The sequence below is a fragment of the Cornus florida genome, unplaced genomic scaffold, assembly GCF_030987335.1.
Source record: "Cornus florida cultivar Cherokee Brave unplaced genomic scaffold, ASM3098733v1 CherokeeBrave_3.0.0_Hap2_Chr05, whole genome shotgun sequence".
NCBI classification, from domain to species: Eukaryota; Viridiplantae; Streptophyta; class Magnoliopsida; order Cornales; family Cornaceae; genus Cornus; species Cornus florida.
The window spans coordinates 74659368-74731456 of NW_026775575.1; the positions used below are offsets into that span (position 1 = coordinate 74659368).

Consider the following 72089-nt stretch of genomic DNA (forward strand, 5'->3'; position numbering starts at 1 on the left):
TAAATAATCAAATCAATTAAATAAATAAACAATTAGCTAAGAAATCAAATAAACGATTAAAAATGCAATTAAAATAACTAAAAAAAATACCGAGACTGTCATTTTAAAATCAGGGGTATTACAGGTTTTGGCTTCACAGACTTTAAATTATCTAATATTATTGCTAACCTCAAGCACCTATGGAAATTATGCCTAAAGCCTTTGGGTTGCTTGGACGTCTTACACCTATCTAATAAGAGTCAAGAGTATATGGACTGTATGTTAAAGCTTCAGCTCTGGATTTTGGAGGAAGTTGCTTAGGTTGAGGGACATGGCTAGAGGTCTAATCAGGCATAAGATTGGTTTAGGCATTGACACCATGTTATGATTGGATTACTAGTTACCTAATGGTCTTCTTATGACACAGCTTGGGCTAAATGAGTTGGAAACTCTTCAACGGAACACCCATGTCAGAGTTGATAACCTAATTTTTAATGATCATCGGATGATTCCACCTACAATTCAATATCCATAGTTCTTTTAATCTTAGGATTTCATATCTCAACTACATAGTCTTTCTCTTCCTTCTTCCTCACAGGACTCCATTGAATGGCTGACATGGCCTTCAAAATCATTCTCAATTTCACGTACACACAATGAGATACTTTACTCTACCATCTCCCATTTTCCCATGGCATCATATTGTATGGTTCAAACATAGCATACCCAAACATAGTTTTATCACTTGGTTGGCCTTCAGATGTAGACTATACACACTGGATTCAAAACCAACGCATTCTGAGCATTATAATAATGCATGTTTTCTTTGCCTCTCTGAATTTGAGACGCCGGATCATCTATTTTTCAAGTGCGGATACTCAGCTCTTATTTAGAATTTAATTCAAGATTAAGGTGGCTGTTTTTTATGTTCATCCTAATTGTTGGCAAGATTTGATTATGTGGTGTGCTTCTCATTGGCGTTCTCCTAAGGGCGAATCCAGGAATTGCCCATGGGGTGGGCTAATTTTTTTTTGGGGTTGGGCTAAAATTAGGTATAGTTTTTTTTTTTGGGTGGGCTCAAGCCCACCCCTGGATCCGCCAATGCACAAACTACTATTGTCTGCTGCTATCTATTTCATTTGGTAAGAGATGAATTGTAAAGCTTTTAGAAACAAGTCTTCATCCTCCAATTCAATACTCTGCCAAATCAAATCATGCATCAAGGCAAGGTTTGCCTCTATCAAAATGAGAAGTAGTTCAGAGCTAGATTGATATCAAGTTTTGATGAGCTACAAAACCTCTTCTTATAAGGATGTTCCTCTATTTATGGTCATTTTGGCTCAATTCTTAATGCTTTCGCAGGTTGTGTTGTTGTCTAGAAGTGTTATTGTGCCACAGTCCTTGTTAATTTTTGTAATGTTGTTCATTTTGATGTATTATTGATTGTCTAGAGATTCTTTGGTGTCATTTGGCATGTTGCCATTGATGGTTGCCTTGTTACTTTTGGTGCCTCTTGGATTTTTGTTCTTTCTTTAAATTATTGTACATTTTTTCTCATTTATACAAGCTTATCCTTTAACTAAAAAAAAAAAAATTTATAACTTGTATATAACTCTACAAGGAATTGTCGAGCAATTTCATGTGAATTGAATGGCTCGTGTAGGAGGCATATATGGGATAAGTGCAGAAATTAAACACCCCTAAAGTATACCTTACGTATCACTTTTATCCTCCTATTTGAAAAAGTGTACAAAAAACATCCCTAATCTTTTCATATTATGCAAAAATACCTCCTCTAACATAAATTAATGTTGTAATACCCGTTTGATCCTTTTACTCTTCTTAAAATGCCCAAGGGGGTATATATGCTACTAATCACATAGTATAGGGGTGTTATGTGCATATTAACTTATATATATATATATATATATTTTTTTTTTTGAAACTTTTTTTTCTACATATATATCTCTAAACATTTTTTTTTTTTTTTTAAAAAAACTTTGAATATTTGAAGAATAAGGATTTGAATTTTTGATATTTGAGTTTACTCTTTTTTACTAATATTTTTTTTTTTCCGTAATAACACTGTTAAAAAAAAAAATTCAAAAAAAAAAAAATATATTCCCACTATCAGTGTATACTAATTTTCGGAGTTTAGAAAAAATTTGTTTTCTTTAGTTTGTACTTTATTTTTGTTTTTTATTTTCTATTTTATCTTTACTTTTCTTTTATACTTTTATACTTTTATTTTATATTTTTATCTTTACTTGTCCATTGTCGACATCCTTTATTGGTTCAGTAAGAGTAATTTAGTTAACTTAGGATTTAAATTTATCAAAGGGACCTATTTGCACCAGATTGAAACTTTAGGGGTGTTTTTTGCACGAAAGGGGCATCCTACAATAGTGCCATTTTCTGTCATTTTACAAAATTATTTATTTTTATATATTTTATAAAATAGTTGTAATTTAGTTAACTTAGAGTTTAAATTTGTCAGAGGGATCTATTTGTACCAAATTGAAACTTTAGGGGTATTTTCTATACGTGAGAGGTGTGATATGCACTGTAAACATATTTTAGAAGTATTTTCTACATTTGATTCTAAATTAATAATAGAGAAATGAAATATATATATTAGTCGCTATTAATAGGCCTTGTATGATAGTAATAAAACAGTACGGGAAACAAAATTTCCAGTGCTTTTTCTTTTCTTTTCTTTTTCTTTTTTACTTTTCCTTTTATTTAATTTAATTTATATATTTTCGTAATAGATGGCATGAGTTAATTCCCACTACACTACACATGACAAAAGAATAATAATTTTTTAGATACATGGACATATATATGATTCACAGTTAATAAGAAATTATGCCATTGACAATTGAAAAAACGGGATGATAAGAAGGGATCCCAAAAGCACCAAAACCAAGTTCAGACAAAAGAAATTCTGTCCTCAAGAGCTCTTAAAAAAAATTATCTGCATGCTGCTAAGATTCCCCAGCATAAATTGACACATATGGAAAGCAAATCAACAAATATATATATATATATATATATAAAATAAAAAGAGTAGTGTCATGCAAATCGAAAAGATTTAATCGTGAACCCACCAGTTCTTCTCAAATTCGGTTTCCGGATTTGGACCTTCAATCGCAAACCATATTTTGAGAAATCATTAGACAATTTAGAATCATCTTATCCTGGCCAATTAGAAGTTATCATGCCCAGAAAGACTAAATAAAACTAACACACTTAGTTATGGGACAACTAGTTTGTGATTCACCGAAACCACATGCTCCCAATTGCTCCCAATTCTTCTCCAACAAAATAGAGCTAAGGAATATTTAAAATAAAACAATAATTGTTTGTCAAAACATATTGTTTTTTTTTTGTTTGACATGACGGTGTTGGCCTCTTAGATTACCCTATAATTTACCATTGGCCACCCACACTCCACTATCCCTCTGTGAGCCGAGACTCTTGCTATTAAGCTATCTCCTTGGAATTCATGTCAACTTCTTGTCTGAAAATTAAGTTATACTATATATAATTCTTAGCAAAGTGTTTTTTTTTTTTTTTTTTGTTTTCACATTCTATGTGGTAAATGGTTATATATCGTTAAAATTTTATAATGTGAAAATATATAATGCTTGAAAAAATAAAAGATTTGAAAAAGAAAGAGTGTGCATGTATCCATTAATTAAAACACGTGTAGAAGCACAAAATTAAAAAAAAAAATTCCCCAACAATACGATCAGATGCAAGAATTAAAACTGATAGCCAGATCTCCACATGCTTTTCCTGCAATGCTAGGACAACTATAAGACTATATGTTCTAGGGTTTATCTCGAAAATTAACTATAATAAGATGAGAAAGGATGGTGAAAATGTAAAATAGGTGTTGATGAATTAGGGTTTTTCGTGATTCCATCAACAGTTGAAACTGTCATATGATCTGATCTTTCCTTTAAAGAAAAGGAAATTTAGATCATGCTGGCAGCTTCAACAGCTAGTGGTACACGGTAAGCCGGCCGGCAAACCTTGAGAAAGAGAGAGGGGGAGAGAGATTCATTTGCATATTAATCTTCTCTCTCTCTACACCTTGAAGGTTGTGGCATGATAGATAGGAGGAAAGGTAGGGATATATATATATATATATAGAGAGAGAGAGAGAGAGAGAGAGAGGGCCAAGAAGATTACATCTCTAATACGTATCAGTGATTTAGTTGTTATTAGCTAGTTAGCTAGGGGCAGGACTGAAAAGTTTATAAAACTATATATAATTTATGAGCAAAAACAAATTGCAGGGGTCCAAAGTGGGACAAGCTGAATATTGTCATTCCCACGCCACCACCATGCGACAACTTAGTGAGAATTTCCAAAAATTACATAGAGCCTAGCTTTATTAACTTTAGCTTGGGGACACCCTCACCCTTCATCTCTCTTCTCTCTCTCTCTATCTCTCTCTCTCTCTATATATATATACATTTATATCAAAACATAAACATCATCCTTGAACCAAAAAGGAGAGTAAAACACACAAGAGTTCATGGGGGACCATTTCCATGGCTTCTTAGATGTAGAAGAGAAAGGAAAAGCATCTTCACCTAGCAAGCTCATGTGACTCTCTCTCTCTCTCACACGCGCGCACACACATATTTACTTGAAGGGTCAAGTATCTTTCTTTTCTTCAATGAAGATAGCTTTATTTTTTCTCAAAAATTAATTAACAAGGAGGGCTATTTGTCGGGTGCAATATTTTAAGTGCGCATTAAAGATATTACACATTGGATTAAGAAAATGATATATTTTCTGATAAAAGTTATCATGATTTTGACATTCTATTGCTTTTAACTTGTTTTGATCCCTTTGGTAGGTTTTGGGCAGATGGAACCATTAGATGCATGCATGCAAAGTACTCATCCCCATATCAAAGTATCATAAAAGTAGTAAAAAAATGGTATTCTAAACAAATAAAGTTCCCAAACATATTGGCTCCAATAGGGCATGTACAAAATCATGATTAACTTCAACTTCTTGTCCTTTTTATATTAGTTTCTACTTAGTTGGTAACAACTTTGGAAAAGTACAAGTGTTGCATTGCTATTTGTTAGTAACTCTTTTTCTATTTGTATTCCTTTTTTCCCCTTTGTTTTTCCTTTTTCAATGTTCTCACCCTCGTCCTTTTTCTTAAATGAACCGAGCTAAGATTTAGTCTATTCTGGCTCAGCTTGACTTGTTCGTTAGTTCGGCAAATTGAGACTCAACTCGTTATTATTTTAAAAAGTTTGATTAATTCATCTTATTTAATAAAAAAAACTAAATCAATGTCATGTTTGTGTTCTACCTCGGTTCGAACTTGTATTCATAATTGATTTCACTCGCTCATAAATTTATAGCAGCCTTTATGAACCTATATAAGCCTATACAAGTTTATGTTTATGAAAATTTTCGTGAGGCTATGGTCATAAACAGGTACCAACCTACACAAGCATAGTGTTTAAGAGTATATACCTAGAAGCTAGACAAGCTTAACATTATGCTTGAGATTGGCTTGTTTACTAAATGAGCTCAAAAATCAAATTAGAATTCTACCTATTTAGGCCCTGTTTGGTAAGGCTGTGATTTTTATTTTTTGTTGTGCTGTCATTTCTGTGAAAACAAATTTAAAGTGTGCTAACATTTTTGTCAAAAGTAAAACACGTTTTAAATTTTTTAAAACAGAAAAGAGAAAATTTGTTTGGTAATTTTTTTATATAAAAAAGAAAAGAAAATTACTCTTTTAATGACATTTACTATAAGAATATCATTAAAAAATAATAAAATAGTAAAAATAACATTTCTATAATTCTCATGTCAATTGTAATTTCTATACTTACTTGTTAGTTGTTACACTAGCGCTTATGCAAATTGCTTAATCCTATTCGTCACTTGCAGGTATCTCCAAAGTTGAAACCTAGTATTTTTCATTCAGCACAATAATTTATTATATGACACTCTCTAAAGAAAATTAAAAAAAAAAAAAAAAAAAAGGAAAAACCAAATTACATGAACATGATCATATAAAATTACTCCTTATTTGGTAACACTTTGAGTTTTGGTTTTCTGTTGTGGTTTTCTCTACTTTTTTTTTTTTTTTTTAAAAAAAAAGGGCAACAAAATTCGTTTGGTAACTCCATTTTGACTTTTCACATTTTAAAACTATTAAAAATTAGTTGTCATTTCCTTCACAATTCCCACAACTTCAAAATGAAGCTTGGTTTTTTCTTTTAGTTTTCAAATACTGTTATTTATTTATTCTTTTTCAATATGAGAATTAGAGAAATGGGAATTATTTTATTATTTTTCGCAATTAGAGAAATGTTATTTTATTATTTTTCAATTATACTTGAATAGTAAATAAGTTTAAAATGTTATTTTATTATTTTTTAATTATACTCAAATAGTAAATAAAATATTTTTTTTTATTTTTCAATTATACTCAAATAGTAAATAATAGGGTTAATTTTTTTTACAAAAATTACCAAACGTATTTTCTGTTTTCTATTTTCTCTTTTCAAAACTTCAACAACAATGTACGTTACCAAGTATGGTTTGGTTTTTGACAAGAATGACAACACATCTTTTCAAAACTTGTCATTTTTATATAAATGAAAATAAAGTAAAAAATGAAAACCTACAGTTATACCAATCAGGCTTAAATGGAACTACTGTATACACATTATCATAAGTTATAAATTAAAGTCACAAACATTGATATAATGCATACCCAAAAAAAAAAAACAAAAACTTACCCTTGGGAACTACCATCTAGATTGAATGAACGAACCAAAAAAAACAAAAAAAAAAATTCAAAACTTCATTTTGGAGTTTTTGTTTTTTATAAGTTTCCAAAAGGCAAAACTAATGTTACCCAGTGAGTAACTTTTTATTTTCAAAGAATTGAATTTTGTCTTTCATAATACTTATAAAACTATTTTTAAAATTATAGGAGATAGTTGTAACAGGTCAGGTATTCTGCGATCATCTATATATACCATTGGTAAAATTTACCAAGTTTCGTAAATTTTGAAAATGACAACAGAAAACCAAAATTCAAAGTGTTAACCAATGCGTAACATTTTATTTTCAAAATGACAACTAATCTTTCTCCCGAACTCGCAACGCCCTCATTGGTTTTCTGTTGTGGTTTTCTCTACTTTTTTTTTTTCTACAAAAAAAGGGCAATAAAATTCGTTTGGTAACTCCATTTTGACTTTTCACATTTTAAAACTATTAAAAATTAGTTGTCATTTCCTTCACAATTCCCACAACTTCAAAATGAAGCTTGGTTTTTTCTTTTAGTTTTCAAATACTGTTATTTATTTATTCTTTTTCAATATGAGAATTAGAGAAATGGGAATTATTTTATTATTTTTCACAATTAGAGAAATGTTATTTTATTATTTTTCAATTATACTTGAATAGTAAATAAGTTTAAAATGTTATTTTATTATTTTTTAATTATACTCAAATAGTAAATAAAATATTTTTTTTTTTTTTCAATTATACTCAAATAGTAAATAATAGAGTTAATTTTTTTTACAAAAATTACCAAACGTATTTTCTGTTTTCTATTTTCTCTTTTCAAAACTTCAACAACAATGTACATTACCAAGTATGGTTTGGTTTTTGACAAAAATGACAACACATCTTTTCAAAACTTGTCATTTTTATATAAATGAAAATAAAGTAAAAAATGAAAACCTACAGTTATACCAATCAGGCTTAAATGGAACTACTGTATACACATTATCATAAGTTATAAATTAAAGTCACAAACATTGATATAATGCATACCCAAAAAAAAAAAAAAACAAAAACTTACCCTTGGGAACTACCATCTAGATTGAATGAACGAACCAAAAAAAACAAAAAAAAAAATTCAAAACTTCATTTTGGAGTTTTTGTTTTTTATAAGTTTCCAAAAGGCAAAACTAATATTACCCAGTGGGTAACTTTTTATTTTCAAAGAATTGAATTTTGTCTTTCATAATACTTATAAAACTATTTTTAAAATTATAGGAGATAGTTGTAACAGGTCAGGTATTCTGCGATCATCTATATATACCATTGGTAAAATTTACCAAGTTTCGTAAATTTTGAAAATGACAACAGAAAACCAAAATTCAAAGTGTTAACCAATGCGTAACTTTTTATTTTCAAAATGACAACTAATCTTTCTCCCGAACTCGCAAGGCCCTCATTGGTTTTCTGTTGTGGTTTTCTCTACTCTTTTTTTTTTTCTAAAAAAAAAGGGCAATAAAATTCGTTTGGTAACTCCATTTTGACTTTTCACATTTTAAAACTATTAAAAATTAGTTGTCATTTCCTTCACAATTCCCACAACTTCAAAATGAAGCTTGGTTTTTTCTTTTAGTTTTCAAATACTGTTATTTATTTATTCTTTTTCAATATGAGAATTAGAGAAATGGGAATTATTTTATTATTTTTTACAATTAGAGAAATGTTATTTTATTAATTTTCAATTATACTTGAATAGTAAATAAATTTAAAATGTTATTTTATTATTTTTTAATTATACTCAAATAGTAAATAAAATATATATATATTTTTTCAATTATACTCAAATAGTAAATAATAGAGTTAATTTTTTTTACAAAAATGACCAAACGTATAATCTGTTTTCTATTTTCCATTTTCAAAACTTCAACAACAATGTACGTTACCAAATATGGTTTGGTTTTTGACAAGGATGACAACACATCTTTTCAAAACTTGTCATTTTTATATAAATGAAAATAAAGTAAAAAATGAAAACCTACAGTTATACCAATCAGGCTTAAATGGAACTACTGTATACACATTATCATAAGTTATAAATTAAAGTCACAAACATTGATATAATGCATACCCAAAAAATTTCAAAACTTCATTTTGTAGTTTTTGTTTTTCATAAGTTTCCAAAAGGCAAAACTAATGTTACCAAGTTTCGCAAATTTTGAAAATGACAACAGAAAACCAAAATTTAAAGTGTTACCAAGTGCGTAACTTTTTATTTTCAAAGAATTGAATTTTGTCTTTCATAATACTTATAAAACTATTTTTTAAATTATAAGAGATAGTTGTAACGGGTCAGGTATTTTACGATTCGATCCAAAAACTTAAATTGTTATGTGAAACTAACACCCAATCTATATATACCATTCACTTTTTTATCCGAATCTAATGAGTGAAAAAAGTTCCTCTTGTAACATTCTCTTTCTCCCGAACTCACAACGCCCTCATTGCGTTCAGACCACACTGTTTACCCGAAAAAGCTCACCCGAATCCCTCCGAGCCAGGCTTTGAGCAGGACACCGAATTAAGAAATTAATCTGACCCTCTAATACCAATTATAAAAATCGGATGTTTCAAGATTGGACCTATTTATATTCATTTATTTTTTTCATTTGAATATTAACATTAGCCCTCTAAAAAGAGTTATTTTTTAATTAAATTTTCATAAACTGCAGAGAAATAAAAAAAACACTGACTTTTCAAACTGAAACAGGACATTACATGACACAAGTCTAATATAAAGTTGAATGTTTTATTCAATGATGCATTATTAGTGGTTGATTGTACTAAATGACACTGAACTAGGTCTACTGTGACATTACAGAGCACATTTAACTTTTAGACGGATTTTGGACTTTGTACAGACCCAGCCTTCGAGACCCCCCTTGCATTCTGTCCTAAAAAGATAATAAATCCTCCATGACATGCGTGAGGACTACTGTTGCCCGTCAAAAGTAACCAACTTCCACCACCAGTAATATTAATTTTCCAAGAATTAATTAAACACCACTAAATTTAAAACATGAGACACTCATTCAAGTTTGAAAACAAACAGCTCATATCCCATAATAGTTTGGCGCTTTGGGACGAAAGGAGTATTTCTTGCAATTGAGGTGAAATTCACCAAAGTTTCGCGAGAAATCGTCACCGGAGAAGATTTTGATTTTATAAGTTTATATGGATTGAGAATTTAAAACCAGTACCTTTCTCATACGAACATGAAATCCATACATGGAGGAGTAACAATTCTAACATTAATCATATCCACTATATTTAATTTTTGCCAAAGAAAATTTAAGAAAACACTCCATGTATTACCATGTTTATGATATCAAATCCCAAAGTTGTTCCTAGTTTTTTATTTTTTTCAATATATACAATGGTTTTTTTTTCCTCAATAAATACAATGTTTAGACAGTACTTGACTTTGGTACTTTTCTGGTCATGAGAGACTTTGATTTCATTACAAGGGTGTTTCCATCAAAATAAAAGAATATTCCTGACGAGAACACTAAAAATGACAAGAAACCCATGCTTGGAATCTGAAGATGCCAATGAACTCCATGTATTAATCCATAAAAGGCTTGTTCAGATCTCTCTACTTGCCAGCTGCTTCAATGTATACAGAGATAGATATATAGTACAATAAACACAATTATATTAGCTCAAGAAATTATTGTCTCCTGTTTACAACACCTTTCACAGAGAGTCAAAGCAAGCATGAGTGAGTAGTGTTGAATGATAAAAATAAAGAGACGAAAACATAAAACAAAAGTAAAAAAATAAAGAAGATAAAGTTTCAGAAAGCAAGCCAGGCATTACATATCATAGGGTAAGGAATATACTCACAGTGATTTCTCTGTATCTTTTTACTTTCCTCTTCTTTTCAGATCTATAGAAGCATGTTTGGAATCTGTTGGGTCCCCAAAGAGGAATGAGTGAGGCTGTCACAGCATGACCTAGCTAGGGTTAGCAGTTAGCACCCCTCTCTCTCTCTCTCTCTCTAACCAAGGCTAGATCATGCTGGCAGCTTCACTTATTCCCTTGTGGACTTGGATTCAATTCAAGATCATAGACTAGGTCAACTTCCTCCATACATAATCAAAATGGGAAAAATAACCCTGCAATGATATATATAGATAGATCTAGAAGCAGGAATAATAGTGCTTTCTCATGGAAAGAGAGAGAGAAAAAGAAAGACAAAACCTAAGTTCAACCTTCCAGAAGACTCAACAGATTAAGAAGAAATTACCATGGAAAAATGTCCACACAAGATAGGGTTCTTAGAAAAAGCTTTTCCAACAATATCAAAACAAGAATAAAGCTTTTGAGATATATCTATATATATATACTCATATAATTTTACAACAAATTAAACAAAACATAGGTTAGAAAAGAAGGTTTACTACCTAGTAAATGAAATCCAAAAGCTGGTAAGGGAAGAAAAGGAGAGCGAGAAAACTATGTAAAGCTTTTCCAACAATCTCAAAAGAAGCTAAAGGATTTGAGGTAAAATATTTTCACAAGAAAACAAACCATATAAATAGAGGTTATAAAAGAAAAGAAAAGAAGGTTTACTAGGTAAGTAGCTAGTTGATGAAATCCAAGGTGGTATAAAAGAGAAGCAAAGAAAAGTGAGAAAACTAAGTAGAAATTAAGAAGAAGCCCTAAAATTTGAGTTGAGGATGGATCACAAAAACGGGTTGAGATTGTGTTATTTATAGCAGGAGATTTGAGGGAGATGGTGCTAAAGAGATGCCAAAAGACAACAACAACCCACAATGCCAAACAGTGAAATAAAGAAGCATCATGTGAACAGCTGAGAGAGAACAGCTAAGAAGCTAGTCATATATAGGCCGGGCTATAGCTGTAGGTTAGAGAAGATTAGGGTCACAGGTGGTAGAAGTACAGGCAGCATGGCAAGCTGGTGGGGGACTCCAAATTATCATGAATTATTATTATTATTTTTTATTTTTTTATTATTTTATTTTAATATTTTAAACAATAAATTAGGCAAAAAAAAAAAAAACACAAATCAAAAGTTTATCTATCTGTATATGTTTCAAGTAAGATTCATTTTTATCACTTAAAATATATTTAAGGAAACATCGCCTGGACTAGTGTTGTAAATTTGAATTATTTGCTAGAGTAGCATTATTTTAAATTTTAATATAATATTATTAAAAAAAAAATTATCAATATGAGTTCTGATTGAATTAGCATATCAAATATATAATTCATAATCATCTAATAATTTCTCACTAAACTAAGGTGTGCCATTTAAGAATCATACTAATTAAAACTAAAAAAAAGAGGAATTAATGATATTTTTTTAATGAGCTCATCAGTCTTAACTTGGACATAAATGGAACTTTTAAATTAAGTGACAGTAATTTTTAGATCCACTTGAGTTATTAATTTGAATTTTTTAAATAATTTTGCTGTTAAAGTTGAAGTTCTTTAATAAAATACCTCACTTTACTTTAAAGACAAGAATATTTAAATTACTGGTCCTCCTTTGTGTTGACATTAGATGTGGATTAGACAATGTTTGTTTCTTTGTTTTTGGTAAGTTAAGTAAGTTGTATTAAGATAAAAGCATGTCCAAACAAGCTCTATTAGAGAAGGGAGGTACGAAGACTGTTGTAGTCAAGCAATAACACATGGCAACAAGTAGAATAATACAAACACTGGCAACTAGAGACAAATGAACATTAAAAAAAAAAAAAAAACAACTAACTAGAGACAAATGGACTTGCAATAAACATATGATACATTTTTGTGACATGTATCAATAAAAAGTTGTGTGAAATTTTTTATATTGTATTTTACCTATATAATCATATCCGAATTAATGTGAAAAAAAAAAAAAAAAAAAAAAACATATATAAAGAATTAGCTTAAGTGGTATCTTCTCCTCCTTTTAAATACTATACAAAAGTTGAGGATTCGAGTCCCTAACAAAATGAATAGGAATGTATAATTTACCTATCGAAAAAAATATATTTATATTATGAAAAAACGCAAAGAAAACTAAGATATTCCTTGATTCATATGATAGAAAGAAAAAAGAAAAAAAAATCCCTACATAATCACTAAATGTGATACATAAATTCAAACAAATTGAATCTTATTATTATTTTTTTAGCACATTTAACAAATCATTCCCTAAATTCTACAAGGATGGGAGGAATGTTAGGGGTACTTGGGGGAGCTTCTTCCTGCATCTTAAGCTTTATCAAGACAAAGGACAATTTCTGTGGAGAGCTATTTTATAAGTTCAGACATTTTAGCAACATAGCTAAGAGGAATGTTGTGTCCCATTTTGATCAAGTTGCATTGAGATTGGTTTTGTATTGAGCTTAAAAAATGTGTAATAATATTTTTTTTTTTCCGAAGAGAGTGTACGATTTTTCTTTGGATGAACTCAGGTGGAGCCAAATTGAAGAGAGTAACATTTTATTGAAAATAATAAAAAATTAATACATTGCTAGCCCAAAAAAAAAAAAAAAATTGAATAAAGTTATACATTTATTTATTTGTCAATTTAATATTATACAAATAGGGGGGTGTTAGTGCCAGCTCACTACTGCTGTTGTGAGATTGCAATCGGTCGGCTCAATAAGCCGAAATGTGCAAAAGTGGGACTTTTGTTCTAATGTTGTACACAGAGCAGGCAATATAAGTATTTACTTGAAGTAGATATCTAGTCTTAAAAGAGTCCTGAATGATGGCAATACTTTTCTTTGCATCTCTGATACCATCAAACAAACAAAATACTTATTTTGAAAGCAAAACAGTTTCCCAAGAACCCTACCAGGCCCAATGCAGATATATAGAGGTAGTTGACACCTGTATATCATCAAAACCTTCTTTTTGAACTTTGGTTTTTGATCTCTTTTTCTTGTTTGTTGTGGTAGACTTAAATGCCATGTACAAAACATGAATGATGTAGGAGTACTAGACTCTAGTGCCTAGTGTGGTCCTGTTGCTGTGCCAGCCTTCTGTTGTACTACATACTGTGCATGAATTAAGAAGATAAGTGTTTTTTTTTTACCTTTTTTTATTGTTTTTAATTTTTTTCTCTGCTTCTCTTGGTATATATGCTAACAGTATATTTACTGTGCTGCACACAGCTAACTATGCTTCAGCCACCAGCAGTAATAGCCTAATGGAAATAGAGCAACTCAACTATACCCAACAGTTATTGTCATACTATATCTTGGCTTCACATGTCAAGATCCTCTACCATACACTATGGGTGTATTGTACTGTATCGGACGACTTTATTTATATGTGTAATTAAATGTATATATAAAAATCTTTCAATGCATTGCATCACCCGCGGTATAGTGCAAGAGTAACTAAGCTACACCCAACATTTATCGTCATATGGCTTCACATGAATCTGATTTGCCGATTTAGACTAATGAGCCCGGATCTTTTGCCATGGTACTGTACTGCATCGCAATACACACGTGTAATTATACAAACGTATGGAAACCGTCCAATGTAGTACGGCACTCGTAATATGCTACACCAGATTCCAACACAGAAGCCAGTACCTAATAAATAAAATTATAAGAAAAAGAACCAAAACTACCTACCCTCTAGCCACATTACAATAGTAAAAAATAGAAAGGTATACATATTTTTGTCTTATTACTATATGTGCTTATTTTCTCTTCGTTTTTGCATTACCAAAAAAATAGAAAGATACACACAATTTTGTCTTATCGCTCAAGTATCTACTTTGTACTTATTTCCTATTCTTTTTCTTAAGGCACTAGTGTTTGAGATAAGGAATGTCAATTTGTCCCACCTCATTGGAGTCCCGTCCCGTCTCCCGTCCCTAATGGCACAGGTATGACAAGCGTATAAATTTATTCATAATTAAAAGAGGCAAGTACGAATTTAAGTAAACCTGCTCCATGAACGGTAGGCCGTTGCCATCCCTATTTGAGATCAAGGAGTTATTCCCAATATCATGCCTTACACATGTAGTCATTAACAATAATTCAAATTAAAATCACAAATAATGCATTTCTTAAAAACTTTTAGCAGACAAGATCCAAGCCTATAAGTACTTACCCTAATTTCAACCCATCCTCTTTAAGTAAGACAAAGTAATGGGCTATTATTTTCTAAAGACACTTACCCACACCCACACCAAAAGGAAGTGCAAGTCACCTCACTGGAAAGATTATGTTGCTAGAATAGTGAAAAAAAGTGTGCAAGCGACATTATTATTGCAAGTTTTTGTCGATTTTAGATGGCCAATAACACTACAAATTTGCTTTCTGAATCAACATTTTCTGAAGTATATATGCTTTTCAAATAATAGATTGTGACATAAAGAAACTAAATCAAATATTGGGAATGCTAAGGAGGTTCATTTCTGATTCCAATTCCACAAAACCTATAGCCTACAGTTTCCTGGAAAAACAATAGCAGCAACTGGGATAAAAAATAAAAACACCAGAAGTCTCAATTTAAGCTCCTCCATAAGCTACTTTGATTATAATAACACGAGTAGTGATACAATTGCTGAAGCAACTAATTGAATCACTCGATTCCCACTTCAATGCATTATAGGGCTTCGAGTCATTTGCCCCGAGATTTAATTAGTTGATTCAGCAACAAAATCATTTTCCTAGTAACTGGAATCCCAATAACCGCTTTGGAAATGGAGTGGCTCACTGTAGAAGAAACTTGCACTGAGCATTGAAGCTGAGGAGTTAGGCTCAATTTTGCACTGTTAATTATGAAGGGGGACAATCTCAAGTGAAGCTAGTAAAGGAAAATTGAGGTGTCTAGAATTTGATAAAAAAAAAAATTTACTCTGTGATTACATTAAAATTTCAAGATTTGTGACTTCTAGAAGATGCTAGTATGTGAAGCTTTTAAAGTTCTGGTCTAACGATGATTTCTGTACTCTTGACCAATTTTGCATATGTTGGATTAACCTTTCATGATCTCATCAATTTTGTGTCATGTTCTATTCCTGATTACCAAACACAATGGTTGTTGATGATACATTTACAATGGTCTTGGCAGGAACTACTACTGTTTCATCGATACAGGTTGGTGAACTCGTAGTACCATAAGAATTGACTCCAACTATAACCCTCTCAAAATTTAACAAAGACAAAGTCAGCAAAATACGGTGTGCAATGAACATATTATCTACCTACTTTTAAAATCGTATGTCAAGTCAGCATATTTTAGTAAAGTAGATAGATAATATGCATTTTAGATTATGTTATACAGTGTGGAACTTATTTTTTCATTGTTTACTTAATTATTATATAATTACTTTAGAAGTGATGTCAGAGAAAAAGACAAAAACAAGGACAATTCATAATTAAATAATTGTGTCAAAGCGGATGGATATACTCTATAACATTCTCCAAATGTAGAGAATGCAATAGAGAACTGCTCCACTTTTCACCCACACCGACTCTCCTTCTCTCTACATTATACAAATATTCTTTACTTTTGACTGCACCCAGATGCTAAAGGGGCTAGGCATGGATTCTCTGAACCATGACGATTTATAGAACTTAGGTCTGATATTTTCTAATGGTATTGATTGAATTCAAATATGTCATCTGTATGCTTTGATGCAAAATATATGTATGTGTGTGTGTGTGTATATATATATATCAAAGATCATAAATGAAGACATAAGGAAGAGTGATGAAAAAAATTGAACCAACCAGAAAACATTCAACAAATTGATGGAAGACTATAAAAAGAAGTGACAGCAGCATGTTTTGTTGATTGTTCTACTAAATATAACACTAGACTCTGTTTCAGACCTTAAAAGAAGAAAAAGATCCATGTATTATGTAGCTTAGAAAATAAAACACCACTACTCAATGTTCCTACCGACTCCGGCAAGGGGAAAAGAAAAAACAGACCATACCTTACGACATTATTTTACATAAAATGATTGCTCTCGTGCTTGAACCCGCATCTCATGCTTGTCAACCAGAACTTTCACCATTGCACCAAACAACGATTCCCTGAAGTCCAATATAAATCAGAAAGTTAATATTGAAGATAAAAGTGTTGAAATGCACATATCAACATTTAGGTGTTATTTAGGTGTTCTGTCGAGTCTCGTGTTCACCATATTTCTTATAAGAAAAAGATGGTCGGTCCAAAACAAATTTTCAACTTAAAAAATTCAGATGAAGCTCTTCCAAACTTAGCTTATTGAAAATGATCTTGCTAGCAACCAACTTTAAGAAATTGACCTTTCGACTCGTACGATATGAAAGCAGATAAAATCATGAACTCAATTCTTAAGTTGAATTTCATCAGATGCATATCTTTAACGCACTCATGGTGAAAAGTGTGCGTTAACAATATGTGGGGCATATTCTGCCATGGACTCGTGGCATTCCATGTGAAAATAGTTTTTTCACACATTCTGTCGAACAACTAATCAGCTTTCAATAAAGAGAAAAATACCATACAAAAAGCACAAACTTAGTGCTCATAAACACTTAAATCATGTGAAAATAATCTTTATGTTATGGGCTGAATAGCACAAAACTCAGGAAATCTAACCAAAACTGAGGATTACTAAGGGTGCAAGAAGTACTATAAGAACACGCGCGCGCGCGCGCACATTGAATTGTCATATTATGGGCAAATTCATAAATAATCAAGAGAGTTATTAGTTTGCTCCCTCTCATTCTTTTATTTTATTTTATTTCCTTTGCAACAAACGCAAAACTCACACTTATTTGTATTGCAATAAACTTACTTTCAAAATACAATACCCTTACATTAGTATTGTTATGATGTGTTTATCCTCGATGTAAATTCACAGGTATAAAATTTGTATTGCAATAAACTTACTTTCAAAATACAATACCCTTACATTAGTATTGTTATGATGTGTTTATCCTCGATGTAAATTCACAGGTATAAAATTTGTATTGCAATAAACTTACTTTCAAAATACAATACCCTTACATTAGTATTGTTATGATGTGTTTATCCCCGATGTAAATTCACAGGTACAAAATTTCATACACGAGAGGATCCGAGTTCAATTAAAATAACCAAGACTTTTAACTTTAAATTATAATATCCGTATTCAATTATGAAATTTTAACAGAGGACATGGAATGAATGTACTGTGAACAAGCTAGAGTTGAGGACATGAGTTGAAGCAAAAATCATACATATAAAGGAAAAGAATCGTAACATCAAGGAGCTACAACATTCAAGAACCATGAAATATTGGAATCCATTATATTGAAAATTGGGAAGGTAAAAAGCATTTCAGTAACACTACATATAACTGCGGAACCTGCTTAAATAGCATCCACAGTAACTATTGAACAATATATATATATATATATATATATATATAGTGTTTCATGATCTTTAAATGCCTCAATCTAAACAGAAAACTACACTTTCCCAAGGGTTGCTCACGTAAACAAACCGTCATCATCATAGACGAACACCAATTGCATTTTCCATGGAGTAAATTTATATATATATATATATAGAGAGAGAGAGAGAGAGAGAGAGAGAGAGAGAGAGAGGAGGTAATAATGTACATTCTACAACAAAAATGAGTAGAAGCCCAATTGCCTTCATGCAAAAAGAATTTTTAAGCTGAAAGGGAACACACTCTACCACCTGCTCCTCTTACAAACTCGCCGGATCAATTTCCCCCAACGTTTTACTACTGGTAAACACTTTCTTCTACACAGCTACATAACACACAGTCATTTACCCTTCTATATACAACAAAATCCAGTAACCTTTCAGTGCAAAAACAAATTCCCTCTCCGCCAGCCAACCCAAATCCAACCACCATAACATATTGCCTGTATCATAATCCTGACAAGAGGGCCGACCCTTATATCTGGGGATACATCATGCCCCGTAGGTTTTTGACATGTATCAGATGCTTACAAGAGGTTTCTTCTTCTCATGCTTTCTATTTCCTGTCCCATAACCAGGCCAGCCCCGTTGTCTTACTTTTCCCGCCACATGTATAATGAAACACAATCATTCTGTCCCTGAAGATGCTGTGGACACCGAAACCTGTACAAGGTTTCAATAAAGAATCAATAGCTGGCCCAGCTAGACAAAGAACGTATCAAACACCCGCTGTTAATTTTACACTATCACCCCCGATTAAATGAAGCTCTTATGTTCTCATCTGGAAGCGTCCATGAAAGCAAATGCCCAGCAGAGTCTCCACTCAACAACTGCTTCAGGTCATTTGTAATGTGAAGGGCAGTAACCGGATGCTTATGAAACTTCAGCGCCTTGTGAAGAACCAATCTATATTCAGGTACCTTACCACCCAGCCCCAACCCTCCTGTCAAATTGCTACTCGGCTTGGTTTGAGCACTCCCCTCATCAGAGCAGTGAACCATTTCCCATACCTTAACAGCTCCACTCTGGTGACCCGTTACATACCAGTTTGTGTCCAGCCAATCAGAAAAGGTACAACTTGTCACTGAGAGAATGAAATCAGATGGAAGTTGGGATGTGTTGACCACTGAAAGGCAATCCCCATTGATACTCCAAACAGCAAACATAACTCCAGCAGCAGTTAAAATTTCACCAGTCAAATCATTCACGTATATTGCTGATATTGGAGATGGGAACTCAGGAAGGTGCCTAACAAAAACCAAAGAGCTGAGATCCCATATAATTACAGTGCAGTCATCTGATCCACTAACAATCATCATGTAAGGCTGACTGACATGAAGACATGTGATTTTGCCCGTGTGGGCACAAAGCCCTTTTTCCAACTGCAGGCGCCGTACAGAACGGGGTCCATCCTTGCTTATCCTCCAAACAGATACCAACCCATCATCAGCCCCAGTAACTATCACATGACCATCATGGCTAACACTGGCACACTGAATCTGGTTGCCTCCATGAAGATTCTCGTGAGTAGAGAGGAGTCTGTCTTGATCATAGCTCATAAATCTCAAGCTACGATCTGGGAAGCCCCATGCTACATATTTGGTATATGTTCTGGGTTTAAGCAAGTTACTTGTTCCCGCCAAAAGAATCTTCTCATTGGAAGTAACGATTTGAGTGATGGAAGATGAGCTTTTACGAATCTCATGCGGAACAAGATGGGTAGAGTGCTTGAGCGGATGAGGAAAAATCTTTCTATCAGGCCGCCTTTTCACATGGGATTTGAGGAATAGTTGCTTTGGTGTTTGCCCAAAGTGATTAATTTGTGCTAGTATGGAGGCCTTCATTGCAGGATCTGTAACGGAGTCAATGTCAACACTTCCCTCATATGTATAATGATAGAAAACATTCACGGCTTCCTCAGCTGCCTGTAAATAACAAAAGAATGGGTAAGAAACAAGAAAAAACCATAAAGGGAGTAAAAATGAAGATAATGGCAAGGGACCCCAACCCAGGAGGGGTTGCAAATGGGCTGGCCAGAGCATTCAGTTTATCCAACCATCAAACAAGAAACATTCTTGTGAAGGATGAGATATTATAAATAGTACAAAGAACATTGAGAGGGAGAGAGTTTAAAGAAGGAGAATCCTATCTTTTGGTTGGTGCTAGAAAGCACAAATGTTTTCAACTATTTCAGGTGGCACATCAAGCCTCAGGATTTAAATAGGTAACTAGTTGGCAGCCTAAGTGAGAATCATATGTAGCTTCATTTGCCAATCTCCTACAACTGTTTTGAACATCAATGCTCTGTTGCCTACAAGACAGGAAAAGAGACAAAAACTTGGCTGAAAAACAGGTTCAGATTGGAACACAGCTGTTTGACTTCCAAGTTTTGATCTCCTTTCCCTAATCCATGGTAATCCAGTGAGCAAAGAAAAACATCATCAAGAATGATTCTTAAATTTAGGCAGACAATCATCAGAACCAAAAAAATTTATCAAAATGGATAAGATTTGATGAATGAATGAGTTGCAGAACCAACATTCAGAATGCACATTAGCCGTACCAAGCTAACTTGGTCTGCTACATCATTCTGTAAAGAATGTCAAAACACCCACCTTCCCTCTCTGTTTATATCCAAAAATGAGGTCTATCCAATGATGCAGATTTTCTGACACATAGTCGGATTCCAGTGCTTCCCTATGCTTCCTGATGAACTCTCGAGCACTGCCCTTGGCCCATGGAGGCAACACAACATCGCCTACCTGGAAAAACACCACATGCTATTGAGATTCTAGAGAGTATATATATGTGTGTGTGTGTGTACAGCTGGTGAAAATAAATTATTATTATTAATTTGGTAGAGAACAATTATTTCAAACACCACATCATCAAATAATTAGAGTAATTAGAAAGGAAAGTGAAAAGGAAAAATAAAATTTGAGCTTAAACAAACCTTCTCTCCAGATTGTTTTTCTCCCAAGTCTAGGTTGAATCGGTTTTCCAGGAACTCTGGCATATAGAAAAATTCTGGAATTAGTTCCTTTACATCTGATGTGTTGCCCTTCCCAGCAGCGCTTGACCATGTATATCGTACACTATTGAAAAGTCGATCAGCATGGTCAAACTGACCACCTTGCAGCTTCTGATTCTCAGTACTAAATGGTGGCAGACGTAGAAGATAAAAGAGGACAATTCCAGCACTAGAATAATGAGAACCATAATGAAATTTAGGGATCTCTGGATCATCCCAGCTCTCATATCTGAAATAAAAGAAGGATCATAAAATCCCATAAATTTAAGTGAAACAAAAATATTTTTCATTGACTTTCTGAAAAATACACACACACACACATATATTCACGAAGGAGCAGGTTAAAGAACTCTAAAAGAGAATCAAACTCCATCAAAAGAAGTCATGAGGTTATGGAAAATGAGGGCCAACCTTTTCTTGAATTCCTCTTCCCCCTCTGGTGTTTGACAACCCATTGGCTTGTCAAGCCTACGGAACGTTTTGGGATCTGAAAAATCAAGATATTCACTCTCATAATCTGCAAGAACCCATGGAAACACTGGATACTGGGTGAGATCACTGTATCCTCGTCCTGCGAGGGTATTGAGGTGCATGAGGTACTGGAAATTGCTAATTTCTCCGTTTTGCCACCTCTTGGAGAAAGATTTAGCCATACTCTTAAAAAGACGACCGCTTTCGTTGCTCTCTTGTTTTGTTGATCCTGAAATAGTTGTGTCCAACCTGTTGAATGGACGATTGTTATTTAGCTGACAATATTTTTCTCAAATCTAAAAGGCGTGGAAGAAGCAGTTCAACTAGATAAACACCAAAGCTGAATGGACTAGCCACTTGTAAAGGAATCACCAAGTACAATGTAGTGATGGAGTGAGTCCAGTAAGTAAAAAATCCACAATCAGTTACTGCTCAGCAATAACCAATTAAACAGATTCTCTTCTAGAATAGTAAACTGAAACTGAAAGACATATCTAAAATGGTATATTTAAGATCAATATATCTCATTCAACCATGTGTTATTTCAGTCATACCAAATTTGTTTGGAAGCATACAGCAATAGAAAGAGGAAGAGTGCATCAGGATGAAGCATAATACCATGCCATTTTCAATTACTGACATCAAGTTCCAATTGACGATAAGATTGTCCAACATAAAAAGTGATATCATGGATGGAGATGCATAAAGCGCAAGATAACAAGTTTCTACATACTACGAATTTCAGTATACTCAAAAGCATGATAAAATACACCCCCCCCCCCAAAAAAAAAAATTGAGCATCTCAAATCTTTGCAATATGGACATGGATACTTGACATTGACACCAAAAAAAATGACAATCTCAAATCTTTGCAATATGAACATGGATACAACAACAGCAACACTAAATATCCCAAATAAATAAAATGAAGACAACAAGGGTACCATAACACAAATACACTATCAGTCTATCACTTCTACATCCTAAAATTATCTCACTATTTTTTACTGTAATAATTTTGAAGGAAAAAGTGTGCAGCAACTACCAAGTATAGAAATGTCCACTAAGGTAGAGCCATGTCAACCATGAGTCAGATACAAGAGTGAAATTTCATTTCAACATAGCAACCACATCAGGAGTATCTATGGCACATCTCTAATCTTCTGAAATCCATGTTTTTAGTGTTACAAGGACAAACTCCTCTCAGTGTCCATGCCACTGATGTTCAATTAGAAGATTTGCAATCACAAGGTAATAACTTTCATCCAGTTTATACTACCATTGCAAGCTAAATATGAAAGTCAAACATGTGTAGGATAAGATCCAAAAGGAACCACACCACTATTGTTTAGAATCGTATTGGCACCTTTCAGTCTTAAGTTGCATTACAACTTGCTTAACAGAAGCTTGTTTCATGTTCAGGGACTGAGATTACTTCCGTATGTATAAAAGCTTGATACAGCACAAATCTATACAAATCGATACCATAGGGCACTGCAAGTCTGCCGTCATACAGACGATACAGTCAAGGCAAGTGAACACAAAGATATACAGCTCTGAGCTCTCTCTTGCTTCACAAGGGTTAGAAAATCTGTTATTCACTTGGACCAAAAAATAAAGAGATTGAAAGATATATTTGAACAAAAAATCATGTATTGGAGAGGTCCTATTTTTGTTCAAGGTAATAAACACTTTTCATAAAGGGGTTTTCTATTATGAAGTTGAAAGAAGGTTAGAGTATAAATTCATAGCTGCATCACCCAAATCAAACATTGCATAGAAGATACACGTCATAATTATCAAAGGACTATGATACATGGGCCAGTTCCATAATATGTTACCATAATGCATGGGACTACATGTCTTTAAGTATGCTATATTGAACAAATAACTGTCACAAATAAACTATCCTATCAATACCTCAAGGATCCTATGTTTCAGCATTACACAATTGTATCAGATTTGAAATGGCACAGCCATTTATATTTTGTCAATCATACACGTGAACCAAACAATCTCTAAAATATGATTAGTATCACTATATTGTACAAAGGGACCAAATTCCAAAAAAAATCGGCAGAAATTTTATCAGTGAATATGCAAAAAGGACTACTGTGAAAGTAAAGCCAAAATGGAAAAGGCAAATATAAGAGCTCACAGGAAGTATATAACATACATGCTATTTCTTGGAAGATTCATGGCTACCAGATTTTTGAAAACTTCTTCTCTCTCTTTTTTGTGGAAAACCAGGAGGTCATTGCATCCATCCATGCTGAATATCTCAATAGCAACAGGACGCAGCTGGTAATCACGCTTCAGAAGCTCATGAACACTGTTAAGCTTCCACATATTCCAAGGATGAGGTAGATTACCACTAGAACCAACATTTTCCTTTCCCCAAGCACCACCATTATAAGCCCACGCCCTTCCCCCCACTCCTGCCTTAACCGTCACACCCAATGATGAAGTTGACTTCGAATTAAAGTCCATACTGCAAGAAAAATCTTTCTTTACACCTAAAGCTTGATCAATAACAGAGAGTTCATCTTCGCATTCCTTCTCATATATGCACCCAGAATTGTCAACGTAAAAATTCTCAATAACATACAAAGAAAATTCCCCGATGAGAAATATACCATCATGTTTGTCAAGGCCCATAACTCTTTCACAGTTGTATCTGAATTTAATCTTTTCAAGAGGCTCCAGATAAGGTCTAATTAGGTATTCACCATTATCATTCAGTTCCTTCTCTAATTTGTCTTCCGCCACTTTCATCTCATCAATTTTCACAGAAGAAGACTGCCTTGGAGATCCCAGATCAGACATTCCTTGTATGCTCTCTGTTTTGGGGTCAGATACTGCACTGGACTTGGCACCAAATTCAGGAGCAGAGTGAAGACTTGCTTCATTTATACTGCTAGCCCGGTCATCATTCCACCCAGCCTTACTAGATGCTACATCTCTGACATCATCTGATTCTTTGAAAATTGATTCATCATAAAGCTCACCATCAGAAGAAGTTAGCTTTGCATTATCAGTTAAAACATGGAAAAATGGATCAGAATCAACATCAGAAGCATTATGATCATTCTCATTTTTTTCTTTGGAGAGCTCTACTTCCCCTAATTCAAATTGTCCATTTAGAACATTTTGGATAGTGTCAATCTTTAGTTTGCATCGCTCGAGCTTCTTGCGCATTCTATATGGACCTTCAATAGGGCAAAGCTGCCATTCAGGATCTTCACTTATGGAAGACTTACACATTGGGAATATTCCGCGCTCATGTACAAGTTGCTGGAGCTGTGTTTGCCACTCACTTTCAGCATGGAGTACCCATCCATATTTATCTTGACGAACAACTCGCAATTCAGTAGACATTGCATCACGAACCACTTCAAGTGCATATCTCCGTTCATTTAACTGCTCCCAGTGCTTTATGTCTAATTTTGTGGTTTCCTTTGATCTTCTCCCCATTTCTCTCTTGCGACGACTATCCATGCCTTTTATTCTCACTCCGGGAAACTTTGCTGATCCAGCAATATACTGCACCCACATAATTGCAGCACACTGCTCCAATACCTTATTGACAACATGTTCTGAACTCTGAAGCCACTCAAAGAAAGCAGATAAACTTTCAGTTAACAGCTTATCAAAACCACCATGCAAAACATCCAAATGCAGTCCTTGGTTTGGTTTGGAGACAAGCAAGTCTTCTAGCGCAGCCCTGCGATGCACCAAAAGATACTTGAGGACGTCAACTGCCATGTTCTGTGCATTTTGTCTTTGGTCACGGAGAATAGAGATCAAATTTATACAAAGACAGCAAGTCAGATCGGTATCAGTATTGCTGGGACAAAATATTATTCGCCTGTGAGCAACTAATAACTGTAAAACCGTGCATATATCAACCGCTGTATTTTCTTGTAAGGAGTTCAGCAACGATCTCCTCTTCGTTTCAACTTGGAGACCTAAGCATGAAAGAAGATCTTCTTCTCCTATGGTGATCAAGAATGATGGAAGGAAACAATACAATATCATTCGATTCATATTTTTTAGAAGTGCATGTATATAAGCATCAAGTTGCCTGCTTCCTCTTGTGATATAGAGAAGTCCTTTTCCAATGGGAGCTGCTTCTTCAATCCGACCACCTTTATTTGCCAATTGTAACATAGACAACAAGAATTCCAGAGTTTTCAGGACACAAGCTGGCTGAGGAAAAGCACCCATGTACATACGATCCACTATCATCCAGCATAATGCATCTAAGTTTGAAGACCAGCGGCTCTTATCTAGCTTTTTATCATTTTCCTCATCATCACGCAAGAGACGCCTTTCAAGGAAGTTCATCAGTCTACTAAGGCACAGACCCTGAAAAACTAACACAGATTCAGCATCAATGTATAAAGGAACACTTTCCAAAATACTCTCTATAACCTGTGCTGCTTTCATCTGCTCAGTCACAAAATCAGAAAGAACCTCTGCCATAAAATCTAAAACAGCAGTAGCTCCTGCAGAACAAGGACCACCACCATAGCCATAATCATCCATTTCAAGCAAAAGCTTTGGGTTAACCAAAACAAATGTGTTTGCAGCATATGATCCTTGAGAACTGGACTTCAAGTCTGAAGAGGGATCAGATTCACTCATAGACACGGAAGATTCCATGGAAGGAGTGGCTAATTGAGCTTTTGATTCGTGTTGACTGGCACTGCCCAACCAAGACGTCAATGCAATAACTGGGGATGAAGTGGGTGTTAGTTGGGTCTTAGATATAGATTTCTCTGATAAAATGGGAGAATCAATCATAGTTAAAGATGTAGCACTTTGTGAATCTGCCTGGTGAACTTTTTTTTGATCAAACTCTGCCTGCTCAACTGGATCTGGTGTGACTTTGATATCACGGAAACTGAAGTCGTTAGCACTAGAAGTAGCAGTGGACACCTGGTCAACAGTATCACCATCTAAGCTTAGAGTAGCCTGTACATCTTGCAGTGGTTCATTCAGTTCCTGCTGGGACAAAGTAACAGTCATTTCTACTTTATCACCAACCATATTAGTCTGGGGCATAGGCATATCTTCAGAACTTGTACTAACGGGATCTTGACCGAAGCTTCCAACACTGATGGAGGTTTTGACAGACTGTTCCTGTTCATGAGGCATGCTAGAGAATGTATTCTGGGAGCTATTGGTATCATCACACTCATTTAAGTTCTTGTCTTCTGTCTTCACAGAAAGTTCTTTAGCCATCTTCACCGCATGAGCAGCCCTGAATGACATAAAGCAACAGAGTCCAGTAAAGTTTGAGGAGTAATATGGAAATTTGTAAAGTACTATTTAGAACCCAGGTAAAATTACCCAAACCCATTCATAGTTCAGAAAACAAAACGAGAGAAATTCAATAGGCAAACAAACCAGAAGGCTTTTTAAAACAAACCTAACACATGAAAAATAAAGGTCGATACAGCTTTCAAGGAATTCTGCTCGTCTGCAAACAGCAGAGAAAGGGGGACACATTTTTGCAAGATCAACCATGAATCTCATGACTGAAGTTGCAGCAGCGGGAGCTGACGCCTCTCCACCCATTAGGCGTGCTGCATAGGTTTTGTGCATCAAAGCTTCACCCTGAAGATCTCCAGCCATGTCTGTATTTCCATCCACAAGCTCTGCCACAAGACCAGCACTAACCTGTGAAAGATTTCCGGTTTGGTGGGCAAGCATTGACTGCATGCACAACCTATCAAACGTAGATTTCGCCATAGCAATCACAGATTCCAACAGTTCTACAAATTTCAACTCTCCATAATTTCCATCGTTCGGCATAAGGGCATGAAAGTCTAGCATTCGAACTTCTGGTAATCTTGGATACACAGGCTTTCCAAATATCAGACAGAAAAGAATATAATATATATCAGGGGAATCATAGAAACTTGGAAGCACCCGTGCCAAACCTTGATAACCGCCACCGGTGCGAAATCTAAGCGCAAATGTAGGAGAAGACGCAAGACACACACCAAGAAGAGTCATGACCCATCTCATACTTGTAGGATGAACAGCTTCATCGAGAAAATAAGTTATCAATTTGGATGAGACAATCTTATGCCACTGCTCAAGCAACTCTTCTGATTTTATGGTCACTTGTAAATCAATTAGCATCTCAAGCAACATATTTCTTACAATTACATGCTTCCCCATCGATTCTCGCATAATTTGATGACGTGATGTCAGTTGAGGCGGGTCAAATGTCATAATCACAAACCTGACCACATGTTCCAGTTCAGAAGACAGAAAGCCATCTTCTAAAATGACTCCTAGCAGTACAACCAATTTATCCAAGACGGGAACTTCAACATCACCCCTCTGCAGAGTCACTAGTAAATGCTGAACAAGGTTAATTCTGCGAAGAATTGTAAGGTTATGATTCCTGTACCAGTGAATAGAGACTAGATGCTCAAGAAACCCCAGTAATGCAATTTGAATTGAAACAGGGGCCTTTACCCATAAGGTCCAGTCCAACAAAACATGCTCAACCATATCAGCATTTGACAGGACAATGCAATTTGATGTTTCAGCCGGTATGTCAGAATTTTCAAGCTCTGAAATATGACTAAATGAATCTTTTAATGCAGAAAAATCATCCATATCTCCATGAGATCCAACTGAAGAAAGTTCATCGCGAAACTTTGACAAACTAAGATCCTCAAAGCTGGCTTCATGAATAGTAGCAGCAGCTGACAGAATACTCGGAGTTTTTCCCAACTTCTTTGGTTCAGCAAAAGAAGCCTCACAAGCAGCAATCTGGAAAAAGATTTCAAGAGACTGCATGTCAAACAATGACATTCTCCGATGCAAAAAGAGAGACAGCAAATGGTATCCTCTGAATGCTTGCATATCTCGCACATTCTGTGGATTCTGATGAAGTGCACATGCAAGTAATGTTAGGGCCATGTAAAGCATATCCCTGGTTTCAGCAGCCTCAACAAGAGCCAGGACAACAGCCATCCCACCAACTGGGCGGATGCTATCGCCAATCACACAATGACTACAAATATAGATATCCCCTTGAAGCCGTCCAAAGCGTGGTATACCTGTGGAACCCAAAAAATAAATAAATAAATAAATCTAATAAAAACCCGATTCCATTGTTGTGTACACAAATTTTAGGAATGAAATTTAGAAGGGGGGAGAAAAAAAAAAAAAAAAAGTCCTACAAAAATCTGACTCGTCAGATTCATACTTAAAGTCAAAAGCTCACTAGTCAGACAAAAAATTGACAGATTTACTACACACCCCCAATAGGAGAAGCAGCAGCTGACATTGGATCAACTAGGTTGAGCATAGTTGAAGTTCCAGATGCTCGAAAAGCTTCTGTACATGTCCCATCAAATGCAAATATGAGCTTCCTTCCCGAGAGCTGTAGCGAGAGGTTCCCTAGTCTTTCCAAATCCCAAACAATTCCACTGCCATCTGCCTTGGAGCTCCCTAGCTTGCCAGCACTCTCAGGCCTTTGCGTATTAGAAGAAGGCAAGTCGGTGTCTAATGAATCTAAGATTGCCATAGTACCTCCTCCACAAGCCTGGTTAGGAACAAATCGCAAAAGATCTGTATCTTGGAAGAGCCCCCTATATCCTCTACCAAGAATGTACATGAAACAAATAGAACCTGATGTGAGCACCTCTTCAAATAGATAGCAAGATCGAAGTTTCCACGACAAATTACTAACTCTTGCACAAGTAACCGGCGTCCCGATGGTTACCTGCAGAGACTTCCCAGCTGGAGAGGGAGAATATCCTAGTTTCCCTGTGTGTTTAAGCTTTCCATTAAGATACACATACGCAACACTAGCTTGAAATAGTCCAGCCAAAGCATTTGGCTTGCTATGAACAACAGCAAGGTGATGCCACCTGCCTTCCTCCAATTCTAACCCCGAGAATGACAAGGAGCAAGAATTGCTAGTGGCAAGGGTTAGAACACCATCCTCGTGAACATAAAGTTCTGCATAAAAGGCATTCCCATTGTCTGTCGCACCAACAGAAAATATACGGAGAACATGTGCCCCATGTAACTGCCCACTATTACTGCTCCTCTTTCTAGAACTTGAATCCTTGGATGCTTCCGTTTCCTTAGCTTGTGATTTCAAGAAATTCTGGTACTGAAACCAACAAACGAAGGAATAGCCAGCAGCAGGAGGCCATGATCTTTCTCCCAATGACACTTGAATGGAAGCATGCCCAGTCTTGCGCATGTCCATCTCTACATATGGTGCTAGAGAAACATTTTCTGAAGCCATATCTTCCATAAATATTAACCTCTCCATCATATGAACAATAATATGACCAGAATTCATCAGTCTCATTTGCAAAATATATCTGATAAGAAGTCGAAGTTCTGATGCTGACAACCTGTCACCAATAGTGTTAACTTCATTCCCAAACTTAACTAGAGGAAATATTGAGAGTAGTTTGAATAGATGAAGTAATTTCAAGACTGGGATATGGTCCCTACCTATATGCGCCCAGGACTTCCACAATCTTCAAAGCATGGGAAAGTAATGGTGATGAACCCGAAAGGAAGGGGTATATTGTCTCCAGCAGAAGCTCCACGCAACCTATCCACATCCAAGTGCAAAAAAATGAGAAAACTTATCTCTATTAAATAACTAAAAAGAAACTAAAGCAAAAATTAGCAACAATGATATATTTCGCACCAACAGAAGTGAGGTTTTCCTGATTGAAGGAGCAAGCACGTGCAAGCTTTTCGATAAAATTCAGCACTTCTAACTGCACCTTTGGAGTAAAGAGCAACAATGAGCGTATGAGCACTCTAACCGCACCAGCATTATACACCCGTTCCTTATATGGAATCGCAGAACCTGGAGGCATAATTGGAAGAAAACTATCTGATCCAGTTTCGATAATATCAGATAATTCAGCAGTTTCTGATGCCAAGAACGGTGGAAGCACTAATTCAAGAGCAAGTTCCAATAGCAACTGTATGACTTGCCTTTCACACTCGACACAAATCAAGCCAGAATCCGAAAGAAGATCATAAAAACTTTGGGACAATAAAATTGCATGCAACTTTGTCCTATTAAGAGCATTATCACACACTCCAGCTGTCACTACACGCAACAGATACGTAAAAACCTTAATGTAAACAATTGAAGAAGATGGATCTGTCGGCCCTTCCTCACTCTGAAAACTATGGAGTATGGTTAGAAGAAGAGAGAACCCAGTGGCCTCACCAAAAACCTTTTGAGCTGAAGTATTAACTCCCAAAATGCGCCACAAGGCTACAAAAGTGTCACATTTTGCATCATTTTGGAGTCTGTATTGAGATCCCAAAACACTTGTAACCATCCCACTCTTTAGAATTTCAACAAGTGAACCCAATTCTTCTGAATGAGCCTGGAAAAAATAAAAATAATTAACCTTTTTCACACTTAAAACCTCATATAATTAACAAAAGTACAAGTATGTGAATACTTTGCCTGAGTTGAGGGAAATAACTGCAATACGTTAATGATAAAGTATATTTAAGCAATCAAAGATGGTTCCACTTGTTCGAGAAACAAAAATATGCCGTTACTTGGAACTTTACAGTAACAGAAGGAAAACTCTAGAATGGAAAGTTTTGTCAAATTAAATCCCACTAAACCGCATAAAAAGGAAAGAAGAAAGTTAAAAACCTGTACAACATCTTCAATAATCAAGCATGAGAGCACCCGAAGGACCCCTGGACGATGAATATCAGATACCAAAAAGGGGAGAGTAATGGTCACACCATTAGCTGAACGGAATGACGCTTGATTACCTTCTGCTTTCTTTAGTAAGGAAACCATACAATCCCATGCAACTGCAATTGTGCTCTCAACTTCAAAAAGAGGAAACTTCCCAGAACCAGATTCCATTAGCTTTGGCGAAGAAAGAATTGCGTCCTTACTGTCCAAATGTTTCTTGAAGCTGCTTGGACTGGATTTTCTTTCCAACTGATTAGAGTCACCACTAGGTTGATCTGAGCCCGATAGAAACTTGTGCTGCTTCAGATCATCTAACAGAACCTCCAGCACACCAACTTCTCTCAGGACCTTCTTAAATTGTTGATCAAAAGACAAGAGTTTTACAAAGAAAGAAAGAATTGTGTGTTTTAATTCAGATGTTATTGGTTGCTGCAATAAGCAGCAAAGTGAAAGCAATTCTTGGTCAGGTATGCAATTCACAACAGTCACTGCATATTCAAGAATTTTCAAGATTATCTCTTGCAATGATGGAGGGAAGCCAGCCATATTTAGGATTAAGAGTGGCACTGTTCGCAACTGCTGACACAGCTGGTAGTTTTCAAGATGACTTGAAAATATCTTAAACATTCTATTTAGAACTTCTGCCTGCAGTTCACTGCTGTCTGCTTTCAGAAAAATATCCTGCAACATCTGGACAGCTTCAAGATCTTTAACCTTGGTGTCACCTTTCTCCCAAATTTCTTCAGCAAGCCGGTCAGAAGATGATGTTCTACTTCTTCCATGGCCAGTAGGCTTGTTGTGAGAATTCTTGGAACCTCTGATTCCAGCTGATACCGTAGTATCTACTGGACCAGTTTGAGATAGGTTAACAAGAACATCAAGCAATCTAGAGAGTGCCGGCGAGAAATCTTGTGGCGAGGGGTCCCCTCCTTTTCCTCTAAAATCCTGTTTTTCCACATCATTAAATGTATGTGAACCATCCACAGCAGAATGTTCATCAGAATAGGACTTGGAATCGATAACTTGAACACCTTGATTTTTGGATAGAACTAATGCAAACTGAACAAGAAATTGATAACCATGTGCATTATGGATATCCTCCCTAAGCCTGATACCACCAGCCTCTACAAATCAAAATTGTCTCAAAATCACCATTGATTGTAAAAGAAAACAGTTTAATAATCTAAGCTGAAAAACATGAAATGCCAGAATTAAAGCATGAAATCAAAACACAATTTTTCATTATCCAAAACCATGAAAAATATGGTTATTCGGTAAGTAAATGAGAATCAGAAAATTTTATAAAACTCAATCAGGGAGATAGAAAGCCATTTACCAGGTCTGTATGACATTTCTACACATTCAAGTAACAAGTCCACTATGCCCATAGTATAGGCAGCATCACCATAATCAGGATTGAAATCCCTTACAGCCATTAGAAGTACTTTTATCTGCATACAGAAATTATATAATATTAATACGACAATTTATATTAAAACAATATAGAATGTTATTGGCCAAGTCAAAAGATAAGAAAGATCCAGAAGAAGAAAATAATGGGAAGAAGAATGATCTATACATCCGTGTTTTTGAACAACCTAGGAAGCAAGTCAAGGTATCTATGTCGGACACGGACAAGCGTCGAAACGGCCTGACACGTCAGACACGCCAAAAAAGCATGTCTGATTAAAAGGGATTTTTAAAAATGTACTAAGCGTGTACAATTCTTTTAAAACATTCAATAAGAATCTAAGATGGAAGGTCAAAACATAAAAAAATAATAATAAGAAGAAGTTCCTTATTTGAATTTATCAAGCAATTTTATTTACCTGAATTTTTATTACTTGTTTAAAATTGTAAAGGATCAAAAATAGAAGAGACTCGCTCTCTTTTGCAGCCAAGCAACGTACTTATTACAACCGATCTTTGAAGCTTGACTGCTGGCGGATCTTCTTCTTCAACAAATCCTCTTCTCTATCTTTTTCTCTTTTATTTTTGTCTTCTTCTTCCCATCACAAACCCCTTTCTTCCTCTACAGATTCTCTCTTTTATTACCAACAAAATCCCTCTTTCATTTATAGGCTTGAAAGAAAATGAAAAAGTGAGTAAATGATACGGTAAGACCACCAGTATCACCATAGGATCAAAAGGAGAAAACCATGATTTCAAGCCCTACAAGCAATCTCCAATTCAGTTCCATCAGAAATATTTCTAGTTAGCAAGACAGACTATATCACGCATGATGCAACTTCATGTTCTCCATTGAGGATGTCAACCCCTTGAGATGCAACTCTGGCTAACCCTATTAGAACCTGGAAGAGAAACCTCCTTAAAGTTTTCAGAAGTCTTCTCAAATTCAAATGAGTACTTTTAGTTCCACAAGCCAAAAAATTGTGGTGATCAACCTTTGTACCTCAACCACTCAAACTAGATTACAGCAGACCTCAAGTATCTAACATTTACAGCCGCTTCAATTTATTTAAAAAAAAATTACTCCCTCCGTCCCAAAAAAATGTACCTTTTTGGGAATCTAACTTTTTAAGAGGATGACTTTTAGTATTTTTCTATTGTATTGGTAGTGTATGAATTATCAAATCTATCCATAGTGGGTCCACAGGGACGTGATGGTTTACTTTTTATAAGTTCAATACAAGAAGGTTAAATAGGTAATGTTACAAAAAATAGTACTTTGACTTTTCAATCGGGACATTTATTTTGGGAAGGCCAAAAGTCGAAAGGTGGACCTTTTTTTTGGGACGGAGGGAGTACAAAATCGTAATGCCTTGTAAATGCGACTAACAGAAATGGTGAATGTGTATTTCAACAAATCACCACTTCTTCCAAGAATTTAAAAAGAAATTATTCAAGCACTTCCAAATTCCCTCATACCTTAAGGAGTTGCCACCTTTGTATACTACCACTTAATCAAACAACATGTCATGAGATTAAGTCCAAAGCCAAATAGTCCAGCAATACAATAAAGACTGGAATTTCTAGGAATGTGATTATTAGCTAAATTCATAAGTTTTAAAACATAAACTCTATATAACGTGCTACATTATATCTAATCGCCACTTTCGCAGCCCCAGGGGCGATTAAAGTAGAATGATGAAATTCTGACCTTTAGAACTGAAACAAATCGGGTTATTACCCAGTGTCCAATTGAAAAGGTATACCACCGGTACCACAGCATTGCCAACTTAAAAAATGCCACCAAGACTACCACCACCAGGTTGGATGAGACTGGCCGCTATCTAATTTATGTGTTTGCACTCATCTCCACAAGGTTTGACTATCTATAAATTTCTTTTAACAAGAGAGAAGAAACAAGTAAAATTCTTCACCCGTCACCTAATCAGAGAAAATGTTCTTGTAGTAATTAAAAGCACAAGGTATTTAACACATCAAAGTCTTCTATCTAAGTAAAACATACGTGTAACATATTTTACACTTGAAAAATTCAAGCTATAAAACACAGCAATAAGCCATTAGTTCCAAATATCAAATACAAGGCATGATTTAACAATATGATATAAGTGGTTATTGCTTTGATCAATGGTAAAAAGCATGTTCGAACAGCGTGAGAACAAGAGTCAAATGGAATTACAGCCACTTTACACAAAATCATGTCAAAGATTAGGTCTTCCTTTAGTCTTCTCCTCCCAACACTCTACATAGGTGGGACTGACCAACATCGGGTAACGACCTTTTACCAAGCAATATGATATATCTTGAAGAACCATGATAGGATATTAAACACTAGATAAATCATAAATGTCATTCAAACTCAAGCACAAGACAAATGATTTTCAAATAGCCGTAAGACCATGAACTCCAAATACCAAATACAAGATATAATTAAACAATATAATAAATTACACAAGACCATAATAGGATATTGAACAAGCCAACTGATGGGCATCTAAAAGGTATACAAATGATTCAATAATTAAAAATGATGCAGAGCAAGTGGAAGAGGACTTTTTCAAACAGTTGAACATCCTAAGAAGACTAGACTGGGTTTGCATTAATAGGGGCAGCTGATGATTTGATCAGATTGTGTGATTGTTTAAGGGTTATAAGTCATTTATTTAAATTGTAAATCTGTCTGTATTTCTTGTTAAATGCTCGCATTAAGCTCTAGTTAGGATATTTTAGTCATTTTTGTTTCTATTTTACAGGTCATGAGACTTTCAAGAGTCATGTGACCATTTCAGGGTTGTTTTGTCATTTTTAGCGTCTTTTATTCTTCTGGACAGAATAGTAACTCTTAGATTATATTTATATGAAGGGTTAGGATTTTATCTTTTTTAGGGCAAACACCAAATGGTTGGCCTAGTTGGAAAAGACTTGGGCCCTGGTGTCTCAAGAAGCATCAGGTCTCAGGATCAATTCCTGCTAGGTGCAAATAATTCCTTGGAGGGGGGTGTGAGTGTACCAACAAGGAAAAAAAAACTTTATTAGGACTACGCTTGTGCCTTATAAAAGGGTTATTCCAAGTTGTATACAGCAGTTTTTTTATATTATCAATATATTCAACCTGCTACAGCAACTTTCTACATCTCCCTTTCTTTTGAGATTGAGTTGTGGGAGTTTAAGCAATTCTCTAGCTTGATCTAGCTCTCTATTTGCCCTTCCTATAGATTTTATTCTCTCTTTCATAGCTGATTGCATTAGAAAAAGAAGCCACGCTTCTTTGGAGCCTGAAGCCTATCAAAAAACCGTAATAGATCCCGAAGTGATATGACGATGCCTTTTGAAAAGATAACAAGTTAAGCACAACTCAACTTCCACAACATCAGATATTACTGCAACATGCCTAGCTCTTCCATGAGAATCCACCACCAGAAAGCACTCGTTGACACAACTAAAACATTCTCATAAGAAGGTTCAACTTTTTTTATTTCACTTATTTACAGGGACACAATATTTCACCACTAGACCTACGCTCCCTTCATACAGCTAAGGTCCTTGTGATAACTCAATAAGATGTAAAATGATCTCTGAAGCAAAGAGCATAATAATATAAAAAAGAAGTAATATGCGCGTGTTAGTGGATATAGTTATGATTACATGTTCACCAGGAAATGCGGGAAAAGCTATAAGAATACCATAATTTATTCATGCTTACACCTTCATGTTGATGGCTACATTGCAAGAAAACAGGGAAGAATTGAAAAGGTACAGTTCAAGAAACCAGTAACATAGAGTACCCTATTTATTTCAAGCATAATAAATGAGTTGAAATACAAATATAAGAGCATACCAGATGATGTTTTCGTATATACTTGGTTGTGCTTCCGTTGTCATTAACCAAAAGAAGACCAAGTATCTGGAACAAGAGCAAATAAAACAAGAATAAATTTTAATAAAGCTGATATGTAATTTACTATGTGGATTTGACTGATTTTCTATTTTTTTTTCCCTTTTTTTCTTTTTTGCAGCTCCCTTACTAGACATATAGCTGAAAACATACGAGTGTATGATTACCTGCATTGCATGTCTGTGAAGCTGAATGGTGTGCAAGGGAACAAGACCTTCCTTATATTGAGAAAAAACAGTCGAAGACCCGTTGGCAACCATCTGAAACAGTAGCTGAAGTGAATTATCCTCTATCAAACTCTGTGCAGCTGAAGGATGGCTTGCCAACGCTTTCATAATATGCACAATACTTCCCTCTACCTGCACAAATAAAAATTTCTGTAAGCAAATTCTCAATCAATGTCCTCCTTGATTTTTATATTAACTGCTTAATCAATCAACCATACTAAGGCGCTGTGTTGGCAACTGCTTTTGCTTCGTGTTTTTGTTTTGGCCCGAAACAGAAGCAACGTTTCTGTTTTGGAGTGTTTTCAATAGTAAGGGCCCGTTGCGTTGTGTTTTGTAGTGTTTTGTTTTAGTCTATAATAGAATAAGTGTTTTGTAATGTGGTGTTCTGAAATGAGAACAAAACATGTTTGGCAACTTTCATTTGCGGTGAGAATTTTGGAACAAAAACATGGTAGAAAATGTTTGGTAGCATTTTTTACCTTTTGAAAATATCCCTAATTTTAAAGATATGGGTTTTTATTTTTTGAACAATCTGAAATGATATGCCCATATGGGTTTTGATATATAAGCTGAAATAAATGGGTTCTGAACTTTTGATTCTGGTAGATTTTGTAGTTTCCAGTTGCAGAGAGAGAGAGAGGAAAAATACGATTTAGTTTGCAAAACAAGAATTACAGAGCTTGATTAGTTGATTTAGAAAAAAAATTAAAACAAAACCCATACACACAAGTTAGCAGTTGCACAGAGAGGGGGGCAAGCTTGAGAGTTGAGAGACAGCGGCTGAAGCTTGCAAACGGCGAACCAGAACTGGAACAGCGGGCGATGGAAACTGAAAGATATGGGTTTTGATATTTTGAACAATCTGAAATGATATGCCGATATGGGTTTTCAACTTCACAGATCTGAAATATATGGGTTTTGAACTACTGATTCTTGTAGATCTTGTAGTTTGCAGTTGCAGAGAGAGAGAGGGGGCAACTTCAGAATTGAGAACAAGAATAGAGATTGGGGCTAATATTTTGAACTTCTGATTCTTGTAGATTTTGTAGTTTGCAGTTGCAGAGAGAGAGAGAGAGAGGGCAAGTTCAGAGTTGAGAACGAGAATAGAGATGGAGGCGGGTTTTGAACTTCTGATTCTTGTCGATTTTGTAGTTTGCAGTTGCAGAGAGAGAGAGAGAGAGAGAGAGAGAGAGAGAGGGAGGGCCAGTTCAGAGTTGTTTATTCTTGTCGATTTTGTAGTTTGCAGTTACAGAGAGAGAGAGGGAGGGAAAGTTTCAGAAATTAGGGCAAGTTCATAGTTGAGAACGAGAATAGAGAAGGAGGCGATTGGGAGGCTGAAATGATTTGCCCTAAAAAAAAATTGTCCCCCTACAGTGTAAAATATGTTGCCCCTACTACAGTGCAAATTGGGCCGGTCAAGTTGTGGAACAAGCCAGAACACCTTTTTTTTGTTCCAACTTTTGGCCCATATTTTGAAAGTGTTCTGGTACTGTTGAAAACAAAACAAGGCGGCCCAAACATGTTTTGTTCTCAAAATAGGCTACTGTAGCGGCCTGGAACATTACAAAACAAAACAGAACATTTCCCAAAAAGGCCCTAATCGGAAGCATGTTTGGTGATGTTATATTTGTTGCAAGATTTTTGTAAGCAAAAACATGAAAACATGTTTGGTAAGAAAGTGTTGGAAGTTTGAAAAATAAAATGGCTAGTTAAATAGGACATTCAAGATTGTTTTTATATATATATATACTGTTCACAGCAACAGCGCGGAAGCAACCAGAAACACCAATTGGTGCTTCCAATTTTGGCCTCTTTTTCAGAACGTTTCGGTACTATTCAAATCGCAACAAACGTTACCAAACATGTTTCCGTGTTTTGCTTTGCTACAGAACACTATCTGAAGCAACCAAAAAAAAAAAAAAAACGGGGCCTAATCAATTAGCTTCCAAAATCCTTTCCAGCCAAAAGCATGCTTGATTATGATATCTAAGGTAGTGGACATTTGTCCAATTAATATACGTTTCAGAGCATTCATTGCTAGAAGACCAAACCTAACAAGGACAGTCATGAAAAACTAACATAAAAGTACGTTAGAACATTAAGTCATGCGTTGACAAAACTAGAGTTGAATAAAATGGTTTGAGTTTATGTGTCAACAATCAGAGAAGATGAAGAAAAGCGACGAACACACCAACAATCTCTCAAGCTAAATCACGTGCCTAAATAAGAGGCCTCAGTGGACATAGGAATCTAGGTTGGAATGACTTGTCAGTTAGTTAGACTACCTATGACCTTGCTTTAATCCTTTAAAAGGCTCAAAATAGTGTGGTTACATATGTTTTTCAAAGTTATAGCTCTTCAAATAATCAAGAAATTGGTGGATCGATCAAAATTTTGAACACCAAAATAAGTCAGAAAATAGCGAGCTCCCATTGAAGCTTTGATTGACCGAAACCACAATAGTCAGCTTCAACCAGTACGTCGATCAATTGAACCTTCTGGGCAAATTGCTCGAAGGCCATTGGAACAAGTTCACTCAATCGAAATTGGATTCACATGATTGATTAGGGCAGAATTTGTTTGGAAACTCGCTAAAAAATTAAGCAAACCATGCAAGTTTAGCAAGAAAATTCAGCCGACTTTCCAAGCTACTCCAGATATGCATGTCAATCAAGAACTTCTGGGGGGTTAAGGATGGGTCGTACAGATTACAGCCACCACTTGTTTGGGCAGATCCAAGCTTGCCAGGTTGTTAAGAGAAAATAGTATTGAATTAAAAAAAGGTGGTCACAGAGTATGTCAAAGAATGTGGTTCCAGAAATAATGTTCATTTTTCTCATTTGTATTGGGTGAAGAGGAAATCAATGTGTTCAAATGCACGTAAATTACATGTCAGATGCCTACTGTTCATTGGAGGCCAAACTCTCGATATGTTTCTTTCTTGCAGGAGACAAAGCAATGTGCTATGAGAAAGATAACTCGAGAACTTCAGCTTACACTTTCAAAATTTGATGGATGTCACACACATACACAATTCTTTAACTAAAAGTTGCTAACATTCCCTAGATTTTTTTTCCCTTAATGTGTTATTTTATTCTTACAAACATTCCCTAGTTTAGGTTTACAACCGCCTTCAATGCTTAACAAATTACATTATAAATCAATTGTAAGAACCACTGATTTTTTTCATAAGCATAAGAAAACCTTTAATCAAAAGTCAGAATCAAACCTCCAATCTCACTCCTCTTTGATGTTATATCAACACTTAACCACTATGCTACAATGACTTTATTCTTTCACAAAAAAACGCTTGAGCCAGCTAAACCAAGTCAAACGCGAAACAGATATTATGATGAACTGAACCTAAGCTACAGTGGAATTCAATCCTTCAATTTCTATTAGAAGCAAAAGAAAGGTAACGTGTAAAAGATGAGCATTTCTTCCAAAGCAGATAATAATGGACCCTAACCCAAACAAACAAGAAACGGAACTGAAACAACACAATGAAGAAAAAGAAAGCAAATGAACAAAATCTTGTTGCTCCATGCTTTAGCCCAAAACTCAGCCCAAAGTAGGCTAAACATTACATTCATATATATCAGGCACCTTGATTAGAAAATGAGAAGACTCTTCCTGTGGACCCCAACGTAAAGCTGAACTTTGCATCCGTGTATATCTGACCCGTGATTAAGAAGATTGGAAGGTGATTTCCATCAACTAGGGCCGAAGTTTCAACTTCTAGAAGGCCCAAAATCTAGCAAAGAACTAATCATGGACACTCCCTATCTTTAAATCTCTCAACTCCCGCTACAATGCAATAGTTCAAGCCATGAACAAAGGACTAAACACACTGCATTGCAATGAAAGGCATAGGCCCCGTTTGGGAAGCATCCTAAGACCTCAAAAAGTCCTTCAAAGCTTCAAAAGTCCTTTACAAAATTGTGACATTTGGTACAGATATGTGAAGACCTTTTCAAGAAGCCGATGGTCAAGAAGTCCGTTTCAAAGACGTAAAAAATATGTTGCTTTTAAAACCTCCTTTAGGAAGCCATATTTTCTTTTTAAGTAAGTTTGTTGTTTTACTATTGTCTCCATGTACTATTCCTAGATTGACAAGATTGTCCTATATTCCCTCTTGATCCTTTGTTCCTCCCCCACCACACTCTCTATTGGAGGTTTGCAATAGTTGTCAAGAATAAGGGATAACATTCTCAAGAAAAAATATTTTAAAAGTTAAGAGTGCATCTAAGAAATGCACTAGCCAAACATCTTTTTTCTCCTGAATTCCTTTTGCCATATCAATAAAGGAATTTTAGGAAGCTCTCCCAAACGGGGCCTTAAAAAGAAACAGGCTACGTAGATGCTATGAACCTTTAAAATACTAATAATATCACCCCCCCAGGTGACGGTACACCAATTAAAGTCAAATTTTAACACTCCCATCAAAGTATGCATTTATCTGGAGGAGTCACCAGCCTTCTAATTCCAATTTAATGAAACAAGAACGCCAAACCTTGGTAATGAAGGCCAAAAAGATAAATTTTACTATCATCCATTTGTAAATAGTACTAGGGTCCAGCCATCCGCACTTTGAAATCAACAATACATCACTACAATTATTAACCCCTCCATATCAACCTACACAATTCACCTCCGAAGACAAGTAAAGGTCATTACTATTGTTGGCCCACCTATATGGGCACCAAGATGAATGACTGCCCAAACCTAACTTCTGGCTTACTTTGCACAAAGTAGATTTTTTAAAATGAAAGAGAAGTCCATCAAGTCTTGTAAAATGAAAGAGAAGCAATTAGTCACTCCAAATAACACCACCCACATAAAAGAGTTGCCACCAAAAAAATGGAGACACCACAATCAGGATTTATTTCCCTTCGCAAGGAGGATTGAAATGATAGACAAATTGAGTGTCCTTCCTATAAAGTGAACATATTTCTAATAGGAAGCTTTGCGAGGCTCCTTGTTTGAGGCAGGTCAAAGACGTTCACCTTTCCCTGATCCACTGTCCAAAGACTAGAAAACAAGATTTTTAATCTTTAAATCCAAATTAATCAGAAAGGGGTCACTAAAAAGGTGGATTCTTTAATCAAAACTTGCAAACCTAGGCTCCTTCAACCCCAATTTCCTTCACAGATCTATTTCTTTACCAAGTAGTGGGGAAAACACTTCAATTCTCCAAAAATAGTTCTCTACATATAAATAAATGTTACATAGCAAATCTTTGTGCCATGCAATCCTATCATCACAAGTCAATGTCAAAGTCAGAACGGCCCAGCTCCCAAGATAAGGTTTCTAATGAATTCCCATAAAAAGCTTGATCAGAGTACAGACAGAAAATAAAGCAATTAAATCCCATGTAGGCACCTCATATCTAGCCAAATACCAAAACCAGTATCAGCATCCTTGAAAAATCATCATCATACTTGCCTTAATCCCATATGAATGGGGTCGAACACATAATTTCTCTCTCTCCAATCTTTTCTATTACATGCCATTTCCCGTACCATGTTTAACTTTCTAAAGTCATTTTTAATAACCTCGTCCCATGTTATTTTTTATTGCCCTCTCTCTCTGACCTTCTATAACATGACTTATTTATACGGAGAGGGCAGCTCAGGCATCATTCTTCATGAAAACATAGAAAGTCAAACTTGCAAACTTAATGCAACTTAGATTGAGAAAAGCACGATCTCTCCATGTTATATAACACAAGGCAAGACACCTGCAAGGAAAAATAATGTTTGCACAAAAAGAAAAGGAAAAAAAAAAAAAAGAAGAAGAAAAATAGGTGGTTAAATATGACATCAGCCTAAAAAAATGCCATAAAACATTATCCACATCTAGCAACAAAATAGCAATAAAAAGAACACTTTGTGGTCTGAAAAATACTGGATTATGCTCAAAGTCTAAAAAGAATGTAAAATCTCGTAAGTAGATGACAGTAATTAGAAGGGAAAGCAACCATAGAAAGAGAGCTACCTCAAGCCGGCGAACTTGCCCTACACTATCATCACTCTTTTGCTCAGCCAAAAATGGTTCTACACAAGTAGCAACCTTTTGCTTCTGATTCCCCTCACCAGAACCCAGAAGAGCATTGAGAATATGAATGAGACAGCATAAAATCCCAGAATCAAGGAGAGATTGTTTATCAATAGGCTGCAAAAGAAATCATTTATAGGTAAGGAAAAACAAGAGACAGTAATGTCTGGACAAGTAAATGTCTATGCACAACTCACAGAATAACACCACTAACTCACCTCACATGCTGAATGCCCAAATTTATATTTAAACAAAGTGCAATAGGTACCTTTGTCTTTCACAAGCATATATAAGCAAATTATTTTTAGCAACTTAAATGCATATAATGCCAACTAGATTTGGGAAAAGGAAAAAAAAAAAAAAAAAAGATAAGATAAAACAACTAAGATTGTTTCAGATTAAGACGTGATGATCCAGAACACAAACATAATATACAAGTACATTCAAACTAAAGAAGCTTACGACTATACCCCTGATACAAGGACTTCCACTGCATTTAACAAATTTGAACCAGGGCTGATGCCATCCTGCAGAGAAACACACATGTATAATAATACTCTATAATAAACATAATCAAGAACTTGCGTGACACTTTTAAAAAAAATAACTAATAAAATAATCACAGAGAAAAAATAATATTCAGATGAAAGCATATAGAATACAAACCTTTGTGACCTCTGAAAAAAAGCTTAACACTCTAACAACATCCAAAGATCTCGTTTTGCTGCTAATTTTCAACTTCTCAATATCTGTTACAAATGCCCTTCCCACAACAAAAGAGAATATATGTGTTTCAACTAACCTGTAAATTGAAAACAGTTCAATAGTTGGTCAACATATCTCACCATAAAACCAATACAAATAATTTTAGTAAGGAATATGTCAAATTCCTAAGTTAATAACCACAGCATACTACAAATACCATTCCCAATTTAGTTTGCACCGTCCAAGGCGAGGCTATAGTCCATAAAGAAAATACATTACAGAAGTCTCATTCGAATGACAAACATGTAGATCGCAGCAATTTACATTTAATTAATAAACAAAATTCCTATATAGAACCAAAGATAGAAGGTAACATTTTGTGATTGGATCCTTCACAAGATTTTTAATACAAGACATCTATAACTCTAGAATGCAGTCTGAGTAGCCGGAAGGAAAAAGAAAATCTATTGAAGAAGAAGAGGCTGCAAGAGAAAATTCAGTAAGCCAAGTGACAATGTCAACCAGAGCAAGTACCTGCAGAGATTTTACAGATTTTCAAGTAGAGAAATACTTTAAATAAAAAAATAATTTCAGAGCTAAACCCAGACACCTCCCCTTCCCAACCAGTCACGGGGAAAAAAAGTAGAGAAAGTAAGAAAAAAAGAATCCTAAATTTTGTGAGTAACCAACCAATTCCTTTTAGGAATTATGACTGAGAGTTGTCTTTGGAACAGTCACTGAAACAAATTGAATGAAATAATCACAAGTCAAATTTTCTCCCTTGCAGCTTTTTCAACCCATAAATTGGAAAATTTGTCACATTTAAATTTGAAAACACCAGCTTACTTTCCACAAATGGATGACCTAGTATCATCAGAATTCAGATACTTCATTTAGAATATTCTAAATTTGTATTCAATACAGGAGAAAGTACCATATATTTCTTCTGTAAATGATTTTAGTGATATTATACATTCCAAAGACTTCAAGTTCAAAACTAATTGTGAAGACATCAGGCTGAAAAGTGGGAGAATCTTAATAGTGACATAAACATATGGACGTCTTCAGGAGTGTTCACAACCTAAGAGAAAGAGATACACAAGTATCTTACTCCATATGACATGAAGCAGTGAGGAGTGGCAAAATTAAGGCATCTCCAAAGATTTGAAGAATACTGATGCATTTGAGAGAAGTGAAGAATGTAGAATACAAGCATGCCATGTGCTAATAAAGCAGTCTCTCGTGCATTGCTGTTGAATGAACAAGCTATAGGCCTAATTCCTCCACAGATAAGACAAATAATTCTTCACCAACGAAACCTAAGGAGCATTTTCATGCTTGAAGTAGGCATAACACGTTCCTTGTGAAAAGGGTCATAAAAATATTCTCGAGAAAATGGATAGAATTTCTTCTATCTTAGAGTGAGGAGCTTTATATTTGTAAAAAGTAATCATAGTAAAAGCCAAACTAGAGTTGATATCAATTAAAATTAATAGAGGGTTAGAGTTGATTATCATTATCACATTACTTTAAGTTAATAAAATCCATGATTATCTAATATTAGAGGGTCATTGTAGATGGATTAGCAGAAAGTTGTTGTCTTTTCTATTTCCAGCTTCATCAATTCAAATTTATAGGTGCATGATGGAATGCAAAAGTTTAACAGCGTTACTCGCACCAAGTGATTATGAAATAAAGAAAAAAAGAGATATCCACCACTTCATTCAAATTAACACTGCAAATATTCTTTTTGATAAGAGAACTGTAAATATAACATATCCTCACAATTAAGTAAATGCATAAAAATTCAAAATCAAGGCAACAGACTAGACAAAAGAAATTTTCTTCATACATGGTAATTAACTGAGCTACATTAGCATGCTGCTTCACTAATCTACAGAAAACATCTACAGTCATATTCAAGGCCGTTTCTTTCTCCTGCATGGACAAAAAGAAACCATCAGCCTCATTTTTTTCTTCGAATAAAGGAAAGAAAAAGATAAAATAGTTACGTTATAAATGATAGAACAGTGCAGCGAAGAGAAGAAAGGAGGGAAAAATAAAGAAAGAGAAACAAAAGAATTAAGCAATGACACTTATATTACAAGCTGTAACCTTTTCAGAACTTGAAGAACGAAATTCTTCCCAATATCTCTTGAAGTCCAATTCAAGTTCATGTTTGTCTCTGCTTTCAAAAAAAAAAAAAAAGAAAAACCATTTGAGTAAATCATGGCCATCTGAACAGAAGAATCAACGTTTTCAAGTATATGGTTAAAATAATCATGGCACGTCTAAACAAAAGAATCAACTTTTTCAAGTATATGGTTAAATTTTAGTGATCAAAATGATATTTTGCAAAGCCAAGATTCCACAAGAGACCATCACATGGCATCATTACCCCAAGCCATCGAAGCATTGCCTAAACTAATTGAAGCTATCCTTACTGGTATTGCATCATATGTGCTACAAAATCACCTCTAAGAAATGGTTTGACATTGTGATGAGAAAAAATGGTTCTCTCCCTGTAACACCTAATGATATCCAATGGAATAGGTAATGGATTCTATATTTTTGTATAAAAGAAAGCAAGTCATCCACCATCTCATATCCACCTAAATGACTTGACTCAGAATTATGATTACCGTAGGCATCCTTAAAAATAAAATTAGTTCTCACTATTGACCAATGACATAACTGCCACAGAAAAAGATGATCTTTTAACCGACAATCAAAGACAAATATGTTTTTGCCCCTTCATGGTGCCCCAAAAAAGCAAAAGCTTGGACATGCACTATTGTTATTGCAACAAAATTTAAGTGAACTACTACCAAAGCAATGACATGAAAACATCATTACAACTGGCCGTAAAACAGCACATGCAAGCAAAATGAGTCTCTCATAGTGAAAAGTAAACTATGTCAAGTCAAATAATCTAAATGACTGATTTCTCCTATTTTTATTAAATAAATATATCCATGAGGATTTATATATATGAACCGTGATAAGAATTGAATAATAAAAAGTTGTTCTAGATTGAGTTCTATTATCAATGTAACAATGGAGAGGTATTTTAGCAATTCCACTACAAAAAAAAATCTATTGGTGAAAATTGTTAATTAATAACCAAAGTATTCATATATATATATATATATATATATATATTGAAAGAATCAAATGCTTTTGATCAACTAATTGCTACAGAAAGAATACTTACGGCATCCATAAACTAGATATAAACTCAACATGCCTTTCATATTCAAACTACTTGAGCAGGGCCAAATGAATCCATTTCCACCGTTCAACTCCACTTAATGGCATGTCTTTTGATAAATTGCATGTCCCCTCATAAATTTTTTATTTACTATGTAGCAAACCCACCTTAAACTACACACCACTACTCAAAGAAGCAATCCTTGATCTTCCCTGAACATTAAAAATATCTTCATCCCCTCTTCAAATCTTGCCTACAACTGGTAGCATCTCTAGCGTTGACAATCAGCCCCTTTAGGTGTATGGAAAATGAGAAGAAAGGCGCACATATCTGTGGCCTCATTGGCGGATCCCACCGCAGGTGTCACATAATTGAGGACTATTTTTTGGACAGTTTTTTGTTAAATCCATGTGATTTTAACCCCTTTTTAAGTGGAAAATTATATTTTAGTAATTTTGTAATTTTACAGACACAGTGTGTTTTGGCAACTATATTATATTTTTTGGTTTCTTGGTTAATAAGGCGCTTGATTATGTTTTCTGTCAAGTTTTTATAGTTTAGAATTATTTGAGTCTCTATTAGTTTAAGAATATTTACTTACTATGGTTTCTAATTTTTAAAATGTTCTACATCCTTCAACATGCTTGCATGAAGCAAGTCCTACTTTTGCTAGTTTTGTATACAACCAAGTGTTGTAAAAATAATTCAACAAGATTGATTAATAAAAAACTTTCTGCAAAATTTTTTGTACATTTTGATGGCAAGACTCCACTTTTCTGAGAAAAAATAAATTTGTCTTCTCTTTCTTTCTTATTTATTATTTGTTTTTCAATTCTGAAACTGCCATGCACAAATAGCACACACAACCAACCTCCAATAAAACTATCTTCATTCTCAAAATGCCAGACCTTCACTTTAATCAAAAACCCTAGCTTTAGTTTACGTGCACAAGGCCAAAAATTCTGACAAGCTTTATTTTCTAAATCCCAACAAAAATAGCCTTAAAACTTAACAAATCTACCCTTTATTTATCTCCAAACCTCAATCATATTTCCACGATCATATACCCTAGAAACTATCACCTTCAACTACCATTATTTGATGGTGGGCACACATGATTCCCTCACTAAAGGTTCCAACTTCCATCTACATCTTTCTAGCTTCAAGGATGCTTTTATTTCTCCATTTACCTTTTACTTGTATTGCCACTCACCAGTCTCGACATCCTCACTTTGAGATGCTCATTTCATGAACGTGTTTCGTGCTTACTCAATTTCTCGTGCCATAAAACATAATTAGTTCTGCAAAGTCTATCAAACAAACTCATCTAATTATATACGTTCTCAATAGATTCTGTTATCACCACTCCAATACCTATTCTAATACAAAATAAAGCAAATTATCACTTTTAGACACCTATGAGCATCAATATTAATCACTCTAAACTACTAAAGTTTTACATACGGGAAGCACCACTTGCCCTGAAATTGTATTCTCGCCGTACTCTTAGTCAAGAATCACCCACTCTAATTGATCAACTCATTCTATCGCCAACAAATCAGACGTGTCCCACTAGAAAGAAAGAAAAAATAAAAATAAAAAAAGCAACAACAACAACAAAAACAAAACTAGACAGTTCAATCAAAATGAATTCTCATGGCTAAAAATTCACGCGTTCTCCTCCTATTGCTCTTACATTAATTACCGAACCATATCACATGCTCCCGATGACAATGATTAATACCTCATAAGTAGAGTACCAAGACATCTCATTGGCAATTACATCCCTGCAAATCCTAACCGTAAATGCCACGTGACAGAGATGTGTGTAAGTGTACAGCAACATGTTAATATGACATCTGAATCAAAACATACTGATTAATGATTTAACTGGTATTTAAATCCATTATGACAGAGCATTGAGCAATAACAGAAAGACGAGAACCGCCAGAGACAACCTAAAAACTACTGAGACATTAGAACCCATTAAAAAGCAATTGCAAGTGTGAATATAAAGCATCGAATGCACATGATTATGATTATAAGGGTAAATCCATCCTTTGTCACATCCATGATGTGAGAAACAAGTGCAAGTAAGAACTGGTTAAACAAACTGATCATCGCACATAAGCAAGCAGCACACTGGCCTGCACAATAGATCAGCTCAACCGGGGAACCTCTTATGTTTGAAGCAAAGATCTAGTTCTAGAATCTAGTTGTCACCTGCCAATACCCAGCAGCTGTCAAACAGTTCAGAACTGTGTTCTGTTCAACAACATGATCCATATATCTCTTCCACGCATAATCAGAAAATAATAACAAATAAGCAGACCAAAAACTACATAAGCATCACCCACCACTCATAATTATACAAAACTCGATGCAGATCATTTGAGACAAAGCCAAGCTACATTAAACCCATAAAATCCCAATAACAAAGCAGAATAAACATAGTGTAGCATAAAATGTGTGCACAGCAAAACATCATCGTAAACATTAACCATATTGCTAAGAGAAAATCGGAAGAAAAGCAGAACCTTGAAGGCGATGAGGAGCCGAAATCTTGCTTGGATAAGGAGGCATTGTAATCTCGAAAGGCCGAGGAGACAGATGATGAAGAAGAAGAAGAAGATGCGGTAGACGGAGACTGAGATAGACCGACCTTTTCTTTGAAGTCTTTAAGCAATGATACCCATTTCATCGTTTTCCCAGGAGATTTTTGAAACATGTGCCTTTCTCATCCGACGATTGTTCGCTCCGGGCGATAAATCTCCGGCAGATCCAAACCTTTCTAGGGCAATCTAGTGGGATCTCCGAGCTCAATACCCCCAAAAAATCCCAAATTCTATCCACCAAAAAAAATGAAGAAAATTCAAAAAATTGACCAAGAAATAAAATCGAGAAATTGTGCTCGAAGCTGCTGATGAACAAATCGGTGGATTGAACTGATCAAATTGGAGTCAATTGATTACAGATAGAAGCAAGATCTGATTATACAAATTTGAAAAAAAGATAATGTCTCCGAAATTTTTTGTGATCTGTCTTTTGCCGCTCTGTGTATTTTCCTAAATTGATTTTTTTTTCCTTTTTTTTTTTTTTTGAATTTTTTTTTTTGCCCTAAAAAGAGGAGCGTTTGACGAAACGCGACTTCGTTTGGAAAGAAAGGAAGCGAAATATGGAAGAATAGCAAGCAGCTCGCTCTCTCTCTCTCTCTCTCTCCTCTGTCTCGCTTTCTCTCTCTGCCTGTTTCGGACGGCCTCTCCGCGCCTTGTTTCTCGCTCTATATCTGTTCACTTTTCTCTCTCTAAAACTCTCTAAACTCTCTCTCTCTCTCTCTCTCTCTCTCTCGTCTCTCTCTATTTCTCTCGGAGCAACTCACTAATTTTCCACGTCAGCGTGGGATCCACGTCTCTCAGGCGTCCACGTGGCATCTCGTGATCGTCGAACAAGACGTGGAGAAGTTCTCTCTTGTTTTTTTTTTTTCCCCACTTTTGTTTTAAAGGGAGAAAAAATAATAATAAATAAAAGAAGGATCACTGTGATTTCGCTTTAAAAATTTTCAGGAGCCGTTTGGCAATCTCTCTCCTGCTGTAATATCCAGATTTAATTACTGAAGTAACCTTTACTTACTCCTTAATAACAGTGAGATATTATGTAGCTTTCTTTAAAGTTGTTGCATTTAAGAAATCCTCTGACTTGTTGTTTGAAGCATTAATTTGAATGGGGTAAAAGCAAAAGCTACGTTTGTGTGGAAATACAAAAGGATTAAAAAAAAACAGAGAGAGAGAAATATAACAACAAATATAAAAAGACAAACTAAAAAAAATAGCTCAGTCAGATAGGTTCAGATGTACACTATCACATGAAAATTTTGTTTAACCGAAATAAGTAGTCAAACTAATACTAAAGTGCTAAACCAAATTTTATTCGATCTTTAATAATGGATTTTTTTCTTTTATATGCTGTGTTCGAAGGAAGGAAAAAAGATATGTGAAGAGAAATAGGAAAGATGGATAGAGATGATATAAAGAAATAAAAGAAAATGGGAAGGATGACTGGAAAGAAGATGTGTGAAGAAAAAATAAGAATGGTTTCTTTGTTCAATAGAGATGATATAAAGAAGAAATAAAAATAGGAAGAATGACTCGTCCTTCCTCTTTTACAAATTTTTATTAGCCCAAAAAGGACGTAAGAAAGGACAAAAGAGAGTTGCACTATTATAGAAGTTTTAAATTAAATGCTATCATAAATTATACAAGTTTTAAATTACAGTAATATCTTTTATAAATTACAATATTATAAATATTATTAGATATAATGGTAAAAATAATTAAAATTTTCTATTTCCTTATCTCAGACAAAAATAGTAAATTATGAGTTTATTCTATTTTATTCTATCCAACCAAACAAAAAGAAAGAAATACATAATCTCTTCCCGCATCCCTTTTCCTCTCATCTTCCTTCCATCCAATTTTTTTTCTTTCCTACCAAACGGAGCAAATAGTGGTGTTGGGCAAGTTAATTTTTGTTTGGGTAAATTTCAATTAACTTTTCCGAAGTTTGTCAATACTTCACATAAACCTCTTTACGTTTCATAATTTCACTTATCTCTTTTACGGTTTTAGTTTTTATTTTTAACAAACATTCAAGGCTTTACTTTATGTAATGAATTTTTTCATACCGGTAGGCATCTGACGAAGACAAACAAAATTGCTGATGTTAGTTGCAAAAATTAGATAGAATGTCAGTTTTGTCATTTTAATGTCTAAAATGACACCAAATATTTTATGGGCAAAGAAGTAAAATACCACGTTATAGTTACCAAGGTATAGGACCGGAGGTATGTGTAAGTCAGTGAGGGAATTTTTCTTTTCTTTTTTAGTGATATACCCTACTATTTTAGTTATTTTGATATAGATATATATAAATTACACTATTGCCCCCACTAAAATTACACTATTGCCCCCCTCACACAATTTTTTTACTCCGTTCCTGCCGAGGTAAGTGGAATTATGAAACCTAAAGGTATCTATGTGAGATATCAATAAACCTCAGGGAAAGTAAGTAAAACTTGCCTTTTATTTTTATATTTTAGTGGATTTTTTATTATTTTTTAATTATCTCCAAAGCATGCCTTTCTAAAGCAGCATCTTGAAGTTATAAATGTCCAATTCAATTGAATGACAACTAAGTAGATGAAGACACTTGGTTAAAAAACTTAAAGTCATTTACTCCCCCCTTAACACAAAAAGTATCCACATTTTATTTTTTCTTTTTCTTTTTATTTTATTTTTTTATCTCAAAATAATTATCCCAATTCAAAATTCAATGTACTCTTTTTTAATATTCTGAATTTACTCTTCTTGTATTGAAGTTATAAAAGCAATTAAAATCATATGGACCCACCATATAGAAGGATATATTTGAAAATTTATTCCCTACCACTATAATAATAAATAATAAAAAACACTAAAAACTACATTTTTTGTGGGACAAATGGAATACAATTTTACACTCGAGATAAGCTTGATCTCGTTCTCTTATTTGAGAAACATGTAAAAAATTTAATGGAACATGCACTTATGGTGCTTTAGTTCAAAAAAATAATGGATACGTGTGCAAAGTGTATCAAAGGTGAACTTAGAGCCTATTTGGCAACCGTTTCTAGCTTTGAAAAAAGGCCCTAAGGTGGACTTATGGCCTGTTTAATGGTGCTTTGTTTTTTGCTTCGAAAAGAATACTCTAACGAGGTAAAACATGGAAGCGTGTTTGGTAACGTTTGCTGCGATTTAAATAATACCGAAACATTCAGAAAAAAATGCCAAAATTGGAAGTACCAAATTAGTATTTCTGGTTACTTCCACATTGTAACAATGAACAGTTTAAATTTTTTTTTCCTTAAATAGCCTTTTTAACTAGTCATTTTATTTTTCAAACCAACAATGCCATTTTATCCAACAAATTTTCACCTTTTTGCTTTTAAAAATCTTACAACAAAAATAACGGTTGGCTTCCAAATATTAAACATATTTCAAAGCAAAACTATTACTTTTGTTTCGAGTCAAAACAAAAGCACAAAACAAAACGATTGCCAAACAAATCTTTAATTACTTGATGTCGGTGGTTTGAATATAATTATTACAAGTATTTGGAGAGAGAAACATAGAGGACCATCATATTCCACAATTTGGATTCAAAATATCTACATTGGGGTATGCATTTCTTACAAGATGCCGTTTTTCTATGATATTGTATTTGTACTTATTTTTATGGATATGAGTTTTAATACTTTAACAGTTTGCTTGCTTATTATTGTTGATTATGTAGTAGTTATGATCCATTTGATAATATAAAATAACAAAATAAAGAAGAAAACAGGAAGAATGACATTCCCTCTAAGCCCATAATTTTTTTTTTTTTTTTTTTTAAACTCAATAAAGATAGCTCAAAAATTGGTTTATATTTGTCATCCCCTCTAAGCCCACAATTTTTTTGTTGTTTTTATTTATTTATATTTTTAACTCGATAAAAATAGCCCATAATTTTGTTTATATTTGTTGTTTTTCTCATTCATACATCTGTGTATGCCTGTGTGATATGAAGGTTATAATGAAAATGATCAAACACTAATCTCCGTACTTTCTCTGGGTAAAGGGTATAAAACACCCTTAAAGTCTACTCCGTGTAACACTTTCACCGTTTATTTTAAAAAGTATGTTATTAACCTTTTCATTCTTTAAAAATTTAGCGAAAACATCTCTCAAATTACTTTTTTTTTAGAGATTTGATATAAAGCAATGTTGTAATGCATGTTTTGCTCTATTACTCTACCAAAAATGTCCAAGGTGTGTGTATGCTAATAATCTCATGATAAAGGGATATTATGTGTACATTAACTATATTTAATCTACTCTTAAGGATTTTTTCTCACCTTTCAACAATATATATATATATATATATTTCCCCTAACAGTGTATTAACTTTCTATATTATCACTCTTATTAAAACTTTCTGTGTTTTAAGTATTAAAAATTAAATTAAATATACTTATTCGTTATATATATATATATATATATATATATATATATATATATATAATATACATTTATTTTTTAAAACTTTAAAAGTTGTAATAAATGTTCACACACACACACATATAGAATTTATTTACATAGAAACCAATGGATGTTCAATCTTTACTATAAAAATAAAAATAAATAAAACCCTGCATCACTGTCTTCTTATAAATAAATGGGTGTTCAAACTCTACCGAATGGGTATTTAATTACCCCACCTTAGGGGTATTTTTCACACTTTACCCTATTTTAGGAGTGTTGTCCTTTTTTTTTCACTTCACAGAATGTGTAAATTGTCACCATAAGAAATAACTTGGACAAAGTCCATCTTAAATGTGTGAGGTGAGACTTATTTGTACAAATTGATAATTTAAGAGTGTTTTTCGCATATAAATAGTGTGATACGTACTGTAAGCGTACTATTATAGAGGTGTTTTTTGTATTTTATGATGTTTTTCTTTATTAATTTTTGTTACTCTCTTTTTACTTTTTATTCCGTCTAATTTGTCATCATTGGAACTAATATTACAATCGAAACGTGTGATATACACTGTAAATATACTATATGGTGATATGCATTGTAAACACTGTTGTAAATGAAATAATACAACAATGTTTTATGCAATGCTATCTACTAATAGGCATGTATGCCAATAATCATATTTGCTTATAATCTGGAGGGGGTTGGGTGTCATAAAATTCAGAGAAATAGTATGAGAATTAAAACTTTATTCGATACTTTCATGGATGGTGTTACATTCAATTTATAGAATATGATTTAGTTAAAATAGGTAATTAATTACCTACCAATTAGTCCTAAATCAAGGAGTAAATAATTCAATCATACAGCTGTACTAAAAGAGATAAAATCTCAATACTCCCCCTCAAGTTGGTGCATAGATGTCACACATACCCAACTTGTCTAAAAATTTTGAAAACACTTGATTTGAGACTGCTTTGGTGAGAATGTCAGCTAGTTGATCCTCAAATCGAATCTTAGGCAACTCCACAATTTTTTCATCAAACATCTCCTTAATGAAGAATTTGTCTATTTCGACATACTTCGTACGATTATGTTGAACTGGATTATGGGCGATATCACATGCTGCTTTATTGTCACAATATAGTCGAATAGGTTGCCCAAGTTTTTAACCCAAATCCTGCAAGAGAAGTCTTAACCACAATGTTTCACAAAGTGCAAGCGCCATACCTCTGAATTCAGCTTCTGCACTCGAGCGAGCAACAACATTTTGTTTCTTGCTTCTTTATGTAAGAAGATTACCTTCTATAAAAGTAAAGTAACCAAAAGTAGATCGCCTATCATCTATACCTCCAACCCAGTTAGCATCAGTATATGCATCTATGTTTTGACAACTAGCATTTTTAGTGAACGAAATTCCTTTTCTAGGAGCAGATTTTAAATACCTCAAAATGTGCATAACTGCATTCATGTGTTTCTCTCTAGGATCATGCATAAACTGGTTAATAATGCTTAATGCATAAGCCAGATCGGGTCTCGTGTGTGTTAAGTACATCAATCTTCCTACAAGTCTTTAGTGTCTTCCTTTATTAGCATGTACTTAGTTGGACTCAACACATAAATTCAATCCTTCTTCCACTGGTGTCTCAGCTGGTTGACATACTGTCATGCTAGTCTCTTGTAATAGATCTAAGACATTTTTTTTAAGATAGAAAGATTCCTTTATTAAATCGAGATACTTCAATCCCAAGAAAATATCTCAAAGGACCTAGATCTTTCATTTCGAATTCTCTGGACAAGTACTTCTTGAGAGCCTTCATTTCTTCAGGATCATTCCCTGTAACCACCATGTCATCTACATATACAATGAGTGAAGTGATCTTACCCTGTTGTTTATTCAGAAATAATGTGTGGTCTGAATTGCTTTGACGGTAATGAAAGGCTATCATAGACTTTGTAAATCTTCCAAACCATGCTCTTGGAGATTGTTTCAACCCATATAATGATTTCTTTAACTTGCAGACCTTCCGACTATACTTTTCTGGTATCATGCATCCTGGTGGGAGATCTATGTAGACTTCTTCAGATAATTCACTATGCAGAAAGGTATTATTCATATCAAATTGTTGCAATGGCCAATCCAAGTTCGCAGCTAAAGACAACAAGACTAGAACTGTGTTAATTTTGGCTACAGGTGCGAACATTTATGTGTAATCGATTCCATAGGTTTAGGTGTAACCTTTTGACACCAGTCTTACTTTAAAGCGTTCAACCGTGCAATTGACTTTATACTTCACAGTGTAAATCCATCGACATCCAACTGGTCTCTTTCCTGGTGAACGATAAATGAGCTCCCAAGTTTCATTTTTCTGTAAGGATTTCATCTCTTCGTTCATAGCTGTTTTCCACCTAGGGTCAACTAAAGCTTCCTGCACACTGTTAGGAATAGATACAGTAGATAATTGATTTACAAATGACAAATTTAATTTTGACAAACGATGGTTCGACACATAATTGCCCATGGGATACTTAACTTTACTAGAAAATTCGGGTTCATATGTGGGTTTAGGAATACCTCTAGTGTGACGCGGTGGTAATTATTCTCTGAGTGGCTCAGGCACTAAATCAAAAACATCCTCAACAGACGATTGGTTTGATATATCAGTTGCGAGGGACTTGAACTCGGACGACGATTGGGTTGGCGTCATACTTTCCATTTCGGGGCGTTCATCACCACTTTGATCCAAACTTATACCACTCAAATCCAATTCGCCCGATTCCTGATTGGTTGGTCCAACTTGTGAGTCATCAACACTAGAATTGCCGTCCTCAAAAGTGTGATAATCATAATCTAGAGTCTCAAATTCGTTCTGGTACTCCCTTTAAAGTTCAGGTGCAGAGGAAAAATACATTGAGTCTTCATGGAAGATAACATCCATTATGATAAACATTCGTCGAGTTGGAGGGTGATAACAGTGATACCCCTTTTGATGAGTAGCATATCTGAGAAAAACACGTCGCAATGCTCGAGGAGTTAGCTTGTTGCGTTGATGCTTATGGAGGTGTACAAATGCTACACAACCAAAGACATGAGAAGGTAGATTTGGGATGGTTAGGACAACAACTGCATCAGTGAGAGCCTGTAATAGTGTCCGGAAGGCAATAGAGATAGAAGGTACACGATTGATGTGATATGTTATAGAGGTAAGTGCTTCTCCCCAATACGATAATGGCATATGCGTTTCTATCAATGAATCATGAACAACCACCAATAAGAGTCAATTTTTTCACTCTGCAACCCCGTTCTGCTGGGGTGTATTAGAACAAGTGGTTTGATGAATAGTTCTATATGCTTCCAAATACTGCTGAAGGTCAAAACTCTGATATTCTCCACCATTGTCATTACGGAGAACCTGAACATGTGCATTGTATTAAGTTTCAATCATTTTATGAAACTTCTGAAACAATAAATTCACTTCACCGTTGGACTTCATCAAGCACAACCAGGTCATCTCGGTATAGTTATCAACAAAAGTAACAAACCAACGGGATCCAGGTAAAGTAGTGACTACGGACGTACCCCAAACATCAGAATGTATAATCATAAAAAGAAGTGGAATTTTATGCAAACATAATGGATACAAAAACACGGTGGCTCTTTGCTAGTTTACAAACATCATAGCGGAAACTAGAAACATCAAATTTTGCAAACAAACTAGGAAATAAAATTTTCAAATAACCAAAGGAAGCATGCCCTAGACGTCGATGCTAGGGGTGCATAAAAGAACCAGAATCGTGGAACCAAAATCGGAACCGTGAGAACTGGAACCATTTTTCCCACGAGAACTGGTAAGAACCGGAATATAAAGTTCCCGTGGGAACCGGAAACGTCGCATACAGTCATACTAACATAAGCACGCAGACATGATATCACACTAGAACATGATAGCAACCCAGACCATGTTTTCAGGAAGCATATATACACACTATGCATGCTTAACAAATAATAGATGCCTCAATACACATAAAAGCATGATATGCACCCAAAACCCATCGTCCAAGGTATTCGAACTCAGACACTCTGATACCACCTGTGACGACCCTGGATTTTTCAACCCAGTGTGTCCTGTGATGACCCAATAGCGGATCCAGATGCGGAAGTAAGAAATAAAACAATGGTCTCCCAAGACACAAAATACCTCTAAGACACTTTGATGACCTTTCATGAGGTCGTGGAACGTAATGAGAACTAACGCGCAAGCAAAAGATTAAAATAATAACAATTAAGCCCCCATGGGCAAAATAGTCATTTTTGAAACTATGGATTCGGATGCCACCGAGCACACTACTGGAAAGACAATGAAAAATTAATCAAGATGGACTCAAGAATTGCTTGATTCGGAGTCCGGACGGGCAAAAATATTAAGTCTTAAAGTGAAAGGAAGGGAAACCCGTCCCGGTTCGAATCAAATCCAACACCCTCTCACTAAAATGAGGATAACTTAAGGTAGGAAAAGAATCTAAAACTGAAATTAGTATCATTGGAAAGCTTACTTCAACACGGTCAGTTTTGACTCAAGAACGGACCAATTCGGAGTTGAAACGAAGAAGTTACGTTAGATCGAAGTTAGAAGTCCAAAGCTAGAACTGCAGAAAAATCTTTGGAAGACTTGAATCGGTTCAACATGGGCAGTACGCACATGCTGGACCAAAAATGACTCTTGAACCGGTTCAGCAATTCCTGAACCGGCTCAACTTGAACAGAATAGAGGAAATGCAGCAGAAACAGTAGAATAGCAGAAAAGTAAGTTTGGAATGCGGTTTTTGAGACCAAGATGACATTTTTCGGAAAAATGTCATGAAGAAACTCCCCCTAAAATCACATTTTCTATGTGATGGAGTCAAGAACGGAATTTATTTCCCAAAAAAAATCCCCAAAATGCCCTTGAACCAAAATATGCGAGAAAAATGTGAAATAAGTCCATAGGAGGCTCATTTCACCAAGGAAGGAGTTTTTCATGAAAACGATCATGCACGCAGATGTAAATAGTGATTTTGAGCTCGCGGGAATGGTCCATGGCTCCCAAAAATGGCCGAGTCAAAATTCGACCCCCCGACGGCCAAAAAGGCGAAAATGAACTTGAAATGGAAATTTTGAAAACCAAAATTATAAAATGGAGTCAAATGATTGTTTGGCCCTTGGCCACACTTCATACATGATTAATAAGACCCTATGAATGAATGAAAACAAAATTTCCACACCTGATACAACCATGGTGAAACAAATACTTGACATTTTTCAATATTTTCATAATATTTCATGAGTCAAAATTTACATTGAATACAAAATACATGTCATTGGCCTCTGGCTTCATCTCATACATGTCAAATACAATACAAAATGTGTGCTTATGTACATATTACATATATGGAATCAAATATACATATTTTGACATAAAAGGCTACAAGTGGCATTTCAAGCCAACCTTTACAAGAATTAAAATTAAGAACCGTAGACATAAAGTTCCGGTTCCGATTCCAGGCCGTGGGAACCGGTAAGAAGCGGAACCGTATATATATATATACACCTATTTTTTTAGTTTTTTGCCCTAAATCTGAGCCTCAGCTTCCCCAATCGCCTCCAATCTCCATCTCTATTCTCTCGACTCTGAACTTGCCCTCTATCTCTCTGCAACTGTAAGTCTGTAAACTACAAAATCTAGTGGTTTGAGAGATGATACTGATAGATCAACTCTTGGGTGCGAGGCTCCTTCAGTTGATGAGGTGGAAGATTATGTAGCAGAGATTGACTTAAAAGCTGGGATTAATACAGATGTACCAAAAGAAGAAACAGAGACTAGAGGGCTGAGTGATCATGGGTTTGGGTTGGAGCAGCATGGAAAAGGTGAGATGGAATGTCGTGATATAAAGCCTAATATATGATGTAATGCTAATGACAGTTCTTCTCCAGTGATATCTTCCAAGTAATTTTGCTCTTTAAGGCTTTACCTTTTCATGCGGTGCAATTGTGCCGCTTAATGAAAGAAGTTTTTTTCCCAAAACTTCGTACTGGCATCATAAAAAATGACATGATTTGGGTTTTTTTTTTTTTCAAATATTAATCATTTTTAACGAACAAAAATTTCGTTTTTGAAATTTTAATAAAAACGAGTGGCATCAGTGATGCTCGTTTGGTTTGCTAAATTTCCTTTTTTTTTGGTACCTCTTGTTGTTGGGAAATTCTAAATAATTTGTTTGCCTCCTCCTTGTTGCTATGCCATCAACTGTAACAGTTCTCATAGAACCGAACCGGTTCAACGGTTCAGTTTCGGTTCAATTCTAATCTATTCGATTCCGGTTCCCTTTTTTTGGAACCGTTATGAACGGTTCCGGTTCCAGTTCCGACCGGAACCGTAAGTGTAATGACATGTCATTTTCCTATTTTTCCTTTTTCTCAAATTTTACGGATAAATTTTTTTCATTTAATTTTCCTTTTTGAGTTATATTTTTCGTCACTGGGTGTCGTCTCGACTACTTAGGAATGGTTTTCGAGACTCTTTTGTTTGGATTGACAACTTCCTTTAAGGATCAAGTCATTTCCACATTTTCACTTTTTCGACACTATTCACTTTCGTCTTTTTCCCGTATGTCACTTTCTTGGCACAATCCCACTTTTCGTGTTCGGATTTGATTTCAGTTTTACATACATCTATGATATTTAAATTTCATGTAATGTGTATTTTTACTTTCTTAGAAATGCATGCCATTTATGCACTTTCTTTCTTAGGGGTGTGGATGCACACTTTTTTTGGAAACTTCTTGTTTTTGGGGTTACTTGTGTAATTACTTAAAGTAATTATTTTTTGTCTTGGAGATCATTTTGCAATTTTATTTAGAAGATATTTTTAAAAAGAACCTTTTTGTAATTTTCGAAAAGTGTGACAAGTGTCACACTCTTATTGGTCCACTTGTTGACACTTGTGTGGAAACACTTTGATGCCTTGGATGATGACATGTGGAGGGTGGAGATTCACCCACTTATGGCTTGGATGGTTGACAAGTGTAGGCTTAAAATTAAGCTTAGGAACGAGCCATTGATTTGTGACAAATGTAGGCTCCAAATGTGGTCTTGCATGTGTGTGTGTGTGTTGACCATGGTTTTAGTTCACCTAGTGAGTGGAAGACTTCTAAATCCTCCACTCACATTTTATCTCCCTCGCATTTTATATTATCCTTGACAAGAAAACCCTAGCCTCCATGGATGGAGCTTAAAGCCTTAAGCTTTGACCTTGATTTTTGAGAGTCTTCCATTGATTTCTAAGCTAAACTTTAGGAATACTTTTTGTTCCTCTCACTCTCCTCTTCATAACCCTTGAAGGGTTTGCCATTTTGTGTTGATTTGCCTTGGATTCAAGAGGAACAATCTTGTGAGGTAGGGGGTGTTATAATTTATTTTCTAAGTAGTTTTACTTGCTTTTGTATGAAATACAAGTTATATGTATGTCTCTTGTTAATTTGAGAATTTAATGATGTATCATAGCTTGCATATAACTCATTTTTGACTTGATATATGGCATGGTCTTGATTTGATCTTTGTTATATAATTATTTGGAGCCATTTAAATGAGTTTTCAAATCTAGAGATTTAATGAATTTAAATTCTACTTAATTGTACCTTACTTGTATTCCATTTTTGACTTGATATATGGCATGATTATGACTTAATCCTTATTATATATTTATTTTGGATCATTTGAGTAACTTTTGAAATATAGAGATTTAATTAATTTAAATTAATTAAATTCCACATGATTATATATTGCTCACTTTGTGAAATTGATGTGATATTTGCAATCACCATGGAATGGACATTCACATATATTATTTTGAGAATTTTTGGACAACTTTGATTTCTATAGAAATTAATTAATTAGGCTAATTAATTTCTACTTAGTGTTCTAATGAATTGGACATCTATTTCATGGGACTTTTACTTTTTTTATCATGTATCGTGACTTAATATATCTTGGCTTCATTAATGTGGTCAAAGAACTTGCATCCTTACATTGTAATGATTTAATTGTTCAAGAGTTGTTAAATAAATAGTTAGATCATTGATCTTATACTAGTGGTATATTTACAACATTAGTTTCATAGACTTGATTAAGTTTCTAACTTGGTATTCATGATTTCCTTGACAAGTTATTTCACGTGTATCAAATAGAGAATAATCGGATAAGATTTAAGACTTATATTAAATCATCTTCTTTGTATGGAATTTGATTCACATGGTTGTATCTTGTATGAAATGAACTTATAACTTGATATTAAATTTGTTCTTGACATGATCCTTGACATATCTTATTCTTGGATTATTCAGAGTTGCCTCGTAGTCTTGAGAATCTAATCATTTGAGTTGATTAAATTTCCCTTTTTATGCATCTATCGAGTTAAGTATGCTTTGATATTGAACTTTTGTCAAAATTATGATTTGGGACTTGCTATATGATCACATGGTAGTATTCTTCGAGTTAAAGTTATGAATTGACTTGTTGGCATTCACATTTACTTATATGACATTTGATATGCCATCGTAGCTTGAATGCCTAGGACATACCTCGTGTGACCTCCATAACTGGTTGTGCATGGTACTTGGCTAAGTGCATTGAATATATATATTGTATCTTGATTTTCATGATTTATTGATTTTGGAACTTAGGATATCAATCAAGAATTGACATGGCTAGGACTTGGTTCTAGTACGGGAGATGGAGAGCTCCCTACACTACAGTGCACACTAGGGGAAGGTACCCATGGGTTAGTAGCCCTAAAGTGATCCCGAGAGTACGATTTTAATCCGGGCGATATCCGAGAATCCACATTAGTTGATTTCACTATTTAAATTTCAAGTTGCTATTCCTTGAAGATTTAAAACTTTTCGTGTTATGTGAAATGCGGCCAATCTTGTTTCATTGCATAGATTTTATGTTTCATTCGTGATTTCACTCATTAAATTTCAAGTGTTGTATTCCTTGAATATTTAAAACTCTTTTCGTGTTGTATTGAAGATTCCATCCTTATTTAATTGCATAGATATTATACATTATCCTTGACTTCATGTATAATTCTTTTCGTGTTATTGATTTTATCCTTAAGTTTCAAGTGTTATCCCTTGAAGACTTAAGACCTTTTTCATGTCATTGATTTCAGTCTTTAAATTTCAAGTGTTGCATTCCTTGAAGATTTAAAATCCTTTCGTGTTATATGGAATGATCCAACTTGTTTAAATTACATAGACATCATGTTTTATCCTTGAATTCATTATTTAAAATTCAAGTGTTGTATTCTTGAAGATTTAAACCTTGTCGTGTTACATGTAGTATTCCTACCTTGTCTACTTGCATAGATATTATGCTTGCTTCGTGTATTTATATCTCATTTAGCACACTTAAAACTGTCCACTTGCTTCTTGTATCTAGATTCCATCTAGTATACTTGTGTCTTGTATACTTGCCTTGTGTGTTCTAATCTCGTTAGTATACCTGTGTTTTGTATACTTACCTCGCATGTTTTCATCTTCATTTAGTATACTTGTAACCGGTATGTTTGTATGTCGTGTATCTCATTTCAATTACATGAATAGTTTAAGGTGATCCCTGAATCTCACTTTGACGTAGACGTTAGGTGGCATGACTCTTTTGAATTGTTTCAAGTTAATGTAAAAATCTCTAAAGAAATCGAGTCTATGCATACTCATTCTCTACGAGTAAACTTGTTTACTCACCCCGAAGTTACTAGGGGTTTTGTTCAGTACGAAGACTTGGTTCGTGATGTTCATCATTGCTTGGATGATTGCAGACTTGAAAGGTTTTAATTCTTGTAAAGGTTGGCTTGAAATATCACTTGTAGCCTTTTATGTTAAAATGTGTATATTTAATTCCATATATGTAATGTGTACATAAGTACACCTTTTGTATTGTATTTGACATGTATGAGATGAGGTCGAAGGCCAATGACATGTATTTTGTATTCAATGTAAATTTTGACTTCATGAAATATTATGAAAATATTGAAAAATGTCAAGTATTTGTTTCACCATGGTTGCATCGGGCGTGGGAATTCTGTTTTCATTCATTCATAGGGTCTCATTAATCATGTATGAAGTGTGGCCAAGGGCCAAACGGTCCTTTGACTCCATTTTATAATTTTGGTTTTCAAAATTTTCATTTCAAGTTCATTTTCGCCTTTTTGGCCGTTGGGAGGTCGGATTTTGTCTCGGCCATTTCTGGGAGCCGCAGACCATTCCCGCATGCTCAAAATCACTATTTACCTACGTGCATGATTGTTTTCATGAAAAATTCCTTCCTTGGTGAAATGAGCCTCCTATAGACTCATTTTATATTTTTCTCGCGTATTTTGGTTCAAGGGCATTTTGGGGATTTTGTTTGGGAAATAAATTCCGTTCTCGATTTCGTCACATAGAAAATATGATTTTAGGGGGAGTTTTTTCACGACATTTTTTCCAAAGATGTCATTTTGGCCTCGAAAACCGCATTCCAGACTCACTTTTCTGCTATTCTACTGTTTCTGCTGCATTTCCTCCATTCTGTTCAAGTTGAACCGGTTCAGGAATTGCTGAACCGGTTCGAGAGTCATTTTTGGTCCAGCATGTGCGTATTGCCCATGTTGAACCGGTTCAAGAATGTTGAACCGGTTCAAGTCTTCCAGAGATTTTTCTGCAGTTCTAGCTTTGGACTTCCAACTTCGATTTGATGTAACTTCTTTGTTTCAACTCCAAATTGGTCCGTTCGTGAGTCTAAACTTACCGCGTCGAAGTAAGCTTTCCAGTGGTACCAATTTTAGTTTCAAATTCTTTTCCTAGCTCAAGTTGTCCTCGTTTTAGTGAGAGGGTGTCGGATTTGGTTCGAACCAGGATGGGGTTTCCCTTCCTTTCATTTCAAGACTTAATATCTTTGTCGTCCGGACTCCGAATCAAACGATTCTTGAGTCCATCTTAATTAGTTTTTCGTTGTCTTTCCAACGGTGTACTCGGTGGCATCTGAATCCAGAATTTCAAAAATGACTATTTTGCCCCTAGGGGCTTAATTATTATTCTTTTGATCTTTTGCTTCCGCGTCAGTTCTCATTATGTTCCACAACCTCATGGAAGGTCATCAAAGTGTCTTAGAAGTGTGTTGTGCCTTGGGAGACTATTGTCTTATTTCTTGCTTCCACATCTGGATCCGCTATCAGGTCAATCTTCGGGTCATCACAGGACAAACTGGGTTGAAAAATCAAGGGTCGTCACAATAAAGAACCGAACCGTGTGCACCCCTAGTTGATGCCACAACCAGATTTATTTTTCTCCCCTCAGAACCATCCACTGTTAATGTTTGTCATAGCTTGTCGGAACTTTTAGACATCAAGTTCAAGTAATACAGTTTCCCTCGCCTAATATAATAACTAATCGTCTGCTTTGTTTGGATGTCCTTAAATACACAAAAATCAGGCTAAAAAATAACAACATAAGAAAAAGCTGTGGTTATTTGGGAAACTGACAAAAGATTATAATCTAAAGATGGAACAACTAAAACAGAATCTAAATGCAGATTATCAGTGAGTGTCAAAAATCTTTCCCCAATAACTAGGGTCGAAGTCCCATTGGCAGTAGAAACAAATTTTGTGTGAGGATGAATTAAGAGGTGAGACTTGTCTAGAATCAAATGTCATATGATCTGTGGCACCGGAATCAATTATCCATACACAATTAGCAACATGCGTAAAAATATTGAAAATCTTACCACCATTATCTGTTGTCTTAACAACTGCTGCAGTTGAGGTCTTTGTTGAATTCTTCTTCCAATGACGATGATCCCACTATTCTGGATATCCCATAAGTTTGAAACAACGACTTTTGGTATGACCAGTCTGGTTGCAATGAGTGCATTTGTAGGTAGAGTTGTTTGCTCCAGATGATTTAATATTTTTTCCACCTTTTTTTTTTTTTTTTTTTTTTTTTTTTTTTTTTTCTGGAACTGGTTTGTCACAGAACTAGTTTTCAAATGAGGTTACAAAACTGGTTTAGTTTTGAACTAATTCAGAACTGAAATAGTATTACACTTGTGGCTAAACAGAGGATTTTGATATATAGTATATCATATATATCAGAAGAACAAATATATGTTCTATATATTAGAAGAACAAATCAAAAGGATTTATGGATAGCAGGACTTGGCAAGGAGAAGACTAACCAGCGGTAGAGCTCGGCCGTGAGCTCCGGTCGAGGAAGGCCATCGATGATGGTGCGGCGGTGTGGGTCATCCGCAGATCGGCGCCGCGAGTCCAAATCCAGTTTAGATCGGCAACTGGCTATGGACGATGCAGCGGTCCTGTTTGGCAGATCGCCGGCAGCGGTGTAGCGGTTCGGCAGCGTCGTCATCGATGAAAGATCGCCGGCAGCGGTTCAACAGATCTGGGATGGCCGCGAGAGCAGAGCTATGGATAGCGGGTATAGGTTTGTGAATCAATGGTGGTTTATGGTGACTGTATGTGTATGGGTATGGGTCTGAATTTATGTGTATGTGTATGTGTATGTGTATGTGTGTGGGTATGTGAATGTATTTGTATGGGTGTATGGGTCTGTGAATTTCAAAGATAAATTCAAAGAGATTCAAAGGTCCGGTTCAATGATGGCTCCGATACCATCTTGAAATTCATAAAAAGAATGTGAGAATTAAAACTCTATTCGATACTTTCATTGATGGTGTTACATCCAATTTATACAATAGGATTTAGCTAAAATAGGTAACTAATTACTTACCAATTAGCCCTAAATTAAGAAATAAATAATTCAATCCTACAGCTATACTATAAGAGATAAAATCTCAACATGAGTGGCAAGTAACTTGGAACTGGTGCATCATGATGAAGTATTAAGTTTCAGATTTCATTCCCTTTTAAGTGCAACCAATTCCTTAATACCATACTCACAAGTAAAAGCGCAAGTTTTACTCGACCATATGAAGAGAGCGCTTTGTACAGTGTCTCAAAAATTTAGTTGGGGGTGTAAATAGCCGGGTTACCCAAAGAAAAAAACACAAAAACAGTGTTGGACATATTTTCAATACCCAAAAAAAATAAATAATAAATAAATAAATGAGAGAGAGAGAGAAGGGTGTAAAATGATCAAACCGCCGTAATATGTGGAAGTCAATTTCAAACTAAATGTCACCCTATGCAATATATATAAGTTATCTAACCTAAGATTAGGTCAAGTAGAACTAAACTTGGCGTAAGACCTACACTTAAGCCTAAGGTAACAACAATTAAGATAAAAAGTAAGCCTTTAGCGGGGACAAAATGCAAGTTTGGGTGAATTTTTTGAATTTTTTTTTTTTTTTTTGAAAGGTAGATAATTTGGTCAAATGACTACGCCACACTTCGCCTTTCCCTTCCTTTCCATTGAAGTGATGATGGAAAGTTAGGTAATAATGAGTTTTTCCATCTTAGAAGTTGTCAAAGCCAGACTAATGCCTCCCAGTGTGAATGACACCCATATTTTCAAAGTTGCTAGCCAATTCCACTATGGAATGCCATCAAAAAAAAATCCAGGTCTCCCTTCATTTTTGTTTACTTAAGGGTTAAGAAAGAACCAATTTGGAAAAATGTATATATATATATATATATCTATCTTTTGTGGTCGCTGAGTCTTTTTCTCGTGTGTGTAAGTTGAATGTAAATAAAATGAGAAAAGATTAAAACTTATACGAAAGTGTTATATAATGATATAATTATTTTCGTGAATAGTGAAAAAAAATAAAATCAACGGGTTGATGATGTAATCAGTGGTGTGTCATAACATATCAAGCGTGGACACCGGATACATAAACTAGTGGTTGAGCTGGGAGTTTCATTCAGTGGAGGTGACAATGAAATGTTTGGATAAAATTTTCAACCAAAATATTAATTTATAAACTTGAATATTACTATTGATAACATTTCAATAATTAAACTTTTTTTTTTGGAAAGGGTTGCATGGTAACTTCTTGAGAAGCTATCATGGTTTTGATTTTTTAAACAACAAATTCACAAATAATAATAATGTATGCAAAATCCTTGTCATTTTATTTGTAATCCAAAATGAAACTTCTATATTGCATAGGGTGAATACGGGTCAAAAAAAAATGAAAATTAAGAATTATTGTGTATTGACTTTAATCTTTCAAAAAATTTGTTATTAAACCCAAATATGTTATAATTTTATATGATGAAGGTCTATTTGTAAAAGAAAAATAAAAACTCTTTTCTTCCTTCATTTCAATTAAATAGAAAAATGTATTATTTCATTCATTATTTCTATTCTTCATTCAATTCAACCAAACGCAGCATTAGGATTGCAAAATATACTGGATTAAAAAGAAAGACTTTTACAATTCTTTCATCTTCTTTCTGTATTATAAAAAGGTTAAAAAGGGTAAAATAGATATTGATTACGAAATAGAGGAGATGACATGCATGATATTACTTTAAAAGTGATCAATTTATTTTTTTACAAAATCGCGAGCACCAAATAAAAAAATGAAATCCGCAAAAACTAATAATCCGTAGTTGTATGATATATTATATATATATATATATATATATATATATATAATAAGATAAGTTATAACGAGATGAAACTTATTACAGCATTCATGAGCCCTCTCTCTTTTGACCTTTATAGTATTAAAAAAGACTTTCACATTATTTTAAAGAGAACAAAATGAAAATTATATCTTCAAAATTAATTTAATAAGAGCTCTGAATTTGGTACGTGCCACGTTTCCACGTGCCTTCCCTGGAAGGCGCTGAAATTTGATCTCCCGCCAGTCCCATGATACCGTCGACGTTAAATAATACATCTTCCAAAAACAGAGTACTGGTTCTTCACGCTCCTTTTAGGAGCGTGAAATTTCTACGACAGAGTTAGTGCCACCTTTCAAAATCTACACTGAACAAAAGTGCGTAGACAGATGCCACTTTATAGGCGCGTGAAAAAAAAAATTTGTAGTAGCATAAAATTAGAAAAGTATGGGAAGATATTTGCTGCGGGTCCCACCATCAAGAGGAAAAGTGTGATGGCGGCTCCCACCGTCTGATTGTTTGAATGTGAAAGGGCGCCGATTGTTACGGACAAACATGATTGGCCAACGCTTTTTTCCTTTTTATTTTTCCTTTTTATTTATTTATTTAATTTTTCATTTGTTGACTGTTTTGAAAACTTTGAATTCGAATTTGGAGTTTACTTATTAATTTAGTTTTAGTGGGGCTTGAACTCTTCAACGTTGATTACGGTTGGGTTGTTCAAATTCTCCTTGGTTAATCAGCTGAGCACACGCCATGTTTTGTTAAGCTCAATAGTTTAATCTTGTTTTGAAAGCTTAATTATACTTTTGTTAAGGAAATTAAAAGGCTTTTTAAAATAAATGTGTAGGTTTGTGATTTTACAAAATAAAAGTTCTAATAATAAATTTACTTTAACTGATATTTAAGTATTAAAAAATTTAATTATATTATGTTTGGGAGAAGCTTTATATTTGAGGTTGAAAAATATTTAATTTTAATTTTGCACTAAATTTTTTCAAACCTAAAATTTAAGATACCGATTTAGTATTACCAAACATAACATAACTAAATTTTAAGTTTTGAATTTTTAAATATTACTTATAATTCTATAGATTGAAATAATTTTAATGGACGTTTAATGATAAGTAGAATATTGTTTACTTAAAATTTTAATTAGAGATCACAATTTGTAACTTTATATATATATATATATATATATATATATATATATTTTTGGCAGACAATCTTCTCCTACAATATGGCCTGCATATAGATGTAGGGCCGGCGTGTTAAATTTAGCACACACGGAGAAAGCAACCGAGCAACTGATATTGCATGACCGTATGAGTTCTTTCTATTTTATTACTTTTAATAAGTCTCAAAAGTCCAAAGCGCGTAAACCCTAGAATATATAACTATTAAAGTGTTCTTATGATGATATAATGGTATAAGTACAACTATACAAATGGATCAAATTTTCAATAAGCCTGGAATTTTCTAAAAATCTTACACCTTAAGTTTTTATTAGGAGTGGCATTGGATGAGGAATCAATCATAATCTGATTCATTCCGAACGAATTGAAAAAATTTTAATCCATCATCGATTCGTGGGATAACAGATTCGTAAGTTAAAATATTTCATAAATTGTCCAATATTATTTATTTTAATTTATCAACATTAATTCTTATATTTAAATAATTATTAACTAATACATCCTTAAAGTTCATTAAAAGCATCTTCAGCTGTATGTTAAAATATCATTTTGTGTAAAATATACATTGCCACTCATGATATGTAAATTTTTTTCATCTCCAGTAATGAGTTAAGATACATTGTCACATCACCAATACACAACCCTTTTACACGGCTAAATCAACATATTCCTTTTTTCATTACTCTTTCTCATTCCATTAAAGAATCAACCATATATTAAGTAAGTCTGTAAAAATTATATGGGTTCTGGCATGACACATGGTTGATTGTTATTGGGAGATATATTTTTACACAAAAGCTATAAAATAACAGTTGAAGCTAAAATTAAATAATTTAAATTTTTTTGTGTAAATCCATCACAGCACATCAGATTTACACAAAAAAAAAAAATATATACACAACTATTGGAGATGCACTAAATAGTAATTATTCATTAACTAATGGGCGAATGGCAAAAAATTCCTCAAAATTTTTGACAAAAAACTCCCGGGTATTTTTAATTGATGTCATTTAAGTGATTGTTTGAGGGAATTTTTCAGACAAAATTACCCCTTAACAAATTATTCTTCAGACAATTTATTTATTTTATTTATTTTTTGGGACAAAACTCCAGGTGTTTTTTTTTTTTTTTTTTTTTGGCAATTTACCCTTAATTAATTAATAAAATATTTGAATATATATATATATACATATCTCTCTCGGATCGGATCGGATTCGCGAATCGAATTTTAACAGTGCAATCGGTGATCTAATCCGTGAGTTACCGATTCAATTTTTTTTAATTCACCGCTGATTCGTAAGCGTAGCAATCCAATTCGATCCGTGCAATCAGATTCACATATTATTTGCCCACCCCTTATTTTTACTTTAAAAAAATAAGCTTATTTCTTTACCAAAGATTAGTAATAAAACAAAGAGTAAATTATGCTCACCTTTTTGTTTACCAAATTAACGTTCCAGGTCAGACTTGTTGGTTTTGTAATTATATTTATGTCCTTATATATATATTGTATTTTATTTCATTAAATATGTCTTCCAATGATAGAATTGAAATTTGAAATTTACAAATTACTGACATCAAAGGTACATGCTATTTATATATAAATATTAAGGAAGGTAAATGTAATTTGGCAAACAAGGGGGATTTTAGTATGTATTGACAAAATTTCATGAGAGGTCAATGAAATTTACCCTAAAACAAAAATACTTATTTCATGGTTCTCCCATGTTTTTTCAACAAAAACAACAATAAAATTTCAAATTTCATTCTTTATAAGCATCAAACAATAAACTTATCCATTCGTGAATTGGTTGTTTAAGTGTTTTTGATAACTCAATTCAGTATTTAATTTTATATAATATGAGATGAGAAATTATTTGTTTGATATATTTCATAGCCATATAAAATCCAAGACCAATGTTCCAAAATCTTAAAAACACAAATTTGAATTTGAGAACAACCATTAGGTGCAAAAATACTGTTAAAGGATAGATCGTTTTTCAATCTCTCTCAATGTCTGGTTTAGATGAGACAGGCCAATAACTAGTATTCATTTCGGAGAAGTTTGTTTTAGTAGAAAAATCAACCCGAGGGACTAAACTAAATAAGTTAAAACATAGATTCGGATAGGCCAACAAATAGTATTCATTTTTGGAGAAGTTTCTATGATAGAAAAATCAACCCAAAGGGCTAAACAAGTTAAAACATAATTTATTATTAA

The 72089-nt window shown here is 34.4% G+C and overlaps 1 protein-coding gene across 1 annotated transcript; it reads right to left on the minus strand.

Annotated features, from left to right (window-relative positions):
- Positions 1-18066: 18066 nt before the first annotated feature.
- On the minus strand, positions 18067-50452 carry LOC132306880 (protein SPIRRIG-like). Its single transcript, XM_059804461.1, has 19 exons — positions 49533-50452; positions 45900-45969; positions 45637-45722; positions 43746-43881; positions 43550-43606; positions 43020-43196; positions 36963-37154; positions 36739-36804; positions 32809-32923; positions 31422-32596; positions 30441-31140; positions 30239-30341; positions 29024-30135; positions 27171-28821; positions 23913-27002; positions 21677-21985; positions 21188-21494; positions 20850-20996; positions 18067-20159 (listed from the first exon to the last, which is right to left on the minus strand). The coding sequence occupies exons 1-19, from the start codon at positions 49721-49723 to the stop codon at positions 18981-18983; spliced, it is 10863 nt and encodes a 3620-aa protein (XP_059660444.1). The 5' UTR covers positions 49724-50452; the 3' UTR covers positions 18067-18980.
- Between the last annotated feature and the right edge of the window lie 21637 nt (positions 50453-72089).

What these genes read in the sequence shown, in the direction of transcription:
- LOC132306880 (XM_059804461.1), bottom strand. Translation starts at nt 49,723, where the DNA reads ATGTTTCAAAAATCTCCTGGGAAAACGATGAAATGGGTATCATTGCTT. An exon ending in AGAAATGTCATACAGACCTG is followed by an intron (nt 32,597 to 32,808) that starts GTAAATGGCTTT and finishes TTTGATTTGTAG; the next exon opens with AGGCTGGTGGTATCAGGCTT. An exon ending in GATATAAACAGAGAGGGAAG is followed by an intron (nt 20,160 to 20,849) that starts GTGGGTGTTTTG and finishes TGTTATTTACAG; the next exon opens with GCAGCTGAGGAAGCCGTGAA.